The following is a 72,089-nucleotide window of genomic DNA, read 5'->3' as shown; positions in this document are numbered from 1 at the left end:
CTTCATTATCTTTGAATCTTGTGAATTGTAAGCCAAGCCCACAATAACACCAGAAGATTCTATGGCATTTTTGTAGTCAGGAGATGCCACAGACTGAATGTTTGTGTCCCCATCAAAATTCATATGTTGAAATCTTAAACCTCAATGTGATGGTATTAGGAGGTAGGGCCTTTAGGATGTGATTAAGGTCATGAGGTTGGAGCCCTCGTGAATGGGGTTAGTGCCCTTATAAAAGAGACCACAGAGAGCTCCCTCACCCCTTTAGCCATGTGAGGATGCAGCGAGAAGATGCCATCTACAAACCAGGAAGTGGGCTCTCACCAGACACCAAATTTGTTGGTGCCATGCTCTTGGACTTCCTAGCCTCCAGAAGTCTACAAGATACATTTCTGTTGTTCATAAGCCACCCACTCTACAGGAATTTGCTGTAGCAGCCAAATGGACTAAGATGAGTCTTAGAAAAGCAGATACATTGCCACATTGAATGCCAAGGACTGAGGGGTTGAACGTGTTTTACCAGTCTCTTTTCTACAACGCAGATATGACCTGTGATTTAGCAAGAGACATCCATTTTCTCTAATGTCTCTCAAGGACTGAGCAACAGAAACTTCATCCATTTTTATTATTCATAACAATACTCGATACTTACATACTATGGCATTTTCATCAAAGGATCTCAGAACGTACAATTAGCAAGTATTAGTCAGTTTTCAGATGGGAAGTCAGGGGTGCTGAGAAGGCAAAGCCCTGCACTGTGAGTCTGCCTGGGATAGTGAACTTCTGGAAAGTACCTTTTCTAACCCTGGCCTACTCAGCCAGTTCGAAGGGGATGTGCCCTGCAGTCCAGAAGCCCCATTCCAGTCAGAAGTAAAAGAAAGAGGAAGGCCATGCTTTCATGGAATCAGAGACTCTCAGATGTGGAAGAGGGCTTGGAGGCCAGATGTAGCCTAACCTCTCATCCGTGCATACCCTCTTTCTAGATCATTATCCACCATGAGCGGTCACGCCACGTCTAGAGGCTGAGCACTATTTAGATCACTAAGCAGCATATTTTATTGTTGGAATGAGAAGGTTATTCTTTATGTCGGAATCTAACTACCCCTGGGCAGTCATTCTTTTTTTTTTTTTTTTTTTAATTCACTCTTGAAGGCATGTTCTGTGGCTGACACCCAGCTTAGTGTAACGATTCAGACATGAGGAAGAACCAGCACCTGTCCTCCAGGATCTCAGTGTCCAGGGGAGGAAACAGACATCTCTGTCCATGTAGGTGCTTTAGGGAAGGTGTGAGCAGGGGATCCCAGCAGCAGAAATGCTGACCTCTCTCCAGAGAGGTCAGGGAAGCTCTCCTGGAGGAGCTAGCCCTGTAGCTGATTTTTGACAAGATGAGTAGGTATCTGCCAGACGAACAATCATGGCTCCTGGATGAGGCAGAGGTGATAACCAGCATGTGCAAAGGCTCAGAGGTGAACAACAGCACGATCTATGAAGGAAACCCCAGGGGTGACTAGAGACATGGTGTTTGAGGTATAAGAGGTCAGGCTGCACATTTGCTGCAACGTGGACGGACCTGGAGATCGTCATATGAAGTGAAGTAAGCCAGAAAGAGAAAGAAAAAATACCATATGATATCACTCATATGTGGAATCTGAAAAAAATGACACAAATAAACTTATTCACAAAACAGAAACAGACTCACAGACATAGAAAACAAACTTATGGTTACTGGGGGAAAAGAGGTGGGAAGGGATAAATTGGGAGTTCAAGATTTGCAGACACTGCTATATATAAAATAGATAAACAAGTTCATACTGTATAGCACAGGGAACTATATTCAATATCTTGTAGTAACTTATGGTGAAAAAGAATCTGAAAGTGAATATATGTTTGTACATGTATGACTGAAACATGATGCTGTGCACTAGAAATAGACGCAGCATTGTAAACTGACTAGACTTCAATTAAAAAAAAAAAACCAAGAGATCAGGCTGCAGAGCAGGGTGGGGTCATATGATGAAGGGCCCCGTATCATATAGCAAATGCCTTCCCTATAAGCTAGCGGGTCTTAGCCCTTCTGGGCTCACAGATTACTGATGAAAGGTGGAGAGGCCTCTCCCCAGAGAAAAGCAAGGACACACATACACACACACCACAACGTTTCTTATCCTTTTGCAGATGTTCTAAAGCTCATCCAGGGCGGCATTCATTCATTTATTCAGTATTCCACTGAGGGAATTAAATATTAGGCGCCAAGCACTGTGTTAGGCGCTGGACGTGGTGCAGTGTTATGTATTGAATTGTATGCCCATCTCCCCCAACAAAAAAAGATGCATGGAAGTCCTAACTCCCACTGCCTGAGAATGTGACTTTGTTTGTAAATAAAGTTTTTAAGGTAAAAGTTAAAATGAAGTCATTGTTGGGGGTCCTAATCCAACATGACAGGTGTCCTTATAAAAGGAGGAAATTGAGACACAGGGAGAATGCCATGTGAACATGAAGGCAGAGGTCAAGGTAATGCATCTACAAGCCAAGGAACACCAAAGATCGCCAGCATTTAACATGGTGGAACACTCCTTTCTTGAAATAATTTCTTCTCCTGACTTCAGTGGCACCATACTCTCCTACCCAACTGGTTGCTTTTTTTCAGTTTCGTTGCTGCTTTGCTCCCTTTTATCACCCCCTTTAAATGTTGGAGTGTTCTAGTGTTTGACCTTTGGGCTTTCTCATCTGTCTACACTCTCTAGATGATTTCATCCAATCCCATGGCTTTATATATTATCTATGTGTGCTGATGACTCCCAAGTTTTTACCCTCAGTCCATACCTCTTCTCTGAGCTCTAGATTTATATATCCTACCTCCTGCTTAACCACTTCCCTTAGATAACTAAAAGACATCTCAAATTTAACATGGTCAAAGCAGATCACTTGATTTTCTACCATCTACTCCATACTTATAAACCTGATCTTCTCAGTTTTTCCCATCTTAGTAAATGACACCATTGTTCAACAGTTGCTCAAGCAAAAGCATAGGAATGATTATTGATTTTTCACTTTTTCTTCATCTCTTACATCCAAACCCTCAAAAATTCCAATGGGCTATATATATCTTAAAAGTATATTGAAATCTGGGCACCTCTCATTACCTCCACCATCATACCCCCACCCCCACTTTAAGCACGGTCCAGAGAAAATAGTCATCCTTTGCTTGGACCACTGTATAGCATCCTCTTTGCTCTCCCTGATTATATTCCTGGCCCCATTCCAATTTATTCTCTACATCACAGCTAGAGTGATCATTCTAAAATGTAAATCTGATTGAGTCATTCAAAATCCTTTTGAAAGTCCTCCAAAGCCTTAATACGTAAGTAGAATACTTTAGAATAAAATCTAAAGTCCTGACTAGGATCTCTAGGGCCCTACAGGATTGACTCCTGTCATTCTCTCCAATCTCATCCATGATTACTTGTCTCCTTGCTCATGCTGCTACAGCCACACTTCTTTCCTTGTTGTTTGTCAAATACACTTATCATCTTCCCATCTCAGAGCTTTTGCACTTCTGTTTCCTTTGCCTTGGAGGCTAGTCTCCCAGATGTATAATTGTATAATTAGATTCTCATTGTATCATCTCAGTTCAGACATTACCTTTTTTTGGCATTCCTTGACTACTCTATCTAAAATTGCACCCACCACTTTGTTTATGATGGAGAGGAAAGTACTTTCTAAAAATGAAAATGTTATGGAAAAGTTCTACAATATTACTTCTCTTAGTTCATCAGAGAAATTATCCTATAAAATTCTTAGAGTTAATCAGAAAGATTATCCTCTAAAATTCTTGAAGGAAGATAAAATATATTTATTTACAATAAATATTCCAGATAAACTACCATCATTTCATGAAGTTGACAGGAAGAAAACTGTTTCAAGGCAAACTCTGTAAGAAAATCTATTATTAAGGCAAAGGTATATGCATGCTTATTAAGGAGGTATAATTTGCAGCATAGACCAATTTTAGGTAGGAGGGATAAAAATGTCAACATTAATCATTATGAGAACATTTTCCTTAGTCAACATAATTTGTCAAAATAGTGGTAGCTAGAGTAGCAGAACAGTAGGTTTTGAGCTATGTCTCTATGGTCTTGGAAAATTCAAGTGAATAGAAACCCACGGGACTTCATGGAAGCTTGCAACATTACAATCAGGTTCCTTTAGGGGTTTCTAAAATCTTTAGAAATGGCTTCAACCCAGAGCAGATGCCCACAGGGTGATGGCTTCTAAGGGCTCAGAAAACTAAGTTTCATTGGAACTAAAGTCCACACATGTAGGCCAGAACCCACACACTAAACTAAGAAGGGCAACTACATGCTAAAATAGAACGTTTAAATAAATTCAAGAGTCTCCTGACGGGAAGGAGAAGATGGCGGAGTAGAAGGATGCTCGCAGGTCACCCTCTCCCACAAATACACCAAGACCCACATCTACAGACCCACTCAGCCAACCAGAGCACCTGCGGAACTCCGACAGAACATCGCCCTCTTCAAAAGATAAAGACGCCAAAAATCTGGTAGGAGAAAAGGAAAAAAGAAAGAACAAAAGGCAAAGCAGCGCGGGACGGGTCCCGCGGGGAGGGAGCCGCAAAGGAGGACTGGCGCTCGCTCGCTGGGTCTCCCCTCTCCGACTGAGAGGCCAGCGGGACGGAGCGGGAGCCTCCGAGGCTCGGATCTGTACAGAGCAGCCCTTGACTAACAGAACTAAGTTAAACGGGCACAGAGCGTCCCCCCGACACCCAGCCTGAGACGCGGGCCGGCAGCGGCGGGCAGGGCCAGGCTGCACAAGCCGGGTGGAGGACGGGGGCGGCTGCACGGAGGCAGCCCCGGGGGAACGCAAGGGGCTGCGCGCCGTGGCTGTGGGTGCACAGGGCAGAACAACCTGGGCCCTCCATAAAACAGCAAGGTTGATGTGCTCTCGGGGGAAGGGTGCACACCCCCATCTCTGAAAACCCGCGGAAAGTTTTCGGGGGAAGAGAGGCGGGGCTCAGGCACAGCCGCCATATCCTCCGCGCTGAGCATTCAGGCGGGGGCGGGGGCGAAACCTGCATCGGCACCGAAGGGCTTAGCAGCCGCAAAGGCCAGACTGAGACTGGCCTGCAGCCCGGGGCAGATAGGATCCTTCCATCCTGGTCCCTCAGAGAACTTGCTCCACAAAGACAAACAAGGAGCTGGGTTCTGGCTCGGAGCAGGGACAGGGCTGTCCCTCGATCTTCCCCGAAACCACCTGCGGAGCGCCGACCAGGGCGGAGCGCGCAGCCGCACAGAGCAGCGGAGCTACCGGCGGCGGCGGCGCAGGTAGAGCGAGAGCGGCCCCCCTGCCTTTCGGGCAGGAACACAGCCCCTGACCGAGGTGCTGGGAGGGGGCACGACCCGTCCTCCTACCCGGCCAGTCTGCAACATCTGACTGCGGCATCCGGAGGGGCAGCGACCCGCCCGCCCACAGCAGAGAGCTGCACCTGACCCAGTGTTAGGAGGAGGCGCGATCTGCTTGCCGACAGGTGCTGGGAGCAGCACAGAAGAGGGCGCCAACGGAGGGCCTCTGAAAACAGCAAGCTGAGCTTCCAAAACAGGACGAAGACAGAAAGACTTCACATTAAAAGCACACAGACTCCAGGAGAACACCGACAACCCCCCCCCCCTTTTTTTTAAATCTGTTTTTACCTGTTCTATTTTCTATTACTCTCTTAATCTTTACTTCTTAATTCATTTCTATTTCTCTTGGGTTTTGATGTCCTGCTATTGATTAGACACAGGTTTCAAATACATCTATTCATCTCCCCCCCCCTTTTTTTGTAAAGGTTTTAAAAGGACGTCTCAACCCGATTAATACTCTGCTTCAACTCACTCTTCTATTATTCATTATACACTGTTTTCAAACCCTCTTTCTCCCTTCTTTTAAAATTCTTTCTCTCTGTCTCTTATTTTTTTTTCTTTTTTTCCTAAGTTCTATTCCTAAATAGGCATCAGATAGATAAAATCCTTAAGGACCAAAATGAACAATTGATACTCCATAAGCCACAGTGCCAAAGAGGTATGAGCAAGATGAAGAAGCAGAAAAACCTTTCCCAATTAAAAGAACAAGAGAAATCCCCTGCAAGAAAGATCAACGAAATAGACATCGATAGCCTACTAGATCAAGATTTCAAAAAAGGAGTGATCGAATTGCTGAAGGAATTAAAAGAGATAGTGTTTAGAGATATAAAATATGTCAAAAATGAAATTGAAGCTATAAAGAAGAGCCAAGTAGAATGGGTAAACTCATTGACAGAGATGAGGAATGATCTAATAGCTGTGCAAAGCCGACTAGATAATGCAGAAGAACGAATTAGTGATCTAGAAGACAGGGCAATAGAAAGCACCCATTCAGAAGAACTACAAGAGAAGCAAATAAAAAATAATGAAAATAGCATAAGGGACCTATGGGATAATATAAAGCATCCCAATCTTCGCATAATAGGGGTCCCAGAAGGAGAAGAAAGATCAAAGGGGATTGAAAAGGTTTTTGAAGAAATCATGACTGAGAACTTCCCAAACTTAAAGAAGGAATCAGATATCCAAGTACAGGAAGCTCAGAGGGTCCCAAACAGGAAGAACCCAAATAGACCCACACCAAGACATATCATAATCAAGATGGCCAGAGTCAAGGATAAAGAAATGATTCTAAAGGCAGCAAGAGAAAAGCAAAGAGTAAGTTACAAGGGAACCCCCATAAGGCTCTCAGCTGATTTCTCTACACAAACACTACAGGCCAGAAGGGAGTGGCAAGATATATTCAAAGCCCTGAATGAAAAAAAAGATGCAGCCTAGGATCCTTTACCCAGCAAGGCTATCCTTGAGGATAGAAGGAGAAATAAAGAGTTTCACAGACAAAAAAAAAGCTGCAGGAGTTTAGCAACACTAAACCCATGCTAAAAGAAATATTGAAAGGGCTATTCTAAATAGAAAAGCAGCAGGATGCTACAGAAATGAGAAACACACAACTGGAAAGGTGATAACTCATGAATTACAAATAAAGTAAACATGAAATTATAAAAGAAGACATACAAATCACTGAGAGTGGGAGAGGGAGGCAGGGAAATATAGAATATTTTTTTCTTTCTTTTTTAAATTTTTTTAACAGTAGGATGGGTTTGAGATCATGTTACTATCAGTTTAATAAAAACAGTTATAGTAATGGGTTGACAGATTTACAAAAAAGGGTAACCACAAGCCAAAAATTTACAAAGGAGTCACAAAAATTAAATAAAATCCATGATAATACAAAGGAAAATTACCAAACCACAAAAGGAAGAAGAAAGGAACAAAGAGGATATACCAATTCAACTGCAAAGATAAGTTCAAAATGGCAATAAACACACATCTATCATTAATTACTGTAAATGTTAATGGACTAAATGCTCCAGTCAAAAGACACAGAGTGGCAGACTGGATAATAAAGCAAGAACCTTCAATATGCTGCATACAAGAGACCCACTTTAGGGAGAAGGACACATATAGATTGAGAGTGAAAGGATGGAAAAGGATATTCCATGCAAATGGAAAAGCCAAAAAAGCAGGTGTTGCAGTACTGATTTCAGACAAAATAGACTTTAAAACAAAGGCCATAAAGAAAGATAAAGAAGGACATTTTATAATGATTAAAGGAGTGATACAAGATGAGGATATTACACTCATTAATATATATGCACCCAATATAGGAGCACCTAAGTACATACAAGAATTACTAACAGAGATAAAGGGGGATATTGATGGGAATACAATCATAGTTGGAGATTTTAACACTGCATTAACATCACTAGACAGATCTTCCAGACAGAAAATAAACAAGGCAACAGAGAAATTAAATACTACAATAGAAAAACTAGATTTGGTGGATATTTTCAGAGCATTACACCCCCCAAAAATAGGATATACATTCTTTTCAAGTGCACATGGAACATTTTCCAGGATCGATCATGTACTTGGGCACAAAAGAAACCTCAACAATTTTAAGAAGATAGAAATTATCTCAAGCATCTTTACTGACCACAATGCCATGAAACTGGAAATCAACAGCAGAGAAACAAAGGAGAAAAAAAGGAAAGCATGGAGATTAAACAATATGTTATTGAAAAAACAATGGATCAATGAGGAAATCAAAGCTGAAATTAAAAAATACCTTGAGACAAATGATAATGAAAGCACAACCACTCAAAACCTATGGGACACAGCAAAGGCAGTGCTAAGAGGGAAGTTTATAGTGATACAGGCCTTCCTCAAAAAAGAAGAACAATCTCAAATAAACAATTTAACCCACCACCTGAATGAATTAGAAAAAGAAGAACAAAAACCCCAAAAAGCAGCAGAAGGAAGGAAATAATAAAGATCAGAGAGGAATTAAATACAATAGAGATTAACAAGACCATAGAAAAAATCAACCAAACCAAAAGCTGGTTTTTTGAAAAAGTAAATAAAATCAACAAACCTCTGGCCAAACTCACAAAGAAGAAAAAAGAGAGAGCACAAATTAGCAAAATAAGAAAGGAAAATGGAGAAATTACAACAAACAAAATAGAAATACAGAATATCATACGAGAATATTATGAAAAACTATATGGAACCAAACTGGATAACCTAGAGGAGTTGGACAAGTTTCTGGAAACATACTGTCCACCAAAACTGAATCAAGAAGAATCTGAACACTTGAACAATCCGATCACTAGAAAGGAAATAGAAATAGCAATTAAAAACCTCCCTACAAATAAAAGTCCAGGACCGGACGGCTTCACTGGGGAATTCTACCAAACATACAAAGAAGAACTCATACCAGTCCTTCTCAAACTCTTCCAGACGATTGAAAAGGAGGGAATACTCCCAAACTCATTCTATGAAGCCACCATCACCCTGATACCAAAACCAGGCAAAGACACTACAAAAAAAGAGAATTATAGGCCAATATCACTGATGAACATAGACGCCAAAATCCTCACCAAAATTTTAGCAAATAGAATCCAACAACACATAAAAAAGATTATACATCATGACCAAGTGGGGTTCATCCCAGGGACACAAGGCTGGTTCAACATACACAAATCAATCAGTGTAATACACCACATCAACAAGAGAAAGGACAAAAACCACATGATCATCTCAATCGATGCAGAAAAAGCATTTGATAAAATTCAACACCCATTTATGATAAAAACTCTCACCAAAGTGGGTATAGAGGGAACATATCTCAACATAATAAAAGCTATATATGACAAACCTACAGCCAGCATAGTACTCAAAGGTGAAAAACTCAAAAGCTTCCCACTAAAATCTGGGACAAGACAAGGATGCCTACTATCACCACTCCTATTCAACATAGTCCTGGAAGTCCTAGCCACAGCAGTCAGGCAAGAGAAAGAAATAAAAGGGATCCAAATTGGAAAAGAAGAGGTAAAAGTGTCATTATATGCTGATGACATGTTACTATATATAGAAAACCCTAAAAGGTCCACACAAAAGCTACTAGAGCTGATTGAAGTATTCAGCAAGGTAGCAGGTTACAAAATTAACGTTCAAAAATCAGTTGCATTTCTTCACACTAACGATAAATCAACAGAAGAAGAAAGTAAAGAAACAATCCCCTTTAAAATAGCACCCAAAGTAATAAAATATCTGGGAATAAATCTAACCAAGGAGGTGAAAGAATTATACACAGAAAACTATAAACCATTGATGAAGGAAATTAAAGAAGACTTTAAAAAATGGAAAGATATTCCATGCTCTTGGATTGGAAGAATCAATATTGTTAAAATGGTCACACTGCCCAAGGCAATCTACAGATTTAATGCAATCCCTATCCAATTACCCAGGACATATTTCACAGAACTAGAAAAAATCATAATAAAATTCATATGGAACCATCAAAGACCTAGAATTGCCAAAGCATTACTGAAGAGAAAGAAAGAGGCTGGAGGAATAACTCTCCCAGACTTCAGACAATACTATAGAGCTACAGTCATCAAGACAGCATGGTATTGGTACCAAAACAGACATATAGACCAATGGAACAGAATAGAGAGCCCAGAAATGAACCCACAAACTTTTGGTCAACTCATCTTTGACAAAGGAGGCAAGAATATACATTGGAATAAAGACAGTCTCTTCAGCAAATGGTGTTGGGAAAACTGGACAGCAGCATGTAAAGCAATGAAGCTAGAACACTCCCTTACACCATATACTATATACTATGATATATAAAAATCAACTCAAAATGGATCAAAGACTTAAACATAAGACAAGATACAATAAACCTCCTAGAGGAAAACATAGGCAAAACATCTGACATACATTTAAAAAATTTTCTCCTAGAAGAAATAAAAGCAAGAATAAACAAATGGGACCTAATGAAACTTACAAGCTTCTGCACAGCAAAGGAAACCAGAAGTAAGACAAGAAGAAAACCTACGGAATGGGAGAAAATTTTTGCAAGTGAAACCGACAAAGGCTTGATCTCCAGAATATATAAGCAGCTCATACGACTCAATAAGAAAAAAATGAACAACCCAATCCAAAAATGGGCAGAAGACCTAAACAAGCAATTCTCCAAGGAAGACATACAAATGATCAAAAAGCACATGAAAAAATGCTCAATATCACTAATTATCAGAGAAATGCAAATCAAAACTACAATGAGGTATCACCTCACACCAGTCAGAATGGCCGTCATTCAAAAATCCACAAATGACAAATGCTGGAGAGGCTATGGAGAAAGGGGAACCCTCCTACACTGCTGGTGGGAATGCAGTCTGGTGCAGCCACTATGGAAAACAGTGTGGAGATTCCTCAAAAGACTAGGAATAGACTTACCATATGACCCAGGAATCCCACTCCTGGGCTTGTATCCAGAAGGAAATCTACTTCAGGATGACACCTGCACCCCAATGGTCATAGCAGCACTATTTACAATAGCCAAGACATGGAAACAGCCTAAATGTCCATCAACAGGTGACTGGATAAAGAAGTGGTATATTTATACAATGGAATACTACTCAGCCATAAAAACCGACAACATAATGCCATTTGCAGCAACATGGATGCTCCTGGAGAATGCCATTCTAAGTGAAGTAAGCCAGAAAGAGAAAGAAAAATACCATATGAGATCGCTCATATGTGGAATCTAAAAAACAAAAACAAAAACAAACAAACAAACAAAAACAAAGCATAAATAAAGGACAGAAATAGACTCACAGACAGAGAATACAGACTTGTGGTTACCAGGCGGGTGGAGGGTGGGAAGGGATAGACTGGGATTTGAAAATTGTAGAATAGACTACACTGTATAGCACAGGGAAATATACACAAAATGTTATGATAACTCACAGAGAAAAAAAATGTGACAATGAGTGTGTATATGTCCACGAATAACTGAAAAATTGTGCTGAACACTGGAATTTGACACAACATTGTAAAATGATTATAAATCAATAAAAAATGTTAAAAAAAGAGTCTCCTAACATAACAATTAAAATATACATACAATTTAAAAATCACCTATCGTATCAAAACCCAGGAAAACTACAATCTGAATGAGACAAAAACAATCAATTGACACCAATACTGAAATGAATCACGTGTTGGAATTATCTGACAAGGCTTTTAAACCAGATGTCATTAAAATGCTTCAATAATGTATTACAAATTCTCATGAAACTAATAAAAAAAAGTATGAGTCCCCAAAAGAGAAGAAAGTGTGGGACTGAAAAAATTTTAAGTAATAATGAATGAAAATTCCCCCTAATGGACAAAAGGCATAAACCTACAGATTCAAGAAGCTGAGCCAATCTCAGTTAGGATAACCCCCCACCAAAAAATCCATACCATGACAAAGACACAGCATCACGGAACTTCTATAAACCAAAGACAAAGTCTTAAAAGCAGCCAGAGAGAACCAAAGGATTATAGGTAACCCTATAAGGGACCGCCGATTTGAATCATAGTAGGTTTCTCACATGACATCATAGGGGCCAAAAGGAAATAACACCACATTTTCCAAGTGCGGAAAATACCTCTCAATCACAAATTTTGTATCCAGAGAAACTATCCTTCAGGACAAAGGGGAAATGAAGACATTCTCAGATTAAGGAGAACTAAGAATTTACCACTAGAAAAACGTTCTTGAAAGAGTAGTTCAGTAAAACTCTCCAAAGAGAAAGGAAATACCAGAAGATACCGACCTTCTGAAAGAAAAATATGGAATGGGTAGAAATAGAAGTAAACATTATAGACTATCCTTCACTTCCTGTGTTTCTTTAATTATGTTATGACTGAAGCAAATGATATAACACTATCTGATATGGAGCTCAATGCATGTAGGGGAAATAATTATGACAATTATATTTGAAGAGTAGGGAGATTAAAGAGTCCTAAATAGAATTAAGGTTTCAATAATTCATTCAAAGCAGTAAGATGTCAACAGTAGTAGTAAAATGTCAACAAAGTAGTAAAATATCAGCAACATTAGTAGGTGATCATTTCTGTAGGTGATAATTTATGTATGTGTGTGGTAGTAGCTATAGCAACCACTAAGGAAACTACACAAGCAGCCTTCCCCTAGCTTCTACCAAAGTGAACATCTTACGCGCTCCACAGCGCAGTATCAAAGTCAAGAACTTGCTACTGGTAAAACCCACAGGTTGCTCAGGCCTTTCCTGTGTATTTCTTTGCAAGCTCCTGTGAATTTATAATTATCTCAGCATAAAACATGATTAAAAAAATTTGTAGACCAAAGTGAGAGACTCCATATATAAAGCATGCAAGTGCTGAGTTTTGAACAATCTTAGGTCAGTTTGCTTTCTTAGGCCAGACAACTCCATCTACACCCGTGGAGCCGTCAGTCTCCAAGAAAGAAATGTCTGTGGGAAGAGAAGAGGCCCCTTCCTCTAGCCAGTAATTATCCCAGGGGTGACAGAGAGAGGGTTGTAGGAAAGGTAAAAATGGGATCTGGTCCAGAGGCTCTGTGTCTGCTGGGCGTATTGTCACCTTTAGGTGGTTGCTCGTAGTCAGAGGCAAGGTCTGACCGGGGCGGTAGTAGGCGGGAGTCGATACAAGTGCCTTTTCTCCAACTTCTCAGACAGGAAACGCCCCCCCATCTTGAAATCTTGCAGTTGGACTGACAATAAAATTGACACAGGACAAATTAACAGGAGAAAAAGAAATAAATTTTAATTCGTATGCATGGAGGTCTCAAAGAAATGGGACCTAAGAAGTGGGCAAAGCAGGCAGCTTTTATACTTTTTAGACATTCGTGAGGAATCGACAGGACAAAGAAACGTAGGTTTGGGTGCTCAATTAGTGAAGAATCTAAACAGAGTTTGGGCTTGGGATAGGCAGCGACAGAAGTAATAAGGTTTGTTTGTGCCGGCTTCTTGGCCCAAATTCCCCAGCTCTGGTGAGAAGGGAGCCCTTCTACCTCCAGATGCAGGGAGTGCACCTTTCACAGGAGGTTTATTTCCTGCTTTCGGGGAGACAGAGAGGAGGATTAGCACGTCCCTCCTGCACTGACCATTCCTTAAGTAATTTTGTTCAAAATAATCAATATGCAAACAGAAAGGTCCTACTGGGTACCATAGGGAATTATAGTCAATACCTTGTAATAACCTATAATGAAAAAGAGTATGAAGAATATACATAACTGAACTACTCTGTCGTACACCAGAAACTAACATTGTAAATCAACTATACTTCAATTTTTCAAAAAAGAACAAAATAATCAATAAGCCATTGCAACATATTTTGCAGTGGCCTGCCTTGCGTCTCAGCGGAAGTAACTGTACAAACACAATAGTACTGTCAAAAGCACATGGCACAGATTACCTGTGTTATGTAAAGCATGAAACACAAGCCAACAGTATAACTAGTTCTACAGCACTATTAAAATAGATCATTGCTGCAGTAGACTGAATGTTTATGTCTCCCCCCAATTCATATGTTGAAATCCTAATCCCCAATGTAATGGTATGTGGACATAGGGCTTTGGGGTGGTGATGAGGTTGTGAAGGTGGGGCCCTCATGAATGGGATTAGTGCCCTTATAAAAGAGACCCCAGAGAGCTCCCTCGCCCCTTCCATCGTGTGAGGACCCAGTGAGAAGACGCTGTCTATGAACCAGGAATCAGGCTGTCACTAGACACAGCATCTGCTGGTGCCTTCATTCTGGACTTCCCAGCCTCTGGAACACCGAGAAATCAATTTCTGTTGTTTAAGCCCCCAAGTCTTTGGTGATTTGTTAAAGCATCTCAAACAGACTGAGACAGTTGTTTTGTGAAGACAGGAAATTAAAACTTTAACATTCAATCATGTCATGTTAAAAAAATCAGCGCTCCCACAACCTTTTAGTCATGCCATTCCCAGGACGAAGGCGATGCATTTACCAATGAAAGTTCCTGTCTGGGCTGCCTTCTGGGTACAGCGCTGTAGGCTCACACATTTGGGAATCTTGCATGATGCCACTTTGTCAGTGGCGCTGTTTGTAGGCTCACACATTTGAAATGTCAGGCTAAACAGCATTCTATTCAGAGCAGCCAAGAAACAGACCCCTGGGTGAATGAAAGACCCCGGAACATCTGTTCAGGTAAAACAACTGAGCATTTCAGTTGAAGGCTCCTGCAAAGATAAAATAGATTCGGAGGATTATTCTTCTACATTGTCTCTGAGTTTTACTTTTTCAATTTTCATGAAGATTTTGGAACATGTTGCCTGCTAAGGGAATTACGAAGAAAAACAAAGGTACCTGATAGGCCTCCCTCGCCCCAGCTCTGGGCATACCCCTGAGTGGTTCCAATAGCACTTCTTTAGGGAAGCATTCTATGATCTTCACTCCAGCCAAATAAGGTGCGGGCCCTATGGGATCTCTAGAGGAGCAAACATTTGCCAGCCCCAAATGCCTCTTGTGCGGATTATTTCAAGCTGCAAACAGTCAAGGCCCAAAAGACTCAGGAAGAAACTTTGACCTACCATCTAGTTGCCTAAAGAATATAGATCGGGGACCTGTTCCAGAAAGGGAGATATCACCATAGATAACTGTAGTATGAACTAGGTGTGTAGACAGGGAGGAACCCAGCAAAGCCTGTCTATTAGAATTCCTCTCTGTGTCCCATCGTGTCTGCAGGGCCCAGCAAACATGTATTTACCAAATAGATGCTTTTCCATCTCCATGTCAATTGCCTAACTGCCTCCACCCTTGAAGTCTCAAACCGCTGCCCCCAACATCCTCTTTTGTCTTTAGCTGACGTTGGTATTTAAGGTGAGAGTTTTGTGCATTTGGGGACTTAGCTCTCCTGGGTCTCTCCCATGTCTACAAGTTCTTAAACTTTTGTTTGATCTTCTCCCTTGAATCTGTCTCATGTCCATTTAATTTTCAGACAAGCCAGAGGAACCTAGAAGGGTAGAGGAAACATTCTTTCTCCCAGACAGAGTTCACAGTCTGTCATTCCTTTCCCTCAGAGCACGCATCACACTTAGATCACAAACCATGTAATTGGGAGTGCGGTGTTTTTTCTTTTTCTGCCAGACTATACACTGTAAGAGGGCAGGGCCTGTGTCCAATTTGGTCACTGCTTCTGAGACTCCGAGCTCGGAACCTGGCACATACTGGCTGCTCAGTAAATATTTCTGAGTGAATTCAGTTTCCTCATCATCCTTTATGTGAACTAGCTTTATGAACTTCTGTGCCTTACAAATAAGGAACTTGAATAGAATGCAAAAGAACAAATGAAAGCTCAAAGTCTTTGAGAAAGCTTAGCTCAGGTTTCTTTCCAAGAGTTTATTTGCCAAGGGATTCATTGTGTTTGTAACACGAAGCGCCTCCAGCGCTCTCCCGGGGCTTGGGGAACTAGATCTCCTTCCTCTTCTCAGCCAGGGAGTAAAATGGTACACTACCCCTTCTGTCCTCACCTCATTCTAGTTTCATTTTTAGGTTGCTCATCTGACCTTTAGGTTTTTTTTTTTAAGGCACCAAATGCAAAGAGAAAGTAGGTATTTTCCCCAGGTGTTATTACCAAAGCGAGACAACATCGTTTCTTTCTCTATAGTTAGAAACCCTCTTGCTGTTCAAGGTTCCTGCTGCTCACGCATATGCCGGAGTGTAAGCCTTCCTTCTCCTGAAGCCAATTGTTCCTGAAAAAGTTAGGCTGTGGTGTTTATATGAGTGTGTATTATGGAGAAGAGAGGGGTGTGGTTTCATTTAAGCTTTGCTTGGGAAACCCAGGGGCTTAGCAAAGATTAGACTTTTTTGAATATAGGGCTTAGTAACTACCCCCTTAGATGAGGGATTTGGTCCCATTTACTTCAGAATTTAACAGAAGCACCCAGTTCCCTCCCCCACCCCCTGCCCCAACCCCTACAGTGTTCAGGCAGAACTTAGAAGCCCTTGGTCAGACCTGTTGTAAAGCAAAGCCCTCTACTGAATTGGAGGCTGTCTTAGAAACTGTGGCTCCCTCATGCCCACAAGACAACATAGCAAGAATTACACAAGCTCGAAAAAGACTGAGGCCCTTCTCGAGAATTCCTTTTAAAAATAATTATTACTCTTTACTCTTATGCAGAATATGTTGGGAACATATTTTAATACATAAGACATTGTTTTGCTAATAAACTAAGTTCAGAACACTAAAAAAAAAAAAAGACACTGTTTTTCTACCTCAGTTTCCAAGAGACATGGCTGCTTCTAACGATCTTTTGATCTCAGCTGAAGATGCCACATCACCTCCTCCAGGAAGCCTTCCTTCACCCCCACCAAGAGGGTATCCTCCTCTGTGCTTCCAAAGTGGCCGCAGCAGAGCACTTGACCGTACATCTCCTTTAGGCTGTGTCCTCATTTGTCTCTCCCACTAGACTGTGACCCTCTGAAAGCAAGGAATGCATCTTTTCCAGTCAAACAATTTGGCCCTTACTTGCTTCTGGGCCTTCGCTCCTAATTATCCTTCAAGGCTTTTGTGTGAAGCCTTCCTTAATATTTCCCCGTACTTCCCCACCTTAGGCTGAAATCCTATAGCCACGTGGCCTCCTGGATTTATTGAACCCATGTATTTGGTACTCTGTGTCCAGTGGTGGGCGGGTAAATGTTTAATAATTAGTTTTCTGAGAATAAAATTCCTAGTTGATGGTGATCGCTGATTTCCATGGTGTAAACACTTCTATCATGGCCAATTTCAAGCTTCCGGGGTAAGGGCGCTCAACACTGACCCAGGAAGAAAGGCGCAGCATTGTACCGTATTTCTACTCTACAGATACAGCGGGCGTGGAGGATCTCAAGAGCACAGATAATAACAAAAGGCAGAAAAAGGATTAGGAAGTGAGAAGCTTTGGGTATGGATTGTTTGTTTTCACTAGATTGTATTTAATTGTAAGTTTATATAATTTAATTTTTAATAATGGTGTATTGAACAATTGGTTTGCAAAATTTCTGAACATTTATCCACTCTCTCGAGCCAGCTAGACCTGGCTCCAGCACAGCATGCCCTGTCTCCCTCACTAGACTGTCAGCTCCTTGAGGACTGAGTCTGGGACCGTCTTGTCCTCCCTGCACCTCCTGTCCCCGGCACAGAGGAGACACCCACCCATGTTCACTGGAGGCAGCCGGGTGAATCCATCCTTTTGTCCTCCCTCTGAAAGAACTTAAGAGAGCACTCGGTGTGTTTAACCACGGAAGTGTTGGGGAGGAAGAAGTTTTCCTCTGCCCTTTTAGGTTCTTCTGGCTGGTTGACACGAGACAGATTCACAGGAGAAAAATCAAGGTAAAGTTTAAGAACACGTATACATGGGAGAGCCCCCGGAGAGCCGAGCAAGTCACAACATGGATGAAGCCCTCCCTTAAATACCATCTTCAGTGAAAGACAAAAGAGGATGCTGGGGGGAGTGGTTTGGGGCTTCACGTGGGGTGCGGGGGTGGTAGGTAATTCACATGGAGATGCAAAAGCAAATATTTGGTAAACACATGCTTGCTGGACCCTGCAGACACAATAAGACACAGAGCAGACTCTAACCTCTCGGCCCTGCTGGGTTCCTCCCACCACACCTGCCCATATTCTTTGCAGGTATCTCTGGGGATAGCTCTATTCCGGGAACGGGTCCTCTGTGTAAATTCTTTGAGGCAGTTAGAGGGAAGGTTAAAGTTTCTTCCTGAGTCTTTGGGCCTTGATTATTTTCAGTTTCAAATAATCCACATGCCAAAGAGACATTTTGGGGCGGCAAGTTTTGCCCCCCCTACAAAGGTTACTTGGCAAATACTCTAGAGGAAGGCATCCGGCCTCCGCTAAGAACAAGGTCAGACCTCTGTTATATGTAACACCTCATGACCAACTTTCTACCCACTGAGCTAATGTGTCACCCGCTCCCCCGACCCTGCCCGGCGCCGAGAAACTAGAGAAGGCCCTGCCAAGTCCTCATCCTTTCCTCCAGGGGTTAGCACCGATTTTCTTCCTAAGGAAGCAAGCAAAAGAGCACCAGCCTGATCTTAAAGCCAAATTCACACCAAATCGCATACAGCAAGAGAGAATTCTTGCCTTTCCAAACCTCAGAATTCAACCAATTATTCCAAGACCCATTAGAGTTCACTGAATTCCAACCCCAGAGGAGAATTTAGACATTTCCCTGAGGTTTCTTCTACAAGTGTTGACCACCCCAGAGCAGCAGGCCAGACACCCGCAGGACAGAACCACAGGAACAGCCACAGCGCGTCTGAGGCCAAATCCCAGTCATAGTAAGCCTACCTTTCAGGCGCCGTTGGGACCCTCTGGAAAAGAACTTTTGATAATCAACTGATACCTAACACGCGACAGGCACCTCCTACCTCTGTGCTGAGCACCATGTGAGGCCATCCTCCCAGACTAATTAATGACACCGCACAAAAAGCCCTCAACCGGTGGCGCCCTCGCTTAAATCATCAGCCTGCTGGGCCTGTTGGCAACCCAGTAAGATCAGACCGCGATCGGGACCAACAAGTGTCAGAATGATGTCGTGGCTCTCGAAGAAATCGCAGTTGGGGGGAAAACTCTCTCAGTGACTCTTTCCCTTTTTGCCAAGATGGTGCCATTCAAACTGGCAGGAGATGTGGCTTCCTCGATAATGTGCCCAAGTCACCTTGAATCACTCCGTGGCGAAGCATGGCAGAAAGAGATCCCAAGGGCTCAGCTTTGCCCGCCTCTGACATCCGTTCAGAGAGTTGAAATCCGTTGGCTTTTCAGGGCAGTGGATGACACTACCCACGGGCCTTACAGCTCTTCAAGGGGTTGACATTTTGCATTATTTGAATAAATCAAAGTGACAGAGGTGCATCAAGTTGCTGAGTCGGGGAGATGCTCATAGAGAAGTGAAAAAGACATTTTCATGTTCTTGCTGATGAGTGAAATAGGTAAATTTTGCAAAGGAAGTGGGAAGCTTTGGGGGAGGAACCTTCTCAGGGAGAGAGCTGCGGTGGTACCTCTGTCTTGACCAGTAATAATAAACTGGTGGGGACGTGTTTCATAACCACCCATCATGTGCACCCTAGAACCCAATATGAGAACACACACTCTCCCTGGGAAACAAGACAGCCCTGCTGTGGAGAATCCTGACCTTGGAATATAAACTCTCAGTGTAGCGTGGAAAATGGACTCTGGTTTCCTCTAAGTGAAACTTGAGCCTTGGTTCCCCCCATGGCCTGTTGATCCTTTATCTTTCCCTGCAAAAACAAAAAGGAGTTTTTCTACCGTTGGTGGAAACACAGCTTAGATAGGCGCTCTGGCATTTGCGTGCACGTCCAGCCTACCTCTGCTTCCAAGCTGCTCGGTTCAAAATGAGTTTCAAGAATTTGGTGAAGGAAAAGCCAAAGCAAGCAAACAAACAAACAAAAACCCGAAGTTGTCCTGCAATTTGGGTCAGAAGTTGAAAAACAGAATTGCGAGGCCTCATTCAGGAAGGAAGATCTTTTTCATGCTAATCAACTACTAATTATAAAAGAGGTGAGAGCTGGCGCTGTGGGGAACTACAAAGGAGGGGGCGGGGGTGGTGCTACTTCATAATTTAGTCACCCCGGATTGGAAAGTGGGCGTTGTAAGATTTGGCACCAAACCCCAGCGAGTCACTCTGTAGCGTGGGTTTCTCTCACTTTGGGCTTTCAGTTTGGACACCACTGGCGGGGGGAGCTAAAGTCATTCTAAGACCAAGTGATACAAAATCATCAGTGTCGACTGTCCAGAACCAGGTCAAGGGAAGTGTATTTGCGGTCCAGGAAGTCAACCTAAGGCAATTGGTCTCAATGTTCCTGCATATTAGAATCACCTGGAGAGCTTTAAAACTTCTTTTTTTTTTAACTATTTTTTATTGGTTTATAATCATTTTACTATGTTGTGTCAAATCCAGTGTTCAGCACAATTTTTCAGTCATACATGGACATGTACACACTCATTGTCACATTTTTTTCTCTGTGAGCTACCATAACATTTTGTGTATATTTCCCTGTGCTATACAGTATAATCTTGTTTGTCTATTCTACAATTTTGAAATCCCAGTCTATCCCTTCCCACCCTATGCCCCCCTGCTTTAAAACTTCTTGATGTCCAGGCTGCCCTCCAAATGAATTAAACCAGAATCTCTGGGAGGGAGACCCAGGAAGCAGTATTAATTAATTAAAATTAAGTAACTGTTGATTGATCGATTGATTTACTGAAAGGTATTGGTATTTTGTTTTTTTGAGGGAGAGCTTTGAATTCTCTCTATTTTTTAAAATAGAAGTCTAGTTGATTTACAGTGTTGTGCTAGTTTCTGCTGTACAGCATAGTGATTCAGTTATACATACACATGTATATATTCTTTTTCAGATTCTTTTCCATTATAGATTATTACAAGATACTGATTGAATGTAGTTCCCTGTGCTCTACAGTAGGACCTTGTTGTTTATATCTATTTTATATATAGCAGCGTGTACCTGTTAATCCCAAGCTCATAATTTCCCCCTTGGTAGCCATAGTTTGTTTTCTGTCTGTGAGTTTATTTCGGGTTTGTCAATAAGTTCATCTGTATCATTTTTTTGAAGATTCCACATATAAATGATTTACTTACTTATAGGTATCACTAGTTTTTAAGTCCCTAGGTGATTTCAATGGGCAGCCACGATTGAGAACTATGAATCCAACAGTAATAAAGCATAGCTAAAATAATAAAGTGTTCTAACGTGTGTATAGTCTGTTTCTTTAAATGGTACCTTCTCTCATAGTTGCACGCAGCATAGGCAGTTAATGTCAGTGTTCACATCTCGTTATCAGATTGCAATATATGTAAAGTGAACACCTGATCAAGGGGCCAAGGCTGGGGCCTGCTGATAAGCAGACAGTGGGCTGGCAAAGCTGATGCCCTCATCAGAGAGATGGGCTCCTGAGAGCGCATGCACTTGGCACTTGGTATGGTTGGCCAATCAGTTGCTACCAAGTGATTAAGGTGGAGCCAAGGTCGGAGAGCCAGGCAGGCAGGTAGAGACTGGTCAGAGCAGACAGGGTGATCTGGGATTCGAGGTTGAGACAGAGTGTGGAGGCATGGGAGCCCCAGAGATGGGCTGGCGCCCTGGAACAGTCTCAGAGAGGGAGGGAGCGTCAGTCTGCCCACGCCAGTGTTCTTTATTCAGGCGCAGTCAGTGGCAACTCTCCTCTTCAGCAGGGGTTTTGGAGTTTTAGGGGAAGGATCTGTTAAGGCATCAGTTTCCCGGTAAGTCTGAGTTAGTTTCATGTTCAGCGTGTTCTCGTCAAGAGCCACCCATCTGATTGAGGATCAAGTTTCGAGGTGCCTAAGATTCTCCTGGCTAGGGCAGCAGTGAGCTGGTGTGGTGGGACTGGGTACACCAGCCCATTCCTCCATGGCTGAAGTCCTTGTTGCCTTCACGGTCTGATTGTTAAGATGGCACAGAATAAATATTGAGTTACAACACATTTGAAGACGTTCATTCACTCAGCAAGTCATCACGGAGTACGTGACGAATTTCAGATGTTGGCAAGAGACGAATGAACCAGCTAAGCGGGTGATGGGGGTGAGGGTGGGGGGGGGGGTCCTAGTCTTTCAGGGAAGACAACTCCATCAGGGCTCGAGGAGTCCACCCCACCGGAAGGAGGAAGAGTTCCTACATCATGAATCTGAAAGAAGGAGTCGGTGCTCCCTAGGCAAAGAGAGCTGGGAAGGACGTTCTAGGCAGAGGAGATAGGGAATCAAAAGCATGTTTCTGGAGGAGGGGACCATGCGCAGATCAGTGTAGCTGGGGGGTAAGGTGTTTAGTTGAATGAACTAAAGGAGAGGGAGGAATCAAGAAGGACTCCCAAAGAAATCTGACTGTCGTACATCGCTGGTGGGCTTGTAAAATGGCATATTCATTTTGGGAAAATAGTTTAGCAGTTCCTCAGAATGCTTAAACATAGATTACTGTATGATCCAGATTAGTTGGAGGAGGGGGCATGGGGAGTGATGCTAATGGATAGGAGTGTCATGAAAAGATGCAGAGAAAACAGGTGACAGAACACATTTCAGATGCACTGGTGCCTGTGGGAGCTCTGGGGACTGATGTCCAAAAGACAGGGCGATGACGAGTCTCGAGTTCCCAGGAGAGGTCTTGGTGGGAGATGGAGATTTTGGAGTAGTCACCCTTGCCCTCAGTGGTCATGGACGTTATGGGAAAGGATGCAGTCACTTAGGAAGAGGGTGTAATGTGTGGGGGCTGCAGGCCAAGGAAAGATCTGTGGAAAACACTCTCGTTTAGGGGAGGGTAGAGAAAGAAGAACTCAGGAAGGAGCCAAAAAAAGAGCCTCAGGGAAATTTGAGGAGAAGCAGCCAAATGGGAGGAGGGATTGTCATGAGATCCCAAAGCCTTGAGATAGAAGATCCAATTTAAATACTATTATAAAATTAAGCCTTTGCCCATGTTCCTAGTTCCAGCCCATGCTGACTCTGTCTTGCACGTATGGGTAAGATGAATTTTGTGCAGTGATCAATTGTCTATAATTAAAAAGTTCTCTTTAACAAGAGAATTTTTTCAACAGGAATATTTTTTAATTCTTTTGTTTTCCCTTTTGCTACAAAATGCATTTACAGGCACACTTCGGATGTCTTGTGGGTTTGGTTCCTGACCATGGCAATTAAGCAAATATCTCAATAAAGTGAGTCACATGAACTTATTTTTGGTTTCCCAGTACATATAAAAGTTATGTTTACACTGTACTGTAGTCTGTTAAGTGTGTAACAGCATTATGTCTGAAAAAAACAAAAAACAGTATATATACCTTCATCTAAAAATAACTTACTGCTAAAAAATGCTAACCATCATCTGAGCCTTCAGCAAGTCATAGCAGTAACATCAAAATCACTGATCACAGATCACCAGGACACACAGAATAATAGTGAAGAAGTTTGAAATATTGGGAGGGTTAGCAAAATGTGACACCGAGACATGAAGTGAGCAAATGTTGTTGGAAAAATTATGCCGATAGACTTGCTCCATGCAGGGTTTCCACAAACCTTCAATTTTTAAAAGACCCCAATATCTGCAAAGCACAATAAAGTGAAGCACAATAAAACGAGGAGTGTCTGTATTTACAGCCAGATCAAATTCTCCAACTGCATATGTGGGTACATGTTATAAGGGCTTTCTTTGATAAATGTCCTGTTAACAAGAGCCATTTCTAATTATTAAAATGTAAACCAATAAACTACAAGGATATATTGTACAGCACAGGAAATATAGCCAATATTTTATAATAATTTTAAATGGAGTATAATGAATAAAAATTTTGAATCGCTCTGTTGTACACCTGAAACTAATATAATATTGTAAACCAACTATACTTCTATAAAAATTTAAATTTATATATCAAACATCTTTGTCTCTTAAAATATAATTTAATTAAACTGCTAATTATAAGCCCTAAGTTTGGTTACTTATTGATTTTATTTATTTTTTTTAATGGAGGTGCTGGGGATCGAACCTAGGACCTTGTGAATGCTGAGCATGCGCTCTACCACTGAGCTATACCTCCCCCATAAGGCTGGCCATGGACGTGGGTGGTGCGGATGACTCACTGGTGCGTCCAGAGCAATGTTGACACATCACCTGACAATGAGGTTGTTTTTAACAAGTACATTTTAAAATCCTCTTTTATAAGTCCTGGTCCCTGCTCCAGTTTTCCCCCTGCCCCTAGAAAGGCAGAGGTTACCCCCCCCCCCCCAGGGTAGAATTCGTTTCTCCACCTTCTGCAGCCCCATTATTCCTGCAGATCCTCTTCGAGACAAGAGGAAGCGGTATGGACCCCGGAAGACTGAAAAACGAGCCATGAGAAAGGACTCGTCACACGTGCCCCAAGTTGCCTCACGTGTTGACGGTGATATTAAGAGCTGACACGTATTAAGGGCTAATTATATGACTGGCATAAACCTTTACTCATTTGGCCCTTGAAATAATCTTATAAGTACTATTATTCTTCCCATTTCAAAGATGGGGGAAGCAAGGCAAAGAGAAGTAAAGTGATTTGCCTGGCGCTGTGGAGCTAGGACCCTGGGAGCACCTGGCCTTAACCAAGATCTACCCACTTCTCAGGAAGCAGCCCGGAGCAGCGTGGCGCAGGAGGAAACGGAGTGGATTCGAAGTCGGCCCGTCAAGTCCAAGCTCTGTAACCTAACAGCTAGCTGTGCTACATTTGGCCACTCATGCACCTAATCTGAGCCTCGGTTCCCTGATCTATATCATGGGGATGTTAATACTCGCTCTGCGTACCTCGCCAGTGAGTTGTGATGATCAAATAAGACGTGTGCTAACTGAATGCTTAAAACGAGAAAGCTCTACCCAGATGCAAGTAGGTGGAATTATTATTTTCCCAGACCGGACTCGGCAGTTGACACAGTAGGAGCTCTGCACTGCTGCTGGGGGGAACTCGGGGATCCTGGTTCATGCTCCCTAGCAACACTAACCGCACTTTATCGTAACTCTCCATTTGGGAATCTGTCCGGGACTTGTCGTCTCTGTCTCCGCAGGACCTGGCTCCGTACCTGGCACCGAGAGGCACCCGGTACACGGTACTGGTCTGTGGTGTAAATAGTGGGAGCCGCAATAGAGCCGCAGCACTTTGAGCGGGTCCCTTTCCAGGCGGCTGCAGCACCAGTTTTCGGCCAGCAGAGGGCAGCAGAGACCCGTTCCCCCCCTAAGCCAAGACGGTCTCCACATCAGCCCCGGTACCCGCCAGGTCTCCGTGCATCTCTGACCTTGCACAGCATTTGGCCTCTCTCCAAAGGGGTGGACGTTGCGCTCAGTTTGGCTAAAATGTTAACTTAAACCTTAGCAGTTTGCAAATTTCCCTGAAACTAGGGCAACAGGAGCGGTTTTAATCACCAAGACCATTACCAATGTTCGCTAAGCCACAAGATCCATGAGGTCTGCAACTCTCCAGGTCGGGACGGCTTCCCGCTTCTTTCCACAGAGTTCAATGCGTTCTAAAAAAAAAAAAAAAAAAAAAGGTCTTATCAAATTTGGACAGAGTTCCTGGCTTGAGGAAATTGAGAACTGGAGACTTCTGCCTTTTTGTTGTTGTTGTTAACAGTGCATTCAAAGGTCCAGGCTCTCCAGGCTTAGGGAGAGCTGCCATCAACATAATTATTTTGATGGTCTGTACTTATTAGAGAGCCCGATGAAAGTCCAGTTTGGGAGTCATTTCAAGTGGGTGAATGGATGGTAATTGTTTTAGCTAGCAGTGGGGAGAAGGGCCCCGCATACTGGTGAAGTGGCCTGCTTCTACTAATTGATGAACCGAGCTCATTATGTTTTCCATTTGACACCAAAAGGCTGCTGGAACTAATGGCCTTTCAAGAAAAGGCCAAAGCTTTCTATTTATTTACTTTATTCCCTGGTTTTTACAGGGTTCCATTTCAATATCCCTTAATTACTCGACAGCAGTTGAGTGAAGGGGTTAAGAGTATGGGCTTTGGAGGCAGACAAAACCAGGCTTGAATCCCAGCTCTGCAGATTACCAGCTGCCCTGGCTTGGCCACTTAGGATACCGCTCGGAGCTTTCATTTCCTTATCTGTAAAATAGCAACGTTAATTCATGCCTCGAAGGGTTATTACGAAGATTCAATGAGATGATGCATCTAAAGCACTTAGCCCAGAGCCTGTACACGTTAAGTGCTCAGTAAATCACAGCCCTTAATATTACTCAAATCTTGTAAGAATGCTAACACACACACACACACACACACACACACACACAAAATTATGAATGCACCTTGAGAATAGTCAAAGGCCATGATAAAGTGCCCAAAACAAACCCTGACAAAGTTAGGAGGTCAGAGGGATGAGGTAGTTGGCCAAAGTTGGTCAGAAAGTGCTAGAGATGGACCTTAAACTCAGTCTGTTTGAGGCTTGAACTAAGCCTCCTCTGACAACTTCGTCCTGGAAGGGCAGTCGACGATTCCCACCAGCCCGAGCTCTCCCCAAGCCCCAATGTAACGGAATGCCCTGGGCCCCTTGGAGGTCCATCCCTGAGCTCCCTGCTCTAACTGGGCTGGCTCCCAGGAAGCCAAGTTATTTGCCTAAGGTCACACAGTTGGCTGAGCAAGGAGGCCTGGAGAAAGAGGGGTGAATCCACCATTCCTTAACCTTGACCCTGTACTTCTGGAACATAGAGTACAATTAATATTCCATGCATCCAGTCACTCAGAAACATGGCGCTGGGGGTGCAATGATGATCAGGGCAGACCCAGCTTACAGTCTAATGGGAAAGACAGGCGAGGGAGTGGTCAGTCGGGATAAACACAGCTGTGATGGGGATGCCCGGGGAGCTGTGGGAGCTCAGAGGAGGGCAACTAACCCAGACCTGAGTGAGGGTGAGGGTGTGGGTCCTGGAAGGATCTGCAATCATTTGTTCATTTGTTCTCTTTGTTGGCCAAGAGTGATAGCAATTGGTTAGTGGCACAGAGCTATTTTCATCCATTTATTTTTTTGAAGAAACATTTACTGAACGAGGTCCTTGTGCCAGGCCCCGTGCTGGGCACGAGAAAATACAAGGAGGACCCAGCCATGGGTACTCCCCTCCTGAAAGCCAGCTCTTTCCTTTACAAAGTGGGCGGTAGTGTGGCTTTTTGGTTTATTAGAATTATCAACTCCATCAGCTTTGGGTAACAGGTAACGATAACTATGTCTGAAAAATTCATTGGTTGGGTTTCTGCCTGGTAAAAGCATCTGTTGATTACTTGTTCTTTTTACATCATAAAACGTGTGAGTTCATGAGCAGGAGTGTGCGCCTGAATTTCCGGGACCTCCTGCACAGTTATATGTCATGGTGTTAACTAAGGGAGTCTTGACTGACCTTCACCTTTTGAGGACGAAATCAAACTCAGCGTCAGTGGCGTGAGCGGACATGTTTTTTGTATATATATATATATATATTTTATTGAAGTATAGTCAGTTTACAATGTTGTGTCAGTGTCTGGTGTACAGCACAGTGCTTCAGTTACATAGGAATATACATACGTTCATCCTCATATTCTTCTTCATCATAAGTTACTACAAGACGTTGACTATAGTTCTCTGTGCTATACAGTAGGAACTTGTTGTTTATTTATTTTATATATAGTAGTATCTGCAAATCTTGAACTCCCAATTTATCCCTTCCCATCCCCTTCCCCTCCGGTAACCACAAGTTTGTTTTCTATGTCTGTGAGTCTCTTTCTGTTTTGTAAATAAGTTTGTTTGTCTTTTTCTTTTAGATTCCACATATAAGTGATATCATAAGGTATTTTCCTTTCTCTTTCTGGCTTACTTCATTTAGAATGACATTTTCCAGGCCCACCCATGTTGCAGCAAATGGTATTATTCCTTTTTTATGGGTGAGTAGTATTCCATTGCATAAATATACCACAGCTTCTTTATCCAGTGAGCAGACATGTTAACACGGATATTTGTCTTTTTTGATTTGGCTTCCATTCTTAAATTCTAGTTTTATTCCATTTCAAATCTTGACGTTTTACACCCTAGATTTGTTCTACCTGCTTTTTAAAAAACTATATATAAATGGAATCCTGCTGCTACTTTTGGTCCTCCAAAGTGTTTCTCTTTTCAATAAAAAAGACAATACACTCTCAAGGTACCAATTTCTTCTGACCTAGAATTGGAAATGCTTCTATCATAATTTCAATAATTCTAGAAGTTACTGAGGTTAAGCCAGTTAGGCTGAACATATCACCATTGCCATTAGACTTGGGGACACAAAATCCCAGCGAAAGGGTTGGCAAATCTTGAAAATGTGGCTGTTTGTCTTTTCTGTCATTAGCAAGCTGGAGGCCAACTAACAGAAAATGAGAAGGTAAGGCTATTTTTTTCCAGATGTTACTTCCACATATTTCACTTTCCAACTTCCCAAAGAATATATTCAGAGTATTTCCAATGAAATCCTCTGCTGTTGCCTCTTTTTTCCTTCTGGGATGTTGTTTAAAAGTTTCCAGCACTTTCTAAGAGATTTTGTTTTTTAAGTTCACATCTGGTAAAAAGCACGTAACATGAAATTTACCACCCTAACTATTTCTAAGTGTACGGCTCAGGGATGGTAAGCAGATTCATAACATCCTCATACAGCAGGTCTCCAGAGCTTTTCATCTTGTAAAACTGAAACACTGTACCCATTAAATAACTCCCCATTCCTCCTCCCTGCTCTAAGACATTTTATCAAGGGATCACTCATAGCCAATCCCTTATGGGTCAGTGTTTTTACTATAAAGGAATAATTGTGACAAAAACTGCTCTCTACCTTTCCTTGCCCCCTACTTGGGAACAAAAGAATGATTCTGAAGTAGTGATGTTTTTATCTTTTGTTAAGAAAAATCTCAGAGCTGAGTTTCTGTTTGCTCCCATCCTTCCCCACGAGGGCTGAGAGCAGAAGTTTTGAGACCTTGAGATGCAGGATTCTGTTTTCTGTAAAAATAAAAAGTTGAAATGAATTCTTTTTGAATTGAAGGATTAAGTCAAGAGGATTTAAGGCTCACCAGGGAAAAGTTGCAAAGAGATCCCAGTGGGCTAATAGACAGAACATTTTCCTTAAAAAGGGGAGAGCTGGTTTGGAATTCTGGCTTTGCAAAGTTTCAAGCAATGTGGCTGTTATAGGCTGAAGTTTTATGTCCCCCCAAATTTATATATTTTGACCTAAACTCCAGGTGATGGTATTTGAAGGTGGAGCCTTTGGGAGGTGATTACGGTCACGAGGGTGAAGCCCTCATGAATGAGATTGCTGCCCTTATAAAAAAGACCCCAGAAAGGGCCCTCAGGATGCAGCAAAAGATGACTGTCCGTGAACCAGGAAGTGGGCTCTCACCAGATAGTGAACCTGCCTGTGCCCTGATCTTGGACTTCCCAGCCTCCAGAAGTGCGAGAAATCAATTTCTGCTGTTTAAGCCACCCAGTCTATGGTAATTTGTTATAGCAACTCAAACGGACTGACAGTGGCCTTGAGGGAAATGACTGAAAGTCTCTAGTTGTCATAGTAGATGATTTATTTTTACTTATTTCATTGTTCTTTTTTATTTTCCCCTCTAGCACATAGGTCTTCTCTTTGCATCTGTTTTTACATCATTAGTGACAATTTTATGGATTACAAAAAAGAGGACAACAATATAATTTAAAAAAAAAAACCTCACAGCCCTGGTGTCCTTATCTGCAAGGCGGGAATAACAACACCTATATGTTGTGAAGGTGAAATTATGTAAGTTACGTACTGTAACTTGCACATGGTAGATGCTCATGAAACATTTGTTCCCTCCTTCCTCCCCATGTTGACGATGCCGATACCGCTACCTTAGCCTTGGGTTCCTCATTGGTCAATTGCACAGGGTCACTGGAAGGTTCAAAATGTGACAATGCATGTAAAAGGAACTTCATAACAGACAAATGTTTTTTAAAATTCATTTTTATTTCTACAGGGTTGTAACTAATCGAGAAAGAAAACAATCATTGAATACAGGTAATTAATATTTCTCAAGGGAGATTATTAGCATTTTCCTGATAAGCAATAACTTGTCCTGGATCACTTAAATAATTTTTCCATCCGAAGGCTGGGGCCTGGCCTTGGTAATCTCTTGAGGCTCTGTCTGCCTGCAGGAGTGAATGATTCTCTTCCAATCTTACAAAAGGAACAAGACCTGAAAAAAAAATTGGTCTGGGTTATCAAGGAAGCTTTGAAAGAGCAGAACATATTTTGCTGCTTCACAATTGTCACACCATTCAGAGATAATCACTGTTCATTTTCCTAAAAATTTTCTGCATAAGACAGATATTAAAAATACTTTCACATGAAAGCAACCCATGCTTGTGAAACGGTCAAACAACACGAAAAGGTATAACATGAAAAGTACAATTTCCCTGATCAACATCACCACACACAAATACACACACACACACTCTCCCCAGCCCCACTCCCCAAAGGAAATTGCCATTAACAGACTGTCTGAGATTCTCCCAGTAATTACCTGTGCATTTCCTCTGCATGTACAAATGCACATAGACTGCATACATACAGTGTGTATACATATATACATGCACACTCCTGTGTTGCAGGGAGAGTCTTAGTCACATAGACTATAAAATGTGATAAAATGTGCATTGTACCTCCTGGAGTTTTGCAGCATTTTGCAAAATGACAACTCTACCCCCACACACTAACATCTCCTTTTTCAAAAAACAGGAAGAGGATAATACTAAACTGGCTACTTTGTGACTTGCCTTTCTCAACGAATGATATATCTTAAATGTCTTTTCATATCAGTGTCTATAAATAGACCTAACTGTACATACTCCAGAGTGTTCAATAATACAGCTGTATTATCATTTAGCCAGTTTTTGACAGATACTGGGATCACTCCTAGCTTTTTTTGCTATGACTAATGAAATTGTAATAAACAATTACACCTATTTGAATTATATATGTATATTTTACAAAAAGCTTAAAGTACATGTGTGTGTACAGTGTGTGTATGGATAGCTTTTTGTACTTAACAATATGCATTTTCATGAATAAATATAGATCTACAGCATCGTTTTAATGGCTATATATTATGTTATATTGGATGGATGGAACATAATGTGTTTAATGAGCGCCTTACTATTAGGGATTTATGTTGTTCCCGATTTTTCACCATTATAAACAATGCAGGATTAAACATCTGTGCACTTCAGTGTTTATGCATTTGTCAAACTACTTTCATGGGACATATTCCTAGAGGTGAAGTTGCTGGGTCAAGGGGTATGCATATTTTTGTGAGTAGTTACTACATTTAAAAGAAAAACTGCCAATTCTGTCATGTAGATTTGCTTAACAGAGGGCCTCAGATATGACAGCCTTGGGAAGAAATGTTTATATCCTCGGTTGGTGGCTTGAAGACAAAGGCAGGACACCATGAGCTGGAAAGGGTAAGGAGACAGATCCTTCCTTAAAGCCTCCAGAAGGAATGCCACCCCGCAGACACCTTGATTTCAGCCCAGCGAGGCCCATGTAGAAGGACTGATGATTTCCAGAAATGTAAGCGAATTAATCTGTGTTGTCTTAAGCCACTAAATTTGTAGTGATTCGTTACAGCAGCAATTAGAAACTGATACACTTGCTTACATGCAAGACTAATGGGTGGGGGTGGGTGAAGGGTAGAGGAGTAAGTCTGAGGCAGAACCAATAAGTATTTCTTTTCATCATGCTCCCCAGGTCGTAACATGCATCCAGTGGGGCTTCTGAGAGTCACTGACATAGACCACATCGGTTTGCAGAAGTAACCATCTCCTGTTATATAGCCAGTTATTTGCTGGCCTGGAGGCTAGTCCAGGTAGGTGATTGAAGATGGGGCTGACCTGGGGCTGCAGTCTGGCATCAACCTTAAATCCATCTCCACGTGACAGTCTCAATCAGCTTGACTAACCTGACCCCAAGCTACCTTTCCAGCTTGATTTCCAACTGCTTACCAACCTGAATGCTCCCCTCCAGCCAGACTAGTCTAAGCATCATCTACTCAACGAGTCTTGAGATTTCTGTGTCTTTGCTCTTAAAATACAGCCTGGGTCCTCCAGAAAGCAGGCTCTGAGAAAGAGTCAAAGGTGCACGAGGTGTCTGAGGGCTTGGTGGGTAACATCTGTGAACGATAAAAGGAGGAAGAAGCTGAATTGAGCAGGGGAGACTCAGACTGGGATGCAGATCAGACAAAGTCTCAGCCAATTCAGCAAGAATTCTGGAACAAATACTGCCCAAGAGAGGAGTCCCATGTTGGGCAGAAATGGCCAGAAACTAGGACCCCAGTAATGCTCAGTCATTGGCTGGGGGCTGCCCACAAACAGCAAGGCTGAAGCGGATCCTAAGGTGCGAATAGGAGGAGGCACTCAGCTAACGGCAGTTCTTCCTTCTGGTCTTCAGTTGTCCAGACCCTGTCCTTCCTTTGAGCTCCACAATGGCAACTGTTGATAGGTCTTGTCATAACTACTGCATTTATTTCAACATATGGGCGGTCTGAGCTGGAAGTGTCCTTAGGGATCATCTCATTTAACACATAAAGAAAATGAGATCTGGGGCGAGGTGACTCATTCAAGATGATACGACTAGCTAATGGCAGAGCCAGGACTAGAACCCAAGTGTCCTAATACTCCGTCCCAGCGTGCAGTAGCGTGAAAAGATTGCTCACCCAGTAATCTCCCTCCTGGGCATATATCCAAAGAAAATTCTAATTCAACAAGATAGATGCATCCCAGTGTTCATAGCAGCACTACTTACAACAGCCAAGACATGGAAGCAACCTAAATGTCCATCAACATATGACTGGATAAAGATGTCCAGTGGATATACAATGGAACAATACTCAGCCGTTAAAAATAAAATGCCATTTGCAGCAACATGGATAGACCTAGAGATTATCATACTAAGTGAATTAAGTCAGAGAAAGAAAAATACGGTATGATGTCGCTTATCTGTGGAATCTAAAAAGATACAAATGAACTTGTTTACAAAACAGAAATAGACTCACAGACATAGAAAACAAACTTACAGTTACCAGGGGGGGAAGGGAGGGGGAGGGATAAATTAGGAGTTCAGGACTTGTAGATACTAACTGCTATATAAAGAATAGATAAACAAGGTCCTACTGTACAGCACAGGAAACTATATTCAATACGTTGTAATAACCTATAATAAAAAATATGAAAAAGAATATATATGTATGTATAACTGAATCACTATGCTGTACACCAGAAACTAGCACAACATTGTAAATCAACTATACATCAATAAAAAAAAAGCTGATCATTTTGGAAAGATTAGTACAGGGTCAGTCTTCACCTAAAAAGTAACTGTAACTGCTGTAAATTAAGATTCAGTTTGCTTTGAATCATGCAGAATCATTAAGACGAAGGAAAAAAATAACCAATCTTCCCTTTGAAAAGATCTTTGTGGCTTAGTTAAATCTCAATTATATTGCTAAGAAATAGTGACAAAACTAATCCTTATGAAAATTCTATAGTCCGGTTCATTTCTGTAATCACCACTAATCTATAAAAACTCATGACATAACTGTTTTAAAATCTTACATGTTAAAGGAATTGAAATGGACCACTGCATTACTCCTTCACATTTTGAAAATACAAATGGCTTATAAAATCGTTTTCAATTAATGATAACAAGCTAGAGAAAGTTATGGAAAGGGCAGAGATTATTGTTTATACGAGGAGAAAGATAACTTACAACGATAACTACTTAGCTTTATTTCTAGAGGGATGACTTTGTTTTCAGTGTCCACGTGATACTGATTTTTAGAATGGAAAAGTGCTTGAGCACAAGTCTCAGTTGGCTTTGCAAATGACATCCTTATTTGGAATTCTTGCAAGATAGTCTTTGCTACCAGAAAAAAAGGAAATTGTCAGCTTTTATTGCTTTTTTAGCCCAGGCATCATTCAAGTTATGTGAGTTTCTAACTCCTTGGAAACAATTCCCATTCTTCCAGATTGTGAAGTTCAGGAACGGGTGTGTTGGGGGAGCGGGGAGGGGGGTAGCTGGTGAGTCAGTCCATCAGGCCACTTGTCAACTTCTCAAACCTGTGAGAAAAATGTGAATGAGGTTTACAGGCTCTAGCCCTATTGGGCCCAATTCCCCAGTTTTAAACCTTGCTGGATCTAATTCCACCTCCCCTCCACTAGCATCTCACAAGTTTACCCACTAGGAATGTAGGTGATGCCCCACAGACAGGGAGGCAGCTACCCCCACGTTTGTGTGTGAAGTGTGGCACGCGTCTTGTGTGTGTTTGCCATTAACAAGAGTAAAATGCCAAAGGGAGTCAAAGTAATGCTCTTCAGGTTAGCTTTTGGGACGTGAGGTGGGAAAGGAAAAAAGGATGGATCTAGAAAGATAGAAACCTAAGTCTGAGATTAAGCAGTTGATCTGGGCAGTGATTTACCTGTCACAGGAGCAGGGGCCTCTCAGGGGCAGGAGGCCTTCTCTTCCCTCTTTACTAACGTGGGAACATGATTACTGCTTCCAGCTTCACTCGAGAGAGCTTCTGGGCCGAGGGATTTGCAGGGAAATATTATCAGATTACCTGGGCTACATAAAATACCGGCCCTCTTGGAATCATTAAGAGTTCCGTTCGGATGGTACACGTTACTGTCGACCACAAGTGAGTCTTTCTACAGCCATGATAAACACACACTTAGATAATTATGCATCAGATGTCCTGGAATCAGCCTCCACCCTGAGTTTTTCCAACCATCACCTAAAAAAAGACCATGGCTTTTGAAGGTAAATAACTTTGACAGAAAATGTACTGGCTAATTTTTTGTCTTTTGCTAAATCTCAGAAACATATATAACACACTGGGAAAACTTGAGACAGGATGACTGTGTTATTGCCAAGATCGCCAGTTCACTCCTGCAAGGGCTGTGGTCTCTATTCACACAGCAGATGGGAGGACAAAATATCTGAGAGCCATCCTGATGTTAAGCCTTGATAAATATCAAGGTGGAGAAAAGACCCCTGAGGCCAGAGGCCTGGGCTTCCGCGCTGGCTCTGCTGCTGGCTGTGTTTGTGACCTTGGGCAGGTGACTGGCCAAGTCTAAGCCTCAGTATCCACATATATGACGTGAAAAGAGTGATGTCAATCCTGGGGCTGCTGGGAAGTTTGCATGAGATGGTGGATGTGAAAGAACTTAGAATTAATAACATAATCCAAAAATGTCGTTTTATTATTCACCCTCTGAGCTGGTACCCGGGAGCAAGGGGGGTGTGCGTGGGAAGTGCTGGTGGCAGGGGCTTCTGGGCTTGTCAGGGGCAAGTACCCAGCTCACACTGGACACCAGGCTGTCTACCGGATTGGAGAGATGAGTGAGTTGGAAAAATCTGTGCTTTTATCTGGAATAATCTGCAGGGAGGACCTACTGCCACGACTTGGATCCAAGCCTTGCCTTCCACCTCAGATTTAAGATGCTGTGGGTATCCACACGGGTGGCCCCAACAGTTCTGTGCTGACAAATTACTATTGCCCAGATGTCACTAACAGTGGAAGCGTTACAGGGAAGGTTCTGTTGTTTATGGAAAACAGGCAGACCCCTGCAGGTGCCAGGGTCTTCCTCCTCGAAGCAAGGGCATCTCATCTAAGAGATCCTCTGGGTACAGAACTTACTCTAGGCCCATGCTTGGGATGCGGCAGTTTGCTTACTAATTTGCAATAAATTAGTTCTCAGATTTCTCAGTCATTCCACTTGGAATCACTTTTGGAACTGAGGAATGAAATCTGCCAAGTGAAAGTATCTCATTCATCAGGGCCAGCCTGAGACTTTGGCAGCTTCCTTCCAGGCTGGAAGGATGCAGAGTACCCAGCCTTGAGCTACTCTCGATGGATCCTGCCCACCCCACTTCCATTTTGCTTTTGGCAGAGGCAAGAGTGAAGATGCCAGAATCTGGTCAAGGCTAGAAAGCCTCAGGTTGGTCCTGGTATCTGTTTAGTCAGAAGTGTGGGACAACCCCATCAGATACCACGTGGTCAGTCTTGATGTGAAAGCCTCTGCTGATGGAGGTTAGCGAGGGGACCGATTTCTAGGTAGGAGGGCAGTGTGCGTGGGGGCTTGGGGGGGTGGGAGGGGCACACAGCCGGGTTCTTATGCTCCCTCCCACCTCCGCTGAATAGCTCTTTTAACCATCTTAGATGCTACGGATTCACTTAGCAAGTTAAAAAAAACCCTGCCGCGGGGCCCGGGTGCCAAGGAAGAGAAGTACAGAACTTCCAGGAGAACAAACTCTGCTCTTATAGTGGCAGAAAGAGAAAAGGACGGCGATGTCTCTAGACCCTGTGGATTCACAGTTGGAATCTGTAAGCAGGTTTGAAGAAAGGAACTCTTTTCTTCCAAAACGAAGCTCAGTAGAAGAACAGATCTTTTCTTCTCTCTGGAGATTGGCTTTCTGAAAAATAGGATAAGCACCATGAGGAAGAAGCTGGCTTGGGGTCCGAGGAGCCCAGGTTTGAATCCTGACCTCACCACTCCTTGCTGTGTGACCTCAGGCAAGTTACCTACACTCTCTGATCTGGCTTCTGGCCAAATGATATACAGAAAACTGCCCTTAACAAGGTTATCCAAATCTCTGATGCTACATCCAATAGAAATTTCTCTATCCTTCTTTTATTTGATCTCTTGGAAGCCTTTGCCACCATTGATCACTTCCTGTTTGGAAACATTCTCATCTTTTAGCTTCTGTAACACCAACCTCTCTTGGCTTCCCCCACCACCTCCATCTTCCCCCCAGCTCTTCCAAAGCTGGCTCCCTCACTTTCTTCGGGTCCCTGCTTACACATCACTTCCTCACAGAAGCCTCCTTTGACCAGTTGATCCAAAGTAGGCCCCCATCTTTATTTCAACACCTGGTATGTTTCCTTCATACTTATAATTTGCAAAGATTTTTGCTTTTTCCTTTTTTATTTTTTTTGGTGGTGTCAACCTTCCCCACTAGACTATTAACTCTATGAGAGCAGGGGCCAAGACAGTTGTATACACTATTAGATACAGATAAATAAAAGAGCACCATGTCTGGCAAACAGCAATATCAATGTGATTAATATCTGTAGATATTGAAGTAATGTACAATGAATCAGTGTCTATTTCTACAGATTAAAAGAAATCAAATTCACTAAAAATTTTGGCACCAGTTTTGGGGACTCATGTCCAGAAAGGATGCTCCAACTGCCCTTCCAGCAGATTGCTCTTCTGCTCCGCATGGTCTCTGCCTCACAGGCGTGCGCCAGCCGGCACGAGGGGGCCAGACAGAGACTCTGCCTTCCTGCCTTTGACAAATTATTTATCTGGGGCCTCACAGAGATCTTTCAGAACTACCAAAATCCTTATCGAAAGGTTCATCCAGTTCACTTCAAAATCAGGTTAATACAAAATATATGAAGAATCAAACAGATAGATTTGACTGGGTCCCATGCCAAATCCACCCAGCTGGGAAGTGAGGCGCAGAATCTGTGCGTTTCCCAGGCTCCCCCTGTGGTTCTTGGCATTAGGCAAGACCGGGAGACTGGAGGTGTGCTTAAGGGCATAGGCTTTGTTGGGGGGCCCTAGGAGGCACCCCCTTCCCAGTCCCCATGCCCTTGCAGCCTCCCTCTGCAGGATAGCCTACCCATTCCCCACCTCCTGTCAACCAGTCTCCGCATGGAAAGCTCACCCCGTCGCCCCTTTCTCAAGGTGATAGTGCTCCTTTGCATGCTTTCCAAGCCTTCTGCGGCCTCTCCCCTTATTCCAGGGCAGTGTCCTGGCCACAGAGAGTCATGAACCCATAGACAGTGAGACGACCATACTAGTTGCTAGTCTTCACTGTTGTCCACTTGATTTAAGTTGGAATTGTTTTGGACGATTTACATTCAGTAGAATTTCCAATTTTGAGGATTGTCTGACACCGTGAGAGCAGAGTCCATAGTAATACCTCTGCCAGTTGCTGCTGTGTGATCTTCAGGCAAGTGCTTTCATCTGTTCCAGACTCGGTCTCCTCATCTATAAAATGGGGGAACTCACTCATTCATTCATTCATTCCAGATTTTCGGGATGCTTCTTGTGTACAGCACCTAGGATGTCCTCGTGCACGTATCACAAGGTCAGCGTGGGGACTGCGCAGGATGCAGTGGGCGGTACCCGGCGCAGAGCTGCCACCCGTACATGTTGTTGCTGTTATTTTGGGTCTATGAACAATTTAAAGCATCCAGTTTTTAGTAATTTTAAGGCTTACAATTTTAAAATGTATAAACTCTTAACAAGTACTTAGACTTTATAATCCTGATTTCATGACTTGGAAGGCTAGCAGAGCTCATACCTTCAGGCAGAGACTTCTATGAAACCTGACGCAGCCATACTAAGTAAGGCTCCCGAACTAGCCCTGAATCCATCTCCTCACTTGGGCACGGCCAGTTCCTCACCGAGGGTGACTTGTGGCTTGTTTGTTGGTTTCTTGGTCTTACCCAACAGCTTCAAACAAAATAATTTGTACTGTATTGGCAGACAGATTTGTACCATTTCCTTTCTTAATGTTCTTTTATTGTTTCCAGCATCCGCTCACTCATGCATTCAACACACATGGACCAACCTCTGTGCCAGGCAGCGCTGCAGGTGCTGGGGATGGGCGGGACACCCTTCAAAGTCTCAGCCCTCAAGGAGCCGACATTCTACTGAGGCCTGTATACTGCCCTCACTCCCACTCCACACTAGACTGTAAAGTGCCTGAGACCCAGGGCCATGGTGGCGGCCCTTTCTTCGGTGCCTCTCAAACACACAGCTGCAGGCACCGGGGTGCCCTCCAAAAGGGCGCATTTTGCTGCCTTACTGTGTGGCCGGGCTTATGGGGGCTAATTTCCATTAGTGTAAATTCTAAGCATTTACATATATTATCTCATTTAGTCCTCTCAGAAATCAGATGAGATGAGCACTATTTTAATCCTCATTTTATAAATGAGGCCACAGAAGTCTGCAAAGGTGAAGAAACGTGACCAAGTCCCTAAAGTTACTAAGTAATGAAGTCAGACTTGAACCCAGGCCATGAAGACCGTCGTGTTACCCCCACTAGATTGTCCTCATTTGGCCGTTCCCACTGACACTACTTTCAAATTGAACTCGGGGCCCAGAGTCCCAGCCTTTGGTGTCAGGTGGCATTGCCTTCTGACTGCAGAGTCCCGGGTTGTTTCAGCCCGTGTTCTAGGCTGAAAACTGAACATCTGGCAAAGAGCAAGCTAATCCCCATCAATTTGTTCATTTTCCTGCGTCACCTTGGTTACCTCGCTTAATCCAGTTCAGAGAAAAGAACTCAATAGAGTTGCTTTTATAGCAAAATAAGAAAATGCACAAAACATTTTACAAGATATGAAGTGGTTCTTCTCTTTGAGACTAAAATGAAACAAATTCTATGGGTGAAAAAACTAAATGATAGGACTGAGGATCATTTCACTGCCTGGAGATCCTGGTTTTTATGCTACCAGTTTGTTCTCAGGATACAGAAGTATCAAAGACAGAAGCACATCCTTACTTTCAACTGCAAGGCTGGCGCTGGCAGGTCCACCATCTGGGGGGAAGTAGATTTTCTTAACTAGAAAAGAAGAAAATATGATTGGAAATGAAATCTGGGGCTGAGCTAGAAAGTGCCCCATAACACCCCTGGCACCCCAAATCGCCTGCCCCTCAGTTTATAGACACTCAACATATTTTCTTTTACCAGATGCTACAAAAACAGAGAAGCTTGTTTTTAAGGCCCTGTAGGTTTTGTTCTCATCTTCCAGGCAGTGTTTCTGATCAAGGGTCACTGACTTCCTTAACAGACCCTGGACCATCGACTGCCAATTAATACAATGGATTTCAGGACTTGGAGGACATTGTGAAGAGTTTGTAGTGTTTGAGACTTTAGCGATCAGCCTTTGTTTGAGTCTGTGTCTAGAGCTTTCAGGAATAGGATAATGCCTGCATTACAGGTGGGCCAGGATGTGCCTGGCATAGACTAGATGCTCACTAAATATTTGTTGAACTAGATTTCAACTGCACACTCTTGTTATGTTTGGGAGGTGATGATTTGAGCCATCTGTGTTCTAACCAGCTGTCGAGACAGGGCGTTGCCGTGTGTGTGCACGAGCATCTATACACAGTTGGCCTCATTTTCCCTCCGAATCCAAGAGAAGCAGAGTTTTGAAAAAGAGTGGAGGGGTAGGAATCTTCATAGGTTTCCCAAGCGGGCCGTTTTTATGATTTACTCTTTTTAAGTCCATTCCTATTCAAACTTGGGGAATGATGGAGTGGTATTTTAATGGAAAATTTGGTTTCAACATTAGGATGGAACACAGCACCTGATTTAGGTTGGCTATTCTGAACAGGCCCTTAGTGTAATATATATATACTTAGTTCAGAAGTAAAGGCAGGGGAGGGTAGAGCTCAGTCGCAGAGTGCGTGCTTAGCATGCATGAGGTCCTGGGTTCAATCCCCAGCACCTTCATCAAAAATAATAATAATAATAATAATAATAATAATAATAATAAATAAACCTAATTACCTCCCCCTCAGAAAATTTTTTTTAAAAAGTAAAGGTAGCTAGCTTCTAGCAATTTCTTTTCGGGCAAGGAACACTAGAACCACAGACATATATGGACCAGGGAGCCGTAAAAGTAAATTCCTCTAGGTGCAGAATGCCAGAGGGTGGAGACTTGGCCCCAGGAAACTAGAAAATATCTATTATTACCAATATTTATCTTGTAGCAGAGTGGCTTGCTGTTTGGGTGAAAGTACACCTCAGGCCAATTCTTCCCCATCCTCTTACAAAGAAGGGAGTCTTGTTTTTCGATGGGCATTTTGCATCTAGGAGGCACTAATTAAATATCTGTCGGGTGAGTGAGTAAATGAAATAGTGAATGAGCCTTAAGATGTTCTTGTTTGGGGGAGGGGTGGGGGTCCGGAGCAGGAGCCCCAGACAGCCAGGCACCGGCACGGCCCCCAAGCAGCAAGGGGGGCGCCTCCACAACGGCTTTGAGTTCTGATGTGTGGAGCAGACAGACGGCTGGTGTAGATTGCCCGTGTTTTTGCCCAGGAGTCTGGCATTATTGCCAGTTGCCAACCTGTTGGAAGGCCAGAGTTTTGAGCCGGTAGGGATATCACAGAGTTCTGTTTTATAGATGGATGGATTATTTGGTGACTCACAGCTAGGTGAAGGCAGGACCCTAAGATCTGAGGCAGCATCCGTCATTTTTCTAGGGCCAGTCCAAGTCAGCAGACCAGGGTGAATGCTCTCGGCTGAGCACATCTGGCCAGATGTCTATGTAACCCTTTAGTCATTAAACGGTGAACACTGACGAAGCCTAATGAAGATATATGGAACACTTAAGTAGGATGTTCAGTCCCTAGAAGCCCAGTGTCTGGAGTGGCAGCAGTTAGTCTGGGCACCCGATCACCAGCCCACTCATTCTCAACCACAACCAATCAGAGGCAACCCTCCACATCTTCGGAGGCATCTCCTTACAGTGAGCTGAGCTGGGAGGCAGGTGGAAGAGCAATCCCGTGCTTCCGGCTGCCGGGGCAGAGTTGCAATCTTCCCATGAGGCAGATTCCTGAGGATGCGCGTGGCGTCTCTCCTGCTGGAGGACACTCAGGAGGGGCTCATATTTCCCATCAGGCTGGGGCTCTGGAGCCAGGTGCCCAGCGGAAAAGGCGGGAGGGTAGCCAGGCTCTGGGAAGCTGGGGCTGGGTAGGGAGGAGAAGGGCCGCGGCTCGCCAGGCTGAACAGAGGGGCTCCCGGTCAGGGACGGTGGGTACACATCCATAGCCATGGGGCCACAGCCATTCAAGCTGCAGGTGGCGGCACCATTTGCAAAAGACATTTCCGGCTGTGGCTTTGTCCGTTGAGAAGAGAAACGCCATTGATTTGGAGGCATGTCACTGTCTGTGGATGAAGACATTAAGAAGACAGGTTTATGCACTGTTTTCAAAATGGAATTAGCTTAATTTACTTCTAGGTAATACATGCTATTTTTTTAATGTGAAAAAATGTAGAAAAGGTAAAAAAAAATTGCTGTAAGTGTAATATCCAGAGACTACCATTATCGACCTGCAGGTGTACTTCTTTCTAGGATTTGTTTCTGTTCACGTATGCATTGTTTTCACATCCCACATCATTTTTAAGTTTGCTTTTGTGTTATTAAAATATCCCCAAATATCCTCCAAAGCAATGAATAGAGCCAACACCAGGATTTTAAATGTCTGGGCAGTATCCCATCATAAGGCAGGAACATGACCAGCAAACATGGTACTTGGGCAGCTGAGTTATTCCCATTTTTTCAATTATATTAGCAACATTGGGATGGATGCACGTCTCCGTATATACATCTTTGTACTCTCGTCCAACTAGCCCCTTGAGGAAATTTTTCAGAAGTAGAATTACTTGATTAAAGGTGATTTGTTTGTTGCTATTGTGTTTGTTTGTTGCCATTGTTTGGCTTTATTTTATAGCTGGTGTTTGGAATACACTGAATAGGAGGACTCCACAGAATTTTATAAAGGGTTGAACACCCGCCAGCGCCACACAAGTCTAGGCGTTGAAACTCCATTTTCAAGAGGGGTCTGGGGTATGGGGCTGTTAAGACGCTGGACCAAGTTAGCAGAGTAGATGAGCCAAGGAAGGATCTGAGCTGGAGTGATCATCAGTAGCGAGGGAAGTGGTTGCTGGGATCTCTTCCTGCAAAAGCAAAATGCTCAGTGCCAAGTGGTGACTCAGTTTCTTCCTTCAGAGTTCTTGTGGACTAGCTGGTGGTGATGAGTCTCCTTTGGTTTCACAGACACTATTCAAATTGTGCCTATAACAGCAGCTGAATTGGAGTTGTCAGAGAGTCTAGGGCAGCTCATGACGTGGATGGATGTTTTCCCCCTTATTAACACCCACTCAGGCAAGAGAGGAGGAGGGGGAGAGCTCTGGCATATGGTGCCTAAAGCCTGGAGCCATTCATCTATCCAAGGTAATGAAGAGGGAAGCGGGTGTGGAGACAAGGGAAGATTGGAGGGCTGGAGAGGCTGTCTGGTCCCCTTCCCCTCATGCGTGCCTCCCAGCTCTCCCCAGTGTTCCATTTGCCTGCCGAGGTCTGCCCAGTGATACTGGAGAGCCCCCACCCACCACCAGAGCTTTTCATGTGATACAGATGATAAGACCAAGAGAAGCCCGAAGACACGGCACAGATGTGCTGCTCAAATCTTCACATTGTCCACAACCAACAACGGACAACGGTTGGCCTCTTTGTGAAGCCAAGGGCAAGGAAACATCTATCAAGATTTGCTCCTGGGGATGAATGCTATTTTTGAAAACTGATATCTGCGGGCTGGTAGCAGTTCCGGGCTCTGTGTCGCACAAATAGAGTGATTAAGCTGACTTAGTCTAATCACTGTCCGTGCTTCATATTGAATGAGGGTACTGCATGCCCTAAGCACAAATCGGAAACAATGAGTAGCCTCTGACAACTGGGCAGTTTCCATCTAAACTGGCCTTACAGATCTCACACATCGGACCTAGGTTTTGAACGCTTGAAATGTGGAAGGCAGGGCACCCCTGCGTGTTTTGCATATTTTTTTAACTGCTTCCCTTTCAGGATTCTCTGCCAGAGATGTTAAGGGGAGTGGGTGCTGTGCTACTGTCCTAGGTCCCATTGGGCCACTAAGTGTGCCAGAGCAGTCTGGATGGGAGTAGATGGGGAGGGACAGAGTGTCCCAGTCCTGAATTCACAGCAACCCAATAGTAGGTCTTGAGTGGCCTGGGACAGCCACCTTTCCAGAGCAGGCTGGGGTGTGGGTGTCCCATGGCGTGGAGATTGTGGATTTGGGTGGGCAAACTGCTCCAGCATTTACGCCCACCAACCCTGGGAACCAGTGAAGGTGCCTTGAACGGTAGCCTGGACAGGCTTAAGACTGCTGCAGCTAGAAGTGGCCCTGGTGACACCTCCTTACTCAAGCTCCCCCTCTGAGTTACCTCTGGAGATGAGAGGGAGCCCCAGGGAAAACTGCTGCCTTTTCAAGCCCCAGCCTACACAAACGAACGGAGAGCCGGCAAGGAACACTTCCGGGACACCTAGGGAAGACTGGATTTTTCTTACTCTTTTTTTCTTTCCTTCAGATGTGAGTCAATACCAGGCAGTGTTAATGAAATGTTAACCAACCCATATCTTTTGATGTCTTAAAGTGGAGCTGGCTTTAGTCTTTTTTTCCAATTGAAGTTTAGTTGACTTACAGTATTATTTTAGTTTCAGGTGTACAACATAGTGACTCATTATTTTTAGAGATGGCATACTCCATACAAAGTGATCATAAAATATTGACTATATTCCCTGTGCTGTACATTACATCCTTGTAACGCACTTATTTTGTACCTAGTAGCTTGTACCTCGTAATCCCTTTTCCTTATTTTGCCCCTCCCCCTCCCCCCCGGCTGGATTTTTCTTTCAAGTAGGAACACACAAGGCTTCCATCCCACATACCCCACCTCTGGGCATCTAGACTGTGCCTTAGTCCCATCCATGCCTCTAGAGTTCCTGAGGTCCCTGGTCCTAAGACCAGGTCCTGTTCAGACAGCAAGAGCCCCCCACCCCATTTCCCACCCTGCCCCTGCAGGCTATCCCCCTGTCTCCAAAGCAGAGAAACCCAGAGACTGCCTCCATGCCCACCTACAGACATTTCTTCGAGCCCCCAAACCTTCTAGAAAGCACCTCCAGGCATCGAAGAGTCTGCTTCCACCCCAGAGGACCCTCCTCTCCACTCTATCCTTGCATGTTGGCCCTGCCTCCCTGTTTCAGACTAGTTTCTGGACACAGATTCAAATGTCACCCCGTTAGAGAGGCTCTCCCTGAACTGTCCATCTGAAGTTTGTTAGCTCCTGTCTCTGACCCTGCCCCGCTCACTTCCTTCTCAGCAGTAATCATATCCCGTGCTTCCCACCCGCCTGCCTTCCCTCACTGTTGGTCAGCCCTACTGGCCACTAGGCTTTGAGAGGACTGAGATCACTTCTCCTTTATTCACCATCACATCCTCAGAGACTTGCACTGTGCCTGGCACAGAGCAGGCCCCGACTAAACATGATTGTCACGAAGGTGCACAACACAGGCATGTGCACAAACACACATGCACACACAAACATGCACACCCCTCTCCCCAAATCCTTCTGCATGGAGGAGAGCACGCAGGGTGGGTAAGACGCTTTGAAGTCAGGCAGGCTGGGAGTCCAGTCCCAGCTCTGCCGCTCCCTAGTAGGGTGACACCGAGCACGTGCCCTTCCACCCTGGAGCCTGTCGGGGCTGTGGTGAGGCCAAATGGGACAATCCACGACAAGGGCATGGCACTGTGCCCGGGACCTGATGGGCACTCAGATGGTGATAACCGTTGCTGTCATTACTGTTATTAACTATCAGTTGGGTTTAGAAACCCGGCGTAGGCTCACACAGGTTTCTTTCCTGGTTTGCGACACTCCACGTAATCAATCAGGAAAAAGCAAGATGGTCACGTCTGAGGCCTGAGAGGCCTCCCTGCCCTGAGTCACCGAGTGCCACAGAGGGGAGGGGAGAGAAAAACAGCCCAAGAGCATGGGAGGCAGTGGCAGCAGAGACTCAGGGCTGATGTGGCGGACGGAATAGACGGTGGCTATAAAGGAGAGATTGCAGAAGGCTTTGCTTGGTGTGTCCATTCCCAGAAATCACCCGTCAGAGGTGGGCGGAACGACTGCATACCTGGAAGAGCTTTTGTTTAGTGAGCGCTTACTCTGGGCCGGGCTCTCTGTTTAGCATTCAGCAGGCATGATCTCATAGCAGCCTGGTGCTTCACCAGCTTTGCCTCCCCATTATTTTATAAGAATCCAGCCGGGCTGGAGGGATGGCAGAGCGGCATAACACTTCTGGGAACAATCTGTCGTTTATAGACTGAAACCCTAGAATTTGAGAGTATGCTTTGATCCAGCCAGTCCACTTACAACGATTTATTTTAAGGCTATCATCAATGATGTGTGCCAAGGCTGAGCGACAAGGATAGTCAGTGGGACATTTACAATAGAGGGAAAGATTGGCAACAACCCAAATGTCCAAAAATTCTCTCTGCCCTCTCTGTCTCCACCTTTAATACAAATCCTGCTTTCTGATGAAGCTGAAACCAAGAGCCGTCTGAATGCATGCCCCTATCTTGCACCACAAAGGTCCCAGCTTTGGCCTGCCTGATCTGCACCCACCGACTCCCCCCTCTCTGCTGTCTTGGCTGCTGCTACTGGTCTCTGATTCATTCACTCCAGAAACAAAGAGGAGATTCTTGGTATTAGCAGAGATTGAAAAATCATGGGACACAGAGGGGCAGCTTATGCAATACAGTCCCCCTCGCCTCCATCAGTCACCTGCATGGAGTACCTTGTCTTTGCCGACTACCTGGGTTCCCTTTCCCAACTGGAAGTGGAGAGGAAATACAGAACATGTGCTTGTGTTCTGAAAGTGGCTAAGAGCTCTGTATCGAGATTCAAATGCTCTGGTTGTGAACAGCTGCCCCTTAAGAGCTGTGGGATCTTGGACAAGTCATTTGCCTCTCTGAGCCTCACTTTCGGCATGGTGAGAGTTAACCAGTAGGATGGTATCAGGAGCCAATGAGGTAACTAATGTGACAGCCCCCAGCAAAGGGCCCGGCACACAGGAAGCACTCAATAAATGTCACCATTCACCCTCTGGCTGGGATGTTGTCAGGGTCCACAAAGGCAGTCAGGACACCAACTCTGGAGTCTGACTGACCTGGGTTTCAGTCTCTATCAATCACTGGCCTGTGTGACCCATCCCATCACTAACCCTCTCTGGGCTACAGTTTCCTTTTTCTAAAATGAAGATATTCACACCCACTCTAAAGCAGTTTGTGAAGCGCAACACACACGCACAGGTCTAAGTGTGCAGCTGGGGGATTCTCCCGAACTGGGTGATGAGCACCAGATCAAGGAACAGAGTATGACGGCCACTCCAGGAGCTAACCCCCACCCTGGTCCCCCTCCAGTCAATAAACTCCCCCCAAATAAACCCCTCCAAATGTACCCAGTTCCCTGTCTCCTAATATCATAGATTCTGTTTACCCAGCTTTGACCTTTACTCATCGCAGATTTTGAGGACTGAAGTGAATGCAGTAATTATAGCACAGTGTCTGGCCCCCGGTGGGGCTCACCATATGTTAATGTAGAGTCCTCTCCCTTGTTAGAAAGGAAGATGTGATGTTGTCGGGGTTCACAAGGACCCTAAACAACTCGCATGACTATATCTCATCTAGATAGTCACAATAAAAAGAAACCTAAGACATGGAAGCACCATCCACCAACAGATGAATGGATAAAGATATGGTGTATATACACAATGGAATACTACTCAGCCATAAAAAGGAAATAATTCCATTTGCAGCAATGTGGGTGGACCCAGAAATTATTACACTAAGTGAAGTAAGTCAGACAGAGAAAGATAAATGTATCACTTATATGTGGAATCTAAAAAATGACACAAAAATGGACTCACAGACATAGAAAACAAACTTACGGTTACCAAAGGGGGAAAAGGGTGGGAGGGATAAATTAGGAGTTTGGGATAAGCAGATATAAACTACTACATATAAAATAGATGCACAAGGTCCTACTGTACAGCACAGAGAACTGTATTCAATACCTTGCAATAACCTATAATGGAAAAGAATCTGAAAAAGAATAGATATATAAACGTATATGTAAAACTGACTCACTGCTATACACCTGAAACTAATAGAACATTGCAAATCAACTACACTTCAATTTAAAAAATTTTTTTAAATAATAAAGAAAGAAACCCAGCATTTCTTCCCCACCTCCACTGGCTTATTGAGGAGGGGAGAGAAGGAGGTGGGGCCCTGTAAGACGGGCTATAAAAGACCGAGGGCTCAGGTCTACACCGTCACCTTCTCTCAGCAGCCCTTGAGAGATGTCGCCAGGCCTGGGGCTGGCCTCGCGGCTGGGACAGGAACACTATGGGGTGGGCTGTACACCAGCACCATGCCCTGCCCATTGCCTCCCCTAGAAATGCTAACAAATGAAGCTTCTCAGGTTACCTGCTCTGAAATCCCCAATGTCCTTTTAACAGGCAGATAATTCAAAGATACTTTCAGCTTGTGTTTTCTTTTCTACAAGTAAGGCCAGTATAAATTATACAGAAGTAAATAAAAAAAATAACTGATTTGGGAGAAGCAGCCAGGAAATTCGATGGCATTTCCTAGCCACACGGGTCTCCGTGTTTGGACTTGGCGTATCTGGCCTGACACAGCTCCCTCAGAATGGGGGCCAGTGGGTGATGGGAGCCCATGAATGGCAGCCTGTTCTCGGCGTGGCTTCGCTGGGGCCTAGCTAGGGCCAGGCGGCCTGGGGCCAGCCTGCAGGGGTTGAGAGGGCACGAATGGCCAGTAATGAAGGGCCACTTTATGGATTTCCCACCATTTTCGAAGCTGCGTGTTTCTCATTTAACACCTCCAGTGAGAACCCCTGGGGGCCTGTCTTCTCTCAGGGGACCCTCCCCAGAGGCAGCAGAGCACAGGAGAAACTTGACCCCTAACTGTGATAAGAGAGGCCTTGAGGAAGACAAGCTCTCTCTTTCATTTGTTCCATCAGCTGGACAAACATACACCACACTCTGCGAGGGGAACAACAGCTTCACAGTCAAGGGATCTGTGAGACTCTCGCAGAGAAAATGCAACAACCACGAAGGCAGGTGGAGAAGAAAGCCAGCCACCTCTCTGCCTGGCCGGGGAAGACTGGCTTGGGCAAGAAACAAGGCCACGTCCGCGTCCCGTCGGTGGGCAGGGGCTTCCCAGAACACAGAGCGAAGTCAGAGGTCCTAAGAAACAGGGCAGCGGCCACTGAGCAAGGAGACGTCTCTGGACCACTTGGAGGCTGATAAAAGGGGCCCAATGCTTTGTGAGCCTGAGGTCTTTTGTTGTTGTTGTTTAGTTTTCTTTTTAATTCTTACTTTTTATTGACGTGTAGTATATTCACAGTGTTACTTTCATGTGTGCAGAACCTGAGGGCTGGAAGGCAGGCCCTGTCTCCATGCTAGCCATTCAAGAAACACATGTCAAGCTTTCCTACCAGCACCACCAAATAGCCACCACCCACATGGCATTTGCCATGTGCCACTTGACATGTGTCATCGCACTGATTCCTGGATAGTTGAATAATACCCAGTTTTACAGCTGAGGAAACGGGGCCCCCGGGAGATGAGTGATGTGCCCTGAGACCACATGGTTTATCAATGACGGGAGCTGGTGGGCCCCAGGCTGCCTGACTAAATCCATACAGCGAATGATGCTCTTTCTCTACCATGACTCCCTCAGTGATGGACAGCAAGACCTCGTGATCCAAATCACAATTTCATCCATTCAAGCAATATTTCTTGAGCACCTTTCATGTGTCGGACATTGGGCTGTGTCCTTGGAAACCAGCAGTTAACAGACTGAGTCTGCTGCTACAGAATTCAGAGTCCAGGGGGCAGGAAATGAGAAGGAAACACATAAATATAGAACATGCCCCGTGGTGACAAATGCTGAGAAGAAATAATGTTCTGAAGAAATGTCTGAAGAGATGACATTCAGATGGATACTTGAATGAAGAGGAAGTCATGCTTATCTGGGGAAAGAGCATTTCAGGAAGCAGGGAGAGGAAGTGCAAAGGGCCTGAGGCAGGATCGTACTTGGCATGTTCTCCAACTAACAAGGAGGCTAGACTGGAATGAGTGAGGTGGGAAGTGGTAGGATTTGAGATGAGAAAGATACCAGGGGCCCAGATGAGGCAGGGCTCCATCCAAGACTTTGCATTGATTCCAAGTGAGATACAAAGCTACTGGAGAGTTTAACAGGAAAGTGATATCATCTGATGACTTTCATTTTAATGATATTATTCCGACTGCTACCTTGAGAACAGACTGAAGGGGAGCAGGGGCAGAAGCAGGGAGACCAATGAGGAGGCAACTGCAAAAACCCAGTGGGGAGATGATGGCCTCTCAGACCAAGGAGAGGGCAGTGGACAAGAGAAATGATCAGAGCTTGGATATATTCTGAAGGTAGAACTTATAGAATTGTTCAAAGGATTGGATGTGGGGTATGAGATGGAGAGGAGTTAAATGTGACTCCAATCAAAGGAGGCAGCTGCCTATTACTGAGATGGAGAGACTAGGGATGGAGCAGGGTGAGGGGAGATTAACAGCTCAGCTTGAGACCTGTTTTGTTTAAGATTCCTATTAGATATGTGAAGTGAAGGTATCGAGTAGGCAGCTACCTAGACAGGTCTGAAACCCGGTCCCGGCTGGAGACACATTTGGGATCGATCAGCACATAGGTGGTATTTAAGACCAAGAGACTGGAAAAGATCCCATAGGGACCACGTGTAGAGAGAGAAGTTGTCTGAGACTGGAGTCCTGGGGCCCTCAGGTGTTTAAGGAATTGAAGAGTTGAAGAGAAGGGGATATCTAGCCAAAGAGACTGAGAAGGAGTGGCAGGGAAGAAACCAGGAGGGAAACTGGGACAGTGTGTGCGATCTTAAGGAATCTAAGTGAAGGAGGTATTTCCAAGAGGAGGTAGCCAGCGGCTGCAGATAGTGTCAGGAGGTCAGATGAGATGGGGACAGAGAAGGACCATTTGATTTGGAAAGTAGAGGTCCCTGGCTGGCCTGGAGAAGAGAGGTTTCCAGCAGCGATGAGGACAAACAGCTGAGTGGACTGAATGCAGGAGAGCAGGAGAGGAGAGGGCAGAGTGTGTGCACGGACACCAGGTTTGAGTCTTGCTTCAAAACGAAGCTGAGCAATGGGACAATAAGCCAAGAGCTGGTTTGATCTCAGGTTGGGTTCAGCAGGCAAGCAGGATGCAGGGCCTGAGGGAGTATGAGCTGCTGGTGCTGACAAGGGAGTGACTGATGAATCCAAGCCAGTGGGTTTCGAACTCACTCAGAGTGGGTGGACGACTTGCCTCTGCATGAAGAACCCGGGGTTTTGACCCTCCCGAGGAGCCAGTTAGATCCTCTGAGTCCCACATATCACATGTATTGGCTCTTAACACATGTCAGTTCCCCAAATTCCTGCTTCTGCCCTGAAGTACTCAGCACACTCTTCAACAGCACCTCCCTACTCTGCACCCAGCCCCTTATGCCAGGTGTTTCCTTTAGTACCTACGGTGACTATACCCACTTCCACACGTTTCCGCAACTCCCAAGAGTCTCTGAGAAAAGTGCATCACCTGATGGAAAAGTTATTTCTAGGAGACAAGTAAATTCTGAAAAGTTATATGAGATAATACACCAACTCCCCGTCCAGATCCAAAGAGTCTGGCGAGCCAGGGTGATGGCGTCTGAAAACAGGTGAGCTCTTCACCCAGAGGCAGAGGCTCCACCTGGAGGCACGTCCCTCTTCCAATGGGAGCAAGGTACTCAGCACAGGAGCTTGGCAACCGTCAGAAAGAGTTCTTTAAATTGACTAGACCCTAGTCTATTTGCACATTTCAAAAAGGTGACAAGAAAAAATAAATATAACAGCATGACTGAATCTATAAAAGTGAATCCAGCCTGGATTATATTTGTTTTTATACCAGTATCGTCACAGAATGTCCTGGTCTGTATTTTTATGGAGGAAGGGGACCCGTGGAGGCAATGTCTATAACGTCTAGGGGCCAGGAAAGTCATATCACAGTCCTTGCTGTCTCCAGACCTGGATATTTTGATGAGCAGCTTTTGACATAGCTCTCTTGAAATAATTGCTTTGAAATCAAAGAATGCTTTTTTTTTTTTAAAAAATTACCCAATAGTGTGTGTAATAGACGCCCCTGATGCTGTTACAAGAGGGGAGATGGGGAGAAGGATGCAGCGAGAAGAGAGACTTCTGCCTCTGGCCCCACCCCTGCTCCCCAGATCCCCCACTACTCACTGAGAGGAGGCTGGGTGTACCTATAGGGGACAGGTGTGCTCTTACGGGTCATTGGGTGCTCCTGCCCTGTCAGGCCAATAAGTAATTGTAGCAGCAGCAGCAGCAGTAGTAGTAATAATAATAATAATAGCAGTAATAGTGATAATGGTGTTAATAGTGAGCAGTTGTGGTGCTCTTATTGGACAGAGTAATGAACCCAGCATTGAACACAATCAAGGACATAATGAAAGAGGTAAACCAATTTGACTGAACAATGTCCATTGTCACACAGTAAACCTCTGAGAAAATGGTGTGGCTTCTCACTAGACAGTGTGACGTGCCTTCAGCAAATACACACACGTCTAAGAGCATCGAGGGTATCAGAACTGGTCTTTCGGGGACAGCTGGATAGGGAATTCCAGCCCCTCCCTCCCACGTGCTCACCATTCCTCAGGATCACGTCTTCACTCTGGCTCGAAGGGCTCAGGCCCCGGGGGCTCTTGACATTGCTCAGAGCTCTGGAGAAGTGTTCATCCACGACGCTGCTAATGTCCCCTTGGAAATAGGTGAAAAGGACACAGCGGGAATTCCATTCAGTCTTTACAGGACTCTGCATCTGGATGGCGGTCTTCCTCACTTCTTCCATCGTGGCACCAGAGGCAGCTGCGGATCAAATGCAAAATGTCACTGGCACTCTTTTCCCAAGCGGTTTGGTTATGGCTTGGGTGAGCGGCATCCTTGAGGGCAAGCAGTTTGCTCCTAAGGTACAAGCTCTCTGCTTGGGGCCCAGGGAGCCACCCAGGTCCCGAGCAGTGTTCAGGAAATAAGACAGAGCTCTACAAAGTGCTGAAGGGGCCTGCTTTACAAATGAGAAAAATTGTCTGAGAACATGATTAGAGGAGCATCAGGAAGTGAAAAAAAAAAAAAAAAAAAAGACACTGAGGCCAAGGAGTGGAGTCACCTGCCCTCTGAGGAAGTGTTTGCCCCTACCCTCCACCCCACACCCTCTGCCCAGAACTCTGTGTAGACACCCGCCCCCGGACAAGGGCACAAGTGCCCCATAGAGCTTGGCTAAGCAATCCAGTGGGTATTGACAATTTCTGGTTCCCTAATAAGCACTGCCTTCCACCCCGGCCACTTCCATGCAAGAGCATCAAACACATCGAAATCCTCCCACTACCCCTAACGCCATACGTTGGGGTCCTGAACCCACCCCACCCCATCTTAGAAACCGGCAATTACAAACAATACCAGTCCTAAGGTCTCCAGACAGATATATTCTGAACCAAATGTAGATAACACTTTTCACACTAATATTTTGTGGCAACTTTAGGGAAAAGCACCTGAAAGATGGTCAGATTGTTAGCTCTGTTCACCACGCTTCCTCTGTGCCTAGAAAAGTGCCTGCGATCTAGCTCAATATTGAGCAAATGCCCAACAGGCATTTGCTGCCTTAAACTTGGCCTCCATCATTGGATTGTATTCACGAGCTTCCTGAGGGCAAAGGCTGTCCTTTTGCCCCCGGCTGGGACGTGGCACACAGTCGGCACTGGAGACAGGCTGTGGCCTTCCTTTACTAAGGAAGTAACCAGTCTGGATGTTTCGTTACCTGTGGCCATCCAATCTGGCTTGCCCTGTGCTCTGGTGTAAATCTATTCATTCCGTTTCCCTTTCTAGTCTCTGAGATCCCTGAGGATGGGGGCCATTTCTTATTCATTTCTTTATTCCCAGCACCTAATAGTAAGTAAACAGTGGCTGAATGACAGAATGCCATTTCATGCAGAGAATGCACCATCAAAGAAATCCCACCGATTAGGAGTCAGAGGATCTGGGTGTTTCCTTGGCTGGCTGTGTGCCTTTGGGGGAATCACATGGCCTCTCTGGGCTTCAGATTCCGCTAGGGTAAAATGAAGAGGTTGGGGGAGATGAATTCTACAGCTTATTCTTTTAGGGGTCTACTGGAAGTGTCAATTAGACTATGATGGAGACATAAGGAGGGAATCTGGCAGTGAGCAGGGGACCCATATGTCGAAGTTCTCCTTTCAGAATCCTTTTAGCCCCAGTCACAGCTGGATTCTGTTGTTGGCAGGAGTTTTTGATTAAGCACGTCAATCTGTTTCCCTTGGGGTAACAGCTACACTAAGCATCACTAGGCACCACCTGAAAAATGAATCCACTGTTCCCTTATTTCAAAAAACATGGCAACAACCACTTTGAAAAACTGTTTGGCAGTTTCTTATAAAGTTAAACGTGTGCTTACCATATGAGCCAGCAATCCCACTTCTAGGTACACAGAACCAAGAGAAACGAAAACATATGTCTGCATAAAGACTCCTACGTGAGAGTTCATAGCGGCTTTATTTATAATAGCCAAAAAGTGGAAACACAAATGTCCATCACCAGGAGAATAAATAAACTAGCTGTGACATTTTCATACAATGGAATGTTCTTCAGCAATAAAGAGCAACAGGCTACTAATCCACCCAGCAACATGAATGAATCACAAAAACATTAAGCTGAGTGAAAAAAGCCAGACCACATATTATATGATTCCTCTTACATGAAACAGACACACAAAAAATCTATGGTGATAAAAGTCTGAGCAGCGGTTGCCTGTGGGGTGGAGCTTGGGGAGGGGCATGCAGGAATTCTCAGGGATGCTGGAAATGTCTTAACATCCTGACGAAGGTGAAGGTTACATATGGGTGTATACATTCGTCAGAACTCATCCAATTGTATACTTAAGATCTGTGCATTTCACTGAAGGTAAATTATTTCTCAGTGGAAAAACACATGATCTATTCAGGTACTTGGACTTGTAGAAATAAAGCAAAGGAATAATCCTTGAGCATGTTATGGGATAAGTCAAAGTACTGTAGGATCTCACTGACACGTGGAATTTTCAAGAACCAAACTGGTAAAAATAGAGAATAAAATGGTGGTTCCCGGAGTGGGTGGGGGGACAAGACAAATGTTTAAGAGAACAAGCGTGGGGTGTGGGTATAGCTCAGTGGTACAGCGCGTGCTTAGCAGGCATGAATGAGGTCCTGAGTTCAATCCCCAGTACCTCCATTTAAAAAAAAAAAAAGAGCAAGAGAACAAATGTGCAACAAGTAGTGAACAAGCCCTAGAGATGTAATGAACAGTGCAGTGAATACAGACAACAAATTTATATTATAATCATCAAACTTGCTAAAAAATGAGAACTTAATTGTTTCAATCTCTAAAAACCAAAGATAACTATGCATCTTGGTGGAGGTGTTAATTATCGCTGCAATGGCATCCACATTATGCTATATAAATGTATCCAATTAACATGTCGTACACCTGAAAGCTACATAATGTTTTATGTCAAATATATTTTTTAAAAACCAAAATAAAGAAACAAAGTGACGGTGTTATGAATTATAAAGTAATTATAAAATGTGGAGGCGGCAGTTTTTCTAAAGCTGCAGTTTACAGAATTACCTATTCTGTGCCAGAAGTTCTACATATTTTCTCCACTCTTTACTGCCCTCAAAGTAGGTCTTAGTATCCCCATTGTAGAGACGAGCAAATTCAGGCTTAGAGAAGGGAAATCAAGTGCCCAGGCCACACAGCTCGGGGGTGGCAGAGCCGGGGTTTGAACCCAGGTCCCTTGGCTTCAATATCCTTTTGTCAGCATCCCTTTCTATCTAAAGACTAAGGTCCCTTCCCTTCCATGGACTCTGGCCAGGACCCTAGACAAGGGAGTGCAGGCAGGCCGTCCGCGTGCTCTCTCCGGCTTCTCCTGGAAGCTGTCACCTGCAAGCGCTGCTTAGCACCTCTGTGGGCTTTGCCCTCTTACTCTCTTCCCGGTGGCCACTGCTCTAGGCTCAGGCTTAACACAGCCTGCAGTCTATCCTTGCTGTCTCCCTGGAGCCATGAGAAGCGGCCGGCCAGACCCTTGGGACACATGAAGCACGTTCCTCACCCCATCAGGCAGAGATCACGGAGCCCATAGGCCCACCGGCCGCAGCCAGGAAAGCACAGAGATAAAGTCAGAGCCGTGTCTCAGCCCCTCACGTCAGGGGCCTCAGACATTACACAACTGCGGATCCAGAATAAACCCCAAGTCCTTCCTCTACTGCTCGCCAAACACACAGACACAGACTCAACAGAAAGCCATGGGTTACGTCTCCGGACTCAGCTCACAATCAGCTCTCCCTGCTGTCCTCAGACCTCAGTGAAGAAAGAGGATCTGTGTTTCAGGGTGATTCCAAGTCTGAGAACTGTTAGCCGGTTTCATCCTTTGCAGAAATGCATCCCACTGCACCACTACAGAAACCGGAGCAGTTTCTTCCCCACCTGAGCCCTCTGTGAGGGGGCTCTTTATTCAGGGGTGAATTGGCGGGTTGGGTCCAGCTTAGAACGGGGTGCTGCAAAGCTGGAACTGGGGGGAGATCAACGAGGCGGAAGGAAGGCGGGGGGTTTTCCTAGAGAAGGTGTTTCTGTACCAGCGCCCGGCTCTGTAGGAAAAGCCACTTGCAGATAAAACCTCAGGGCCAAGCTTTGCCCAGCTGTGAGGTTCGAACAGCATAATGACAAAAGGACATTCTAGCTTGTAATTTCTCCAACGCATAAAATGTAAAGACATCAAGCAGACCTCAAAATGCTGCCCAGTCTTCTGCACAAATATCTTAACACGGAATCCAATACCAGTGGTTCGGCCTCAACTCTACCAGTCTGCCCACCTGGACACGTTTACCATCCTTCTGCGAAATGGTACCCAGCACCCTGAGGGTAGCGTGGGGAGTCAGAGAGGTTGTCACAATGATCACTTGGAACAAAAACCCCAAAGGGACAATATTGTATCTCATTGAGCAAAGCATGTGATGCCCCCTACTAACCCCCTCCACCGCCCCAATTCCTTCCCAGTTGAATTTCCATCCCTTCTGCCTCCCCCAGAGTCCCCAACTCTCTTACCTTAATTCTCGACCATCGGCTGAGACAGAACAAGATGCTATGGCTGGGCAAAGTTGCGTTTTGATGGCTGGAGCTGCCTGGCCCACTTTAGAGCAGTGCGGGCCCAAGCAGGGCCTGGCGATTTTGTGCCCTCCCCTCGCAACTTTCTACCCCTCTAGCTGAGCATATACAAGGCATTTCCTGCTAGCTATCTATTAAGAATGCAGAAAATGTACTCCAACAAGTCAATCGGGTTGGGCACCTGCAGGAATGAGGAAAGTAGGTAGTTCTTTTTTATTTCTTTCTTTTTGCATTAAAAAAAAGCACTTAGAGATATTGTCTCAAAGTGGGCGGCCGATTGTTTGCCCGGAAACCACACACAGAGTAGTAACATCCAAAGCGTCAGTCGTCAGTCGTGGGGCTGGGATCAAACGGATGTGAATTTCAGTCCCGGGAACTGAGAAAATCAGTTTGGCTTGTCACTCATGTCTTCCTCTCTCCCTGTGGGAAGAGAAGGGGAGCTCAGCCCCCTAGGATTCTGGACTTTTTGCAACTTCCATGGGCCCCAGAGGGATTGAGGACTTCTTTGAACCTGCAATAGATGAAGCAGTTCAGGGACTCCAGCTGGTGATTTGGCGCCAAGGAGTCCCAATCCTCATTTTGAAAAATCTTCAAGGGGGTAAGAGGTGGGGTGGAATAACTCAGTGGTAGAGTGCATGCACGCATGCACAAGGTCCTGTGTTCAATCCCCAGCACCTCCATTTAAAAAAAAAAAGAAAGGAAGAAAAGAAACAAGAAAAATCTTAAATATGTCTTCAGTAAGTGGCACCATCATTCAGACCCCAAGCCCTGGAGCCGTTTGCTCCTTCCATTCTCTATTTCAACCATACCAATTTAACAGATATTTAAACACAAATGACTAGGTACCAGGCGCTCTTCTGGGAGTTCTGCTCCATAGTGAACAAAACAGATCAAATCCTTGCTGTCATAGAATAAATACATACATGACATATGACATGTGTACATTACATGTACTTGTCACATGGCAATAAGTACCACAGAGAAATTCATTAAGAAAATGAAGCAGGGAAAGGGAATAGGAAGTGTCTCATTTATACAGGGCGTTCATGAAACAATTTTCTGATAAGGTGACATTCGAGCAGAACCCTGAAGGGAAAACCTGCTCTCCTGCTCTCTGGGGGAACATCTAATACAAAAGGTGGCATCATGCTGGGCTGGCCATTCACAGAAGGACGAGGGGGCGGGCGTGGCCGGGGAGCCGGGAGTGAGGAGAGCCGGGGCCATGCTTAGACTGGGGGCTTTTCCTCTAAGTGAGAAGGAAATCCGTTGGAGAGGTGGGAGGAAACCATCAACAAATCTTGAGACGCAAATCCTTCCAAACGCATTCCAATCCTACTTTTCTTGACACTCACTGCCCCCTTGCTCACCCACATCCAAATCCCCATCATTTCTCCCCAGAACCACTGTCAGAGCCTTCTAACTGACTCAGTGCTTCCACTCTTCCCCCTTTCTAATCCTTCACCCCAGGACAGCCACAGCGAGCATTTGAGAACATGCACAGAATCCTGTCAGTCCTTGTTGTGAACGAAAAATACTGCAAACTGTATCAGTAAAGAATGCTGAAGCCATCAAGTCATCAGCGGCTGCCGCCACCCCCCCGAGTGAAGACAAGCCTGCAGCCCAGCCTCTGCAGCCACTCTTAATGGTGCACTCTGAGGGGACTCAGAATAAGAAAGGACAAGATATGGCCCTAGATAGCTAGGTGCTTGTCAAAGGAATGAATTCAATGAGCCCAAATGTTTGCTTCCTCCCATACATAGAAAAGCACTAAATTCTTTAACTTGAGATGCCTGGTTTTCTTCAGTTAACAAGTAATCTTTTAATGTTCCAACTACCTGGTCTTTGTTGTAAAGCTCCTCCTATATATCCTAGCTCCTCCCCTGCCTCTTCAGAGCAGTCCGTCAGAGTGATCTGGGAGGCTGTCATCCTGGGCTCGAAGGGGTTCAAGTCTTCAGAAATGTCCGCCAAATAAAACTTAACTCTCAACTTTTAGGCTGTGCATTTATTTCAGTCGACATTGTTTAAGAGCTTCTAGTGGCATTTCTATCTGTCTTGCGGCCCCGGCCTTGCTCCCTGTCCTGCTCTGTCACCACTGTCCCTGTAGCTCCACTCCAGCCCCACTGACTTCCTGCCTGGTCCTCAAACAGGTTAAACACCCTCTCATCTTCATCCTTGACATTTTCTCTCCCTGTGATATTCATTCCCCAGACTTGCTCTCCCCATCATTTAAACCTCTGTTCAGTTCTTTCCTCCAAGAAGCCCTCCTTAACCATCCTATTCAGATCAGCAGCCTCTCACACTCTCCATCCTATTACCCTGCTTCCTATTTCTTCCAGGCACTTTTCACTTCTTGACATCATTTTGCATATTTATTCATTTATAGTTGGTCACCCCATCTAAAATAATGCCTGGTATATAGTAGAGGCTCAGCAAATATTTGCTGAATGAATGAATGAGTAGTGGGGAAGAGAGAAATTAATTCAAGTATTCACACAAATAAATATACAACCACAATGGTCATCAATAAATATCAGGTCCCAAGAGAGCCTCTGATAAGGGGCCTTGACTTCATCAGGGAAGGCAAGGGAGCCTTCCCTGTGGAAATAACGCTCCAGCTGAGATCTGAGCAGCTGAGAAGGAGTTAACCACACAAAGAGGGGAGGGATGACTGTTCCAAGCAGAGCAAACAGCACGTGCAGAAGCCTTATGGCGGGAGGGGCCTGGCAAATACGAGCAACAGGAAAAAAGAAATGTAGACAGAGGGAGAAAGTGTACACGGTGAGCTGGAAAGGTTAGCGTGGCCAGAGCAAGTAGGGCTTTGCGGGCCATACTGAGGAATTTTTGTCTTCTTCCTAAGAATAATAATGAGCTGTTAAATGGTTTTCCGGAGATACGTGCTGAGGAGAGTGGGGAAGAGGAGCGGGTGGGAAGTGACCTAATCAGATAGGCGTTTGGAAAACATCGGTCTGACTGCAGTGTAGACACAGGATGGAGGGAGCACGTGGACGTGAATTGAGCAGTTAGAGGGCGGTTCCCATAGTCTAGGGGAGAGGATGGGAGCTGCATCTGGAGGTTGAGGGGAGAAGAGAGAGAAGTGGGTGGATTCAAGATGTATTTAGAAAATATATCGACAAATTTGATACTGAATTGGCTCTAGGGAATGCGGGGTACCCAGGATAACTCCTAGGTTTGGGGGTTGCATAACTTGACTGATTAGTGTGCCTGTCACTATGGAACATTGTAAGCGTGTCTTTTTTAGGAGAGAAAATAAAGGTTTCTGTTTGAACGCGTTGATTCCGAGGCATCTTTGAGCTAAGGAGGAATGACAGTAACCAGGAGGGAGAGAGGTTTGAGTCGGAGGTATAAATTGGGAGGCTGATCTTATATAGATGCCCACTGGAGCCTTGGGCTGTAACTCACCCAGGAAGAGCAGAGAGTGAGACACAAAGAAGAACTGAGCCACTTTAAAAATAAGGAATAGAACAACCAAGACCTGCTTGTGTAACCACAACACTTACTGGCCTGGTGGAAGCCATGAGCCAGCAAACATTACTGAGAGGGAACGGCCAAGTAGGCAGGATCAGTAAACATCAGGAGAGGCTCAGGATCCTACAGCCCAAAGAAGGGCATGTTTCAAGGAGGTCAAATCCATCACCTGGGTCAAATGCTACTGGGATGTGGGAGGATCTGATGCCCAAAAAGTTTCTGTTGGATTTAGTAGCCTGGAAGTCATAAGTGGCTTTAGTGAGAGCTGTTTGCTGGAGTGATGAGGCCAGAGGCAGACTCCAGTGGGATGGGAGAAGAGGAAAGTTCAGACAATGTGAAGAAAACTTTGCAGGAGTTTAGAGGTGAAAGAGAGTGGAAAGACGCAGCCGAAGCTGGGAGTGGGAGGATGAGGGGTTGAATGACTTTGTTGTTCCTTTTTCTTGAAGGGATAGATTTCCATATGATTAAAGGCCAATGGAAAGGATCCAGTTCAGAGCAAGAGAATGAATACACTACAGAAAGAAGGTATTGTTAACAATCTAAAATATCAGAGAAAACAGGAGAGGATGGGATTAAAGTCTAGTAGCAGAATGGGCTTTAAATACAAGGAGGGACTGTTCTGTTGTAAGGGGAGGAAAGAGGTCCAGAATGGTCACAGACATACATAGTGTGTGACCTCGGCACCAGCGGTAGATGCTCATTTACTTATTTTCAGTGGTAGGAGAACTGGACTCAGAGGCAAGAGATCTTGACTTTTGTATAGGATCTTCCCCTAAATAGATTCACAGCCTTGGGCAAGTTATTTCTCATTTCTTTGCCCAGTTTTAAAGGGGGAGTGGTCTTTTAGATGATCTCTAAGGTTTCCTACAGCTCTGCTTCTTCTAAGTAAATCAAGAGAATGTGAAATTCAAAATGTTAGAAAATTAACAACCTGGAATGTCTATTTTTATTGTTTTCAAATGCAGTGCTCACTTCCAGTTCAAGCTGATGGACGTAGCCAATGTATTTAATCTCATCTTCCCCCTCAAATCCCACTAAAATGCCCAGAGACATGTATGAATAAGAAGAAAATCCAGAGCAGTACTAGAAAGCCAGAAAAAGCACTTTCAGACCAGAGAAATAGAACAGCTAATGGTTATTCAGGGCTTTCAGTGAACCAGCTACTGCACTGAACAATTTACATGCATTAAACCACTTAATTCTACAAGGTAGGCACTATTATTATCCAATTTTAAACAACGAGTAACCAGAGCCACAGAGAGGTGAAGCACTTGTCCAAGCCGGGCAGTCTGACTCCACTGTATGTGACCTTTCAGAAACAGTATGAAATTTCTGGAGATTATAGTGTGGAATCCACACCCCACTAACACAGGACTAGGAGAAGGATATTGGAGAAATGATTATGAACCTTCCCAACAGAGCCACAGAAAAGCTCAGAACTCGCAGGGGCTGGGGGCTAGCCTGAGTCACAGAACAGAAAGTGGAGAAGTTAGTTATAGGTCTGCCAAAGCAGTGGGACCATTCTCCAGCTCTGTGCGCGTGTCTCGCTGTACTGCTGTCCCTGGCCAGAGCCAGCCAGTGAGAGCAGCTTTCTAAATAAAGTCCTTCGTGTGTACAGAGAGGGAGCCCAGCGTTGACTTTGTGGTTGGAAAGAGAGGTGGAGATTGTCCAGGTAATTTGAGGGCCACCATAAGGCTATGGAGACAAATGGCATCTTGGCACAGCAGTTGGATCCTCCAAAGCACGACTCATCCAATAAGACACTCTCCCAACCTCTGATTGCCACCTGTGCCCTCTCCATGCTTCATAAATGGGAATCCTCCTGTTGGCCAATCCTAACCATTCACCCACCTGTCAAGTGAAGAGTGACCTTTGCAATTGCTGGGGCCTCCAAACCAGTGTTCCAAAATGTAGCCATTGAGATTTAAAAGAAAAAAACAATTTTTTTTCTGTATAGCACAGGGAACTATATTCAATATCTTGTAATAATCTTTAATGAAAAAGAATATGAAAATGAATATACATATGCATATGTATGACTGGGACATTATGTTGTACACCAGAAATTGACACATTGCAACTGACTATATGTCAGTTAAAAAAAAGGAAAGAAAACAAAACGTAGCCGTAGCCATCGAGTCCTTCATTCACATGAATGGCCCATCCCCCGATGCTTAAGGAAAACCAACAGCATGAGAAAGAAACACTAGGATGAACCAGAAAACAACTGACTCCTGAGGGAAAAGTTAATTTGGAAAATATTTTACAAATTCTAACTCGCATCTTGAGCAATGCCCAAGAGATTGCATCCGTAGAACAAAATTAGCCTCCTAATTTAGTCGTCAGAGAAAAAAACAGTTACAAATGGAAAACCACTGCTGACATGAAACAGGTCCATTGCAATGGGCATAACTTGAAAATGGTCCTAGTAGCTTGGAAGCCCAAGTCATGGAAGATCAGTGGGGCAGACTATGGAGTACAAAGGAGCATTTCATATTTTGAAAGGTTTCAAATCAATAGGGAACAGATGGACAAATCGATCGATGGGGTCAGGACGATTGGCTATTCATTTGGATACGAATTAACATTGAGGTGCATCTTTTTTTAAAATATCAGTACAATTTTATTGATCATTACAGTGAATATAAATGATTGAATCTCTACAATTAAGTGGTAGATTGTCATAATGGCTGAAAAAGCAAGACCTAAATATACACTGTCCAGAAATTCACTTAAACTATAATTACATAGATAAGTAAAAGTAAAAGGGTGAATATATATATATATACATATATATATAATGAAAAGACTAATGAAAGCTAGAGTGACAGTATCAATAGTGAGCAAAGAAGGTTATAGAATAAAGAATATTATTAGGAATAAAAATGGTTTCATAATGACAACAGAATCAGTTTGTCAAGCAGACATAACAATCCTAGCAGTGTGTACACCCAATTAAAGAGATTTAACATAAATGAAGCAAAATCTGATGTAAAAGGAGAAGTAGAGAAATTCACAATTAGAGTTGAAGATTTCAATACTGCATTCTCAGCTAACCTATACAAATATCTGCAAAGAAACACAGGAGAAAATCTTCATGACATGGGGGTAGGCAAGGATTTCTTACATAAGACACAGAACACAAAAATCATAAAAGAAAGAATTTATAATTGAGCTACATCAAAAATAAAAACTTCAGAAAACAGCATGAAGAAAATAAAAAGGCAAGCCACAGACTGGGAAAAATATCTGCAAAACAGATAAATGACAAAGGACTTGTGACCAGAATTTATGAAGAAATTCTACATATAATAGTAAAGATGTAAGTAACTCAATTTTTTAAATGGGCAAACGATCTGATCAGACATTTCACAAAACAAAATATATACGGGGTACCGAGAAACAGGAAAAGATGTTCAATGTCATCAGCCAAATTAAAATAATAATGAGATACCACAGTTGCTTATCCAATAGAATGGCTACAATTAAAAAGACCGGCAACACCAAATTTTGGTGAGGACGTGAAACAAGTGGAACTCCTCTGCATTTCTTGTAAAATTGTGCAACCTCTCTGGAAAACAGTTTGGCAGTTTCTCATTAAGTTAAATATACACTTACCACACAACTCAACTATTTCACTTCTAAGGATTTACTCAAGAGAAATAAAAACATATTTCCACACAAACTTTTATACGCATATGTTCATAGTATCTTTCATAATAGTCAAAAAGGAGAAAGACTCAAATGTCTATTTGCGGGTGAATAGATATACCAATGGTAGGTTATTTGTTCAATGAAATGAAATCTCATGAACAGATAAATAGGCACAAAAGAATACATCTTGTAGGATCCTATTGGTACAGTAAAGAAAAGATAAATCCAAGCTAGAATGGCCCAAAGCAGACTAATGGTTGCTTGGAGACAGAGACGGAGATGATACTGATCTCAAAAGGGATGAGGAACCTTTTTGGATCATGGCGACATTCAACATCTTGATAACTTTGAGGCATATCTTAAACCTCAGTTATCCCCTTTCTCTCCCATTGCAATTTCTTCATCTCTACTGGATCATTTCCATCTTTACTCAGATATGCCCACGTGTCTCCTGTTTTTAACACCCCACCCACCTCCATTTCCATCCCTTTGTTCCCCTTCGCAGCAACACTTCTTGAACTTGAGGTCCTTGGTTGGTCACTGTCTCTACTTCTCATCTTTCCTTTCCCTCTTAAATCCAGTCCACGGTGGGTGTCACTACTCCAACATTTCTGCTCTTGTCAAGGTCACCAATCACTTCAGCGTTACTAAATTCAATGATATCTCTCTGTCCTTGTCCTACTTGACCTCTTAGAGGCATTTAGCAGGGTTGATCACTTTCTTCTATTCTTCCAGCATCCTCAGGGATTATCTCTGGGCTCTCTCCTCTGATTCTATAATCTCTCGTTTGATGATCACAACCCCAAATCATCAATATCTTCTTTGTAACAATGACTCACAATTTTACATCTCCAGCTCAGACCTCTCCTCTAAAAGGCACCTCCAACTTCATATGCCTGCAATCGAGCTCTTAATTCTCCCCACTCCAATCTGTTTCTCATGTTTTATGCAGAAGTAAATACAATGAGAGTTAAAGATATAAACATAAAAATTAAACTATTAAACTACAAGACCAAGGGCAGACTGAGAGAAACTTCTTGCAGTACTTATCACAAATGGCTACTATCTAGAATAGGAAAAGAACTTCCACAAGTCTTTCAGAAAGTCAAACGAGTCAACTGAAAATTTGACAAGCAATATAAACAAGCAAATCCAAGAAGAAGAAATGTCTAGTGAAGAGAGATTTAAACAGATGCTTCACTTCCCTAGTTTTTAGGGAAATACAAGTTAAAATGAGATCATTTTCAACTATCAGATTGACAAACATTAACAAAATCAATAACAGTTATTACTGTGGAGAAACAGAACACTTTCACACTGTTGTAGGGAGCGGTGGTGTGAGTTCAACATTGCTGGAGTGCAATTTGGCAGAACCGATCAGAATTTAAAATATATACATGATTAATGATGCAGCAATCCTACTTTATGACATCTATTCATCTATTTTAAAAAAAATGAAAAGATCCTTAAAAATCAACTGCATTAAACAAAATCCAAGTTCTGATTTATAACAAGATAACCACAAGTCAACTATCATGTTTCACCATGGACACCGTTCATCTGTGCAAACCTCCAGAGAGACTGATAACACTGTTGGTCTCTGCTCAATTTAAAAGCAAAGCAAAACTAAACCCATGTAAAGAATGTCAATCTATAGAGAGGTACAGTGATATTCTCTCTTTATCGGAGGGGTAAGTCTACAGCTATTTAATAAGCAAAGGTTTTCTGGGAGGAAGGAGAATAGTGGCTATTCATCTAAAGTATTTATTAAGAATTTATTATAGATTATGGTAGGAAATGAAACTCACTCGTGTCCTGCCTCCTTTCCTCCTTTATAAATGAATTAGGATTCCCATAATCTCAATTCACTGTAAAGAAATAGCCAATTGTCATTCAAATCTTTTCCTATCATATTCATTTAGTCAAACTAACACATCCACTAAGACTGCATTACCTAAAAGCAGTGTTTCCTTGCAACGGTTGGCAGCACAGCAGATGTGTTTGTTCATTACAGTTGTGTTAACAATCAATGTCAATCGCTGCATGATCAATTTCATTTCCGCTGTCACCACCACAAGAAATGCCCTCCCTCTTCTCCTATTCTTGGCATGCCCGACAAATGCATCTTTGCAGCCCACATATTTTTCCTATGAAGCTTTTCCAGATCCCCACCTCCACCCCACCACCAAGGAGACAGGCTCGGTGCTTCTTTGGGGCCCCACTCTTTCAGGCCAAACTTCTATCAGGACCGGCAGCACCAGCAGCACCTGGGAGCTTGTTAGAAATGCAGAGTCTCAGGCTCTACCCCAGACCTACTGAATCACAATCTCTGGGGGTGAGGCCCAGTGTTTTAACTAGTTTTTCAGGTTTTGCATGCTAACGTTTAAGAAGCACTGACTTAAGGGCACTTGACCAGAGCCTCATCAGTCTCCCGGTACAAATGAAGTCACATTTCCATCACTGCCCAAATGATATTAGCTCCCTTGATCACCTCCATTTGTAGGACCCCCAAACCCTTCCCAGGTGTGCTCCATTCCCCTCTAACTATTTCTGGGAGTTCCTAGTGTGTGTTCACCCGTGCTCCAGTGCTGCTGCTCACCTCTGCTGTACCTGGTCTCCACTGCTGCTCAATAGGCAACTTTTAAGCTGATAGTTCTACATATTCTACTTAAAAGCTAGTCCAGTCCTTCAAGTGAGTAAAAGTACAAACTGGGCTTTAGCCTGGTGGAGTGAGACGTGGTTAACTGCTGGTCATAGTGCAAGGCTAAACATGATGTTCGCTGCCCTACAACTTGCATTGAGCAATTAAGTAGCCCAGCCAAAGGCAACTTGTTTGCATCTCTCCCATTGAAACAGCCTACTCAAGAGTTTCAACATGCAATTACCCTCTCCTCCCTTGTACATGCATTTCTCTGCAGCATCCTATCAGCAAAAATGTGAGATAGATACACACACACACACACTTCTTTAAAAAGACTTTTGGTTTTGGTCTGGCATTTAAGAAGCTTGGAAGTCACCACTTCATCCTAACAATAAGTGAAAAGCAACAACTCTTCTTAGATTCATAAGAGAAGTGAGGTCACAGGGCCAACCACTGCACCCAAATGAAAGAGACTGACAGGGGAATGCAAAGAATCACAATTTCCTGGATGGAACAGAAACCACTGAGGAAAGTGCTGGGACAGGAAAATCTGAACTATCATCGCCGATTTGCTGGAGGCTCAGTCTGGACAAGTCTGAGAGATAAAATCCTCCAGGGGGACCCATCATTAGTGAGTCTCCACATTTTGTGAGTTTTACCTCTAGGAGTGCAAGCAGGTTCTCACAGTAAATATCCAAGAAAAATCTCCTCCTGCTTCCAAAAGGGGGAAGGGAAAAGGAACCGTTTTGAAATACACCAGAGCACCCTGTTTTTCTTAACAAGGTCTGCCCTCAAGAGAAACTAGTTAACCAGAGCCTAACCTACTGGGGCTTTTATGGGAGCCTAACTGACCTGAGGGAAGGGAAATACTCAGCTCCAGCCCCCTCTAGCCATCCTGTCCCACTTAAGCGGGAGAAAAATACTGAGAAACACTTGTGAGGTTCACAGTCCAGAGGTATAGGCCCAGCAAAAGACCGAAACCTAATCCTAGGACTGTAGAATGCCTCCCCTCCTCCTACACCTTACCACCATACCACTAAAGTCCTATTTATCAGCGTTCTTTTCACCTGGTACCAGATTTCAAGAAAAAATATTACCAGCATACTAAAAGGTAAAATACACAATTTGAAGAGACAGAGCAAGCATCAGCACCAGCTATGGCAGGGATGTTGGAATTATCAGACCAGGAACTTAAAACAGCTTTGACAAAGATGCTAAGGGCTCTAATGGATAAAGTAAACAGCGTGCAAGAACAGATGGCCTAGGTAAGGAAGGAGATGGAAATTCTACGAAAGAACCAAAAAGAAATGCTAGATCAAAAGCACTGTAACAGAAATGAAAAATGCCTTTGATAAGTTTATTAGTACCTTGGACACAGCTGAGGAAAGAATCTCTGAGCTTGAGGATATCTCAGTAGAAACCTCCAAAGCTGAAAAGCAAATAGAACAAAGACTGAAGAGAAAAAAAAAAAAAAAACAAAACCCCAACAGGACATCCGAGGACTGTGGGACAACCACAAAAGGTGTAACATACATGAAATGGGAATATCAGAAGAAGAAAGAAAGGAACAAAAGAAACATTTGAAACAATAATGACTTGAGAATTTCCTCAAATAATGTCAGACAGCAACCCACAGATCCAGAAAGCTCAGACAACACCAAGCAGAATAAATGCCAACAAAACTATACCTAGCTAAATCAGTTTCAAACTACAGAAAATCTGAGATAAAGAAAAAATTCTGAAAGAAGCCAGAGGGAAAAAAACACCTTACCTACAAGAGGAGCAAAGATAAGAATGATATCTGATTTCTTAGAAACCATGCAAACAAAAAGAGAGTAGAGTGAAATATTTAGTCGTGAGAGAAAAAGTCTACCAACCTAGAATTCGGTAGCCAGTGAAATTATTCTTCAAAAGTGAAAGAGAAATAGACACTTTTAGACAAACAAAACTTTGAAGGAATTGCTGCCAGAAGATCTGCCTTATCAGAAATGCTAAAAGAAGTTCTATTGAGAGAAGGAAGATGGTATAGGTCAGAAACTCAGATCTACATAAAGAAAAGAAGAACACTGGAGAGGGAATAAGTGAAAATTTAAAAGAAAAAAACCCTTCACCTAAACCTCACGTTCTCCTCCAGAGTCTGCCCCATTCTCTGCTCTCCTTCATAACGAAAGTCTCAAAATAGTTACCTGTGGTTTCTGTCTCCATATTCTCATCTCCCATTCTCTTCTAAAGCCCTTGCATTTGCGTTTCATCTCCAGCACTCTGCTGAAATGGCTCTAAACAAAGATCACCGACCACTTCCAATTTACCAAATGCAATGATCTCTGCCCTCTTTTTCACCTCCTAATGGCATGCGGCACAGCTGATCACTCCTCCCTTCCTGAAATACTTTCACCCCGTGGCATCCAGAAACCCAAACTCTCCTCTTTTTCCTCCTGTATCACTGACAACTCAATCTTTTTCTGATCCCTCCTCCTCTGTCTCACCTCCAAATGCTCTTGTGCCTCGAGGATGTGTCTGGTCCTCTACTTTTATCTCTTCACCGTCTCTCCTGAAGGCTCCTTGTCCAGTCCCCTAGTTTGAATACCGCCTCTATGCTGATGTCATTAAATTGCAATCTCCAGCTCTGACTTCATCCCTCAGCTGTAGAATCATCCATTAAATTGCCTGTTTGCCATCTCCCCATGGATGTCATACAGACGTCGCAAACTTAACATGGCCGAGACAGAAGCCTTCAGTTCTGCCCCTCCTCAAAACCTGTTCCTTCTCCAGTCTTCCTTTCTATACCTTAACAGCACCACCAGTCACTCAGTTGCTTGGGACAAAATTCTAGAAAGTCATTCTTGATTCTTCTCTTGCTCTCAAACCCCACATCCACTCTATCAGCAGATGCTATCACCTCTCCCTGCAAACTCTATCCAGAATGAATGCAATCATTTCTCACCATCTCTGCTATTTGCCTAATGGGACCCACCATCGCCTCCCCCCCCCCCCCAAATACTGACACAGCCTCTTAGGGTTGCCCTTTTCCTCTATTGTTGGTCCTCCTCTCAGCAGTCAGTGTGATGTTTCTGAAGCAGAAATCGGATCATGTCACTCCTGCTTAAAAAGCTCCAAAGGCTTTCTTTTGTAGAATCTCTGCGACAGTGTGTCTTTCTTTGTTGGAAATTACTTAATAAGTAATAGGGGACTGTGGTTGGGATAACACAGAAATTGTGCTGGTTAACGTGCCGTTTTTCTAGCATGTGAACATTTTGAAGTGATCTGTGGCAAACTTCCTCACCATTAAAAAGGCCTTAGCGATAGACGGAGACCCTCAGCAAAGAGGAAATCTTCAGACAGACCTTCCTTTAGTACTAGTGTGGCTAGTGTAGTGCTTTCAGTAATGGCTATGGTCTTTTCTAACGTAAGCTATCTGTCCAGGCCGTGCGTACAGATGAAGAGGCTGCAAAGGCATTTCTCCCCTGTTAAAATGATGAAAATTTAAAAAAAGCTACGTCCTGAATCATTTATTTAATATCAGTGAGGGCGGTCTTTATTAGAAGTGAATGCCCTCAAGGGCTCCCATCTTGGGGGAGGAAGCTGACTCAAGGTTTAAGACTGTAGAGGATTAACTGGCTGGGATACTGGGCACAAATGCCATGGAGACGTGACTCCGCTCTTACTGTCTTTGGAATTGGTATTGCTTTCTTAAGGCACCGGATGCAATGTTCCTTGGGTTTTGAGTGGTTTGCCCTAACTCTGCATTTCCCATAAACCTTAGAATTTTTAGCACATACTTTTGCAGAAGGTGAAGTTTTTCAGAGGCATCATTATAACAGAAATATCTGTACTTATCAAATCCAAACGTCTTAACATCCTCACCCCTCATGATAGATGTCCCTCCAAAATATGCCCTGAATTTGATCACCCCTCACCACTTCCACAGCTACCCTAGTCCAAACCACCATCTCTGCTGGCCTGGCCTACCGAAATAGGCTCCTTTCCACTCCCGTCTTTCTGGTTTGTTCTCTATAGAAATCAGATTGCCTCAACACTCTGTTTAAAAATTGACTCTCTAATGGCTTCCTGTTACATTCCAAAAAAAACCCAGGCCCTTTCCATGGCTCTCAAACCATGCCTCAGAGCCTTTTCGTTTGCTGCTCCCTCTGTCTGGAACCATCTGCCCCCAGCACCTCGTCTAGCAGGTTCTTTCTCATCATTCAGGTACTGGCTTTAATGTCATCTCCTCAGGGACCTTCCCTCCTCCCCACCCTAAAGAATTTTCTCCCCCCACCAAATTGGCTCTAGCACGTCATCTTGATTTGATTTGTTCCCAGCATCTACTATCTGAATTTAAAACTTAAAACTATGTGTGCTGTCTTCCCTCCAATTCCCCCTTGTTCATTCCTGTATTCCCAGACCTAAAACAATGTTTCGGTCATCGTCTGTATTCACTGAGTGAGTGAACAGACTAACTAGGACTTCTGAAAGTTTTATAAGCAAATTCCTAATTCCCTGGGACTTAGATGTAAATAGTTCTAAGATGTGAAAGCCTGTCCTCGTATTCCATGGATGTACTTGAACTCTCCCACTCATTTATTTGAAGAGGCTCGTTGACTTCATCATTATCCCTGTCATCATTCTGGGTTATTTCAGTTTCAGTGGGACTGGAAATGAAGACAAGACAGTGAGTTTGTAACAGAGATATTGGTAAATATACAAATAAAATATAGTCTTCTTGTCAACTGGCCCAAATCCCTACTTTCCTGCAGTGATGCTGACCTCTGCATTTGAATCTGGCTTTCATTTCTTCATTGTCATCAAAGACGGAGATATTTCTATTGGTTAATGATAATGTGTGTAGTCAGACTGGAGAGCCCTACATTAGTTTTTGTAAAGACACGGCATTTTGGTAAAGTTTGATTGTCTGCAGAGCAGGTGGAGAGAATAAAATGACAGGGAAGAAGCGTATAGGGAAGCCAAAGAGTGGAAATTTCCCGTTATTCATTTAGGAAAGACATTTTCTATCCAGTGAGATTTTCAGAAATGAGGGTTCCATAAGCTCCCCCCAACCCCGAGGTCCTAGGGATTAACTGTCAGAAGGCTTAACATATTTTACCAATGCCCTTTGCTATCATTCAAATCCAGCTCTTCATGAAGATAAAGAAAAAGAATAAAAGTGTAATAATAAAAATTAGTATGTTCCCAAATTGAGACTAAGTGTATCCACGAACCTAGTGTTTTCAAAATCTTATCTCCTTGGTTTTATATCACAGACAACTGTTACTACTCCCCTTCCCTTGGCCGACTTCACTTCCTTCTGAAAACATGGAGGTTCTCACAGAACAC

At 43.8% G+C, this 72,089-nt stretch overlaps 1 protein-coding gene across 3 annotated transcripts; it reads right to left on the bottom strand.

The window, feature by feature from the left end:
* Nucleotides 1–35,260: 35,260 nt before the first annotated feature.
* VGLL1 (vestigial like family member 1) lies at nucleotides 35,261–57,081 on the bottom strand. Of its 3 annotated transcripts, XM_032474592.1 has the most exons (6): nucleotides 56,918–57,081; nucleotides 52,418–52,636; nucleotides 41,551–41,970; nucleotides 39,580–39,639; nucleotides 37,993–38,060; nucleotides 35,261–36,474 (listed from the first exon to the last, which is right to left on the bottom strand). In XM_032474592.1, the coding sequence occupies exons 2-6, from the start codon at nucleotides 52,617–52,619 to the stop codon at nucleotides 36,244–36,246; spliced, it is 981 nt and encodes a 326-aa protein (XP_032330483.1). In that variant the 5' UTR covers nucleotides 52,620–52,636; nucleotides 56,918–57,081; the 3' UTR covers nucleotides 35,261–36,243. The 3 variants fall into 3 exon arrangements, with proteins under 3 accessions (XP_032330483.1, XP_006195532.2, XP_032330484.1); XM_006195470.2 differs by lacking the exon at nucleotides 37,993–38,060 and having other exon boundaries at nucleotides 36,297–36,474; XM_032474593.1 differs by lacking the exons at nucleotides 35,261–36,474; nucleotides 37,993–38,060 and adding an exon at nucleotides 38,069–38,245.
* Nucleotides 57,082–72,089: the final 15,008 nt, after the last annotated feature.

The sequence above is a fragment of the Camelus ferus genome, chromosome X, assembly GCF_009834535.1.
Source record: "Camelus ferus isolate YT-003-E chromosome X, BCGSAC_Cfer_1.0, whole genome shotgun sequence".
NCBI classification, from domain to species: domain Eukaryota; kingdom Metazoa; phylum Chordata; class Mammalia; order Artiodactyla; family Camelidae; genus Camelus; species Camelus ferus.
Note: the sequence above shows the minus strand (reverse complement) of the source record. Positions and strands in the feature narration are given on the sequence as shown.

Coding starts and splice junctions, on each gene's coding strand:
- VGLL1 (XM_032474592.1), bottom strand. CDS start 52,619: ATGGAAGAAGTGAGGAAGACCGCCATCCAGATGCAGAGTCCTGTAAAG. Junction 41,971..52,417: donor AGACGTGATCCTGAGGAATG/GTGAGCACGTGG, acceptor CTTCATCCACAG/ACAGTGACATGCCTCCAAAT. Junction 36,475..37,992: donor CACAGCAGCAACTGGCAGAG/GTATTACTATGG, acceptor CCTATTTTTCAG/AAAGCCAATCTCCAGAGAGA.